At 39.5% G+C, this 72,089-nt stretch overlaps 1 protein-coding gene across 1 annotated transcript; it reads right to left on the minus strand.

Moving 5' to 3' along the window:
* Nucleotides 1-15,337: 15,337 nt before the first annotated feature.
* Nucleotides 15,338-31,558, minus strand: LOC113055109 (inter-alpha-trypsin inhibitor heavy chain H3). Its single transcript, XM_026221098.1, has 22 exons — nucleotides 31,411-31,558; nucleotides 30,331-30,363; nucleotides 30,095-30,118; nucleotides 26,801-26,955; nucleotides 26,553-26,657; nucleotides 26,298-26,460; nucleotides 25,521-25,631; nucleotides 25,242-25,370; nucleotides 24,948-25,064; nucleotides 24,685-24,853; nucleotides 24,292-24,417; nucleotides 23,858-24,039; nucleotides 22,902-23,090; nucleotides 22,400-22,539; nucleotides 21,768-21,925; nucleotides 21,625-21,651; nucleotides 21,450-21,506; nucleotides 21,239-21,352; nucleotides 18,559-18,760; nucleotides 18,260-18,432; nucleotides 15,597-15,708; nucleotides 15,338-15,517 (listed from the first exon to the last, which is right to left on the minus strand). The coding sequence occupies exons 1-22, from the start codon at nucleotides 31,504-31,506 to the stop codon at nucleotides 15,379-15,381; spliced, it is 2,721 nt and encodes a 906-aa protein (XP_026076883.1). The 5' UTR covers nucleotides 31,507-31,558; the 3' UTR covers nucleotides 15,338-15,378.
* Between the last annotated feature and the right edge of the window lie 40,531 nt (nucleotides 31,559-72,089).

Consider the following 72,089-nt stretch of genomic DNA (forward strand, 5'->3'; position numbering starts at 1 on the left):
CTCCGCCTGGGTGCCCACCGAACCGCTTATTTGAGACGGAGGGATTAGGGTCTAACGTTATCCAGTGGAGACATTGCTCTAATGTGGCTTGCCATCCAGGAGTTAACCGTACTAGATTTTTAGTCAAGCAACGATTCTGGTGGCTACTTATGGCTCGCGACATTCACAATTTTGTTTTGGCTTGCTCAGTTTGTGCCACTGGTAAGACTTCCAATTGGCCCCCTGATGGGTTACTCCAAACGCTGCCGGTCCCTTCGAGACCCTGGTCCCACATCGCACTAGATTTTATTACAGCCCTCCCAGGGCAACACGGTTGTTTTAACCGTGGTGGACCGGTTCTCGAAGGCAGCCCACTTTATTCCCTTGCCCAAGTTGCCCTCAGCCAAGGAGACAGTGTTGACCATCGTAGACCACGTCTTTCATTTACATGGCCTCCCGTAAGACGTGGTTTCCGACAGGGATCCCCAATTTGTGTCTAATTTTTGGCGAGAATTCTGTAAATTACTGGGAGCGACTGTAAGTCTGTCCTCAGGGTTTCACCCCCAGAGCAATGGTCAAACCGAGAGAGCCAACCAAGATTTGGAAAGGGTGTTGCGATGTTTGGTCTCAAAGAATCCTTCCTCCTGGAGCCAATAATTGTCTTTGGTGGAGGTTTTTTTTTTGGTGTAGTGTAGGTTACCGGCCACCTATTTTTCCCAGTATGGAATCCGAAGTGGCGGTCCCCTCCATTCATGCCTTCGTCCAGAGGTGTCACCGCACTTGATAAAACATGATAAAAGTGGCTGTTTGTTTGCATGCTTTGTTAAATATTTAAATTCAAAAGCATCAATGTTTTACTACAAAATAAGTGATGCATTGATCATAATTAATTAATTAATTTATCAGAACTCATTTTTAACGCTGAAGCGTTATAAAAATAACCTGCTTATTCAGTTGAGTCTGTTACTGTTTATTTGTAGCCACATTTAGAATGATTGATAATATCTCTATTTTTAATAAGAGCTCCTGAACAAAATCCATTATTAATTTTTTATGACATAGGATACATGGAGCTAAACTCTCGAGATGAGACTTATGACAGATAATATAAGTTACTAAATAAATACTGAAATGATTGTGACAGAGAATAAGAAGCTGATGTCTGATTTCTTCAGGTGGTCATACAATGTTTACTATGGTAATGTTAATGCCAAGCGTGCACAATCTTTTGCATCGTTTATAAATATTTCTGCCTTGTATGGTGATTATAATCAGTGTTGGGGAGTAACTCGTTACATATAACAGCATTATGTAATTTAATTACAAAATAAATGTAACTGTAATCAGTTACAGTTACTAAGAAAAAATGAGTAATTTATAGTTTCTTATGAAAATTAACGATTACAAAGGAGATTACATTTGAATATTTACAAACATCCACATACAGCTTATTTCTTTCCCAAATTGCACTAAGACATATGGCCCGTAATCTCCGTGAACCCGAAAAACACAGTCTTGTTTGTAGAATCCAGTCATAAAAATGGAATTCAACCTTACGCGGACGGAATGTGCCACATTTTGGGCAAATAAATCAAAAGTAGGTCAGTACACTTGAATCAAAACGCGATATGGGTGTGTCTGTGAATATTAAGTTGCAAAATGACAATCTATGATTCCTACACGTTCTGTTTGTCTGTGGAAACCAGGCGCTGACTGGCCATCGGGAGAACCGGGACAATTCCCGGTGGCCTGGCAGACGATTTGGCCCTCTATTTTAATATTGTTATTGTATAATTGCATGCTGAATGTACTTAAGCAATTATTTCCGAATATGCCATGCGATAATTAAATCTCTAATAAATCATGAATCGGTTAGTCGTGACTACAATCCTTTGGCTCACACACCTCCGCCAAACTGCTTGGATCAGACTCTGAGTAATCAATGCGAGAGAGAGAGAATGAGTGAACTGTGGATGAACACAGCTGGTTTCATTTACTACACATACAAGTTTCAATTACTACAGGCTTACTAAAGCTTGCAATGTTTTCAGTCTCTGCCGCCTCAATATATGAGTACATGAACACAAACATAGTCTCTAGAACTGCTGTGAGTCACTTCGTGAGCATTTTACTTATTTTGAGAAACTATCATCATATCATATACAAAAATACAGCAGTGTTTAAAAAGACACCAATGTTTCAGGAGTTTAGTACACAGAATAGGACACATGCTTAGATAACCTTATTTGAGTTGATGTACAGTATATGCTTTTATATTTTTATTAACAATTTTTTCCCCAAACCATTGTTAGATGCAGTGTTTCCTGTAGTTATGCAAAGATTCGGTTTCAAAAACAGTATCTATCAACTATTTCTTTTGATTTTTAATCTCCATTGAACTTCAGATAAATCTCTAAGTAAAAGGCAATACTAAAGTCTAATTGTGTTGGATGTGTTCAAATGTGATCATCTTAATTCAAGTGATGAAGGATGGTGAAAGTCTAACAGTATTGAGCACTACTTTAAGGTTGAACGTGAATGGTGTTAAAGTTTGAAAATGATTAACAGTTGCAAATAAACATTCATTAGAAATTAAGAAAAGTAATCAAAAAGTACTCAAAAGAAATTAGTTACTTTGATAAAGTAAAGTAATTAAAAAAAGTTATACTAATATTACATTTTAAATAGGGAAACTTGTAATCTGTAACCTATTAAATTTCCAAAGTAACCTTCCCAATACTGATTATAATCCACAACGGATCAAGTTATTTCAAACACTTGCTACTGAATGAAAGTGAGTTTTGAGCTCAACTTATTTTAAAAATCTTTAATGCTGGTGTTATAGCTGTTAGCTTTCTGAAATGATCCATGGTGCTGACGCTCTCCAGACATGGAGAAACTCCGCCTTTGTTCATAACCACTCCTCTAGAACCAGTTGGCCCGCTTTGGCCCAAGGTTTTCGTCGGGCCAAAAAACCCTGGCAGTTGGCCCAGAGGAAGCCCCGACGAGGCACGATCAAGCCCCGGAAGTGACAGTGGAAATGCGACTGTCCCTGGCATGCATTAGCACACCCGCTTTTAGCCGACAGTGGAAACGTGGCTAGTCATCGAGCATTTCTCTGCGGCTCAAATGTGTGGCATTTTCTCCAGTTCAGATGCACACCACCCCTTTTCAATGGCATGGTTCCATCACTGACACTTCCTTGAAATGCCCATTTTGAGATAGTAAGTTCACAGCCTGCTCGCAAAAGGAGCCAAAGAGCAAGTCACTCTGAGCAGGTTATACAGCCATAAAAGACGCATACTTTCATAATCAGATTGCACTGCACCACAGATGCTTCCTGAGATTTGCTTTTGAGGACATGGCATACCAGTACTTAGTGCTCCCTTTCAGGATGACTTTAGCCATAAGTGCATAAATGCATAAGTGCGGTGCTTTCCCCTCCCAAAGTGAGTGGTATGCGCACTCTAAACTGGATGATTGGTTGTTTTTAGCAGATTCAAGAGATGATCTTGTCAGTCATATGGATGCGCTGCTTTGCCATCTGGAGTCACTAGAGTTGCGTGTGAATATGCAGAAGACTGTGTTCACCCCCAGTCAGTCTACAACATATCTGGGTGTATCTTTCGACTCAGTGGGGATGCAAGCTCAACTGAATCACCTCTCTCAAGAGTGCATAATGACAATTTCATCAGCTCTGTGCAGCTTCATCACTTCGGGAGGGTTGAGGTGGATCTGTTCATGACAAGCAAGAACACATACTGCCCACTGTTCTTTTTGGTTTCTCACTCCCTGCTGATGGGAAGCGCTATGAAGTTGCGCTGCATTATGCATTACCCCCTGTGAAGAGTTTGCCTCTGGTTTTATGTAAAAGCAGGCAAGAGAGAGCATCACCGATCCTCAAACTGGCCAAATAAAAATTGTACCTCAGGGAGAAATGGGTGGCTCCCCCTTGGCGAATCTTCCTCAAAGGGACCTGCTGTCTCAAGCAAATGGCTCTATATGGCACTCCAGCCTGGAGCTGGCTGTGGAGTGTTCATGTGTGGCTGCTAAAGGGGTTCCTAGAGGAGCTAAGTGCCCTGCCTCCCCGTACCAAACTCAAGATAATATGAACTGCCACTGGAGGAGTTTTTTGTTTTTTTCTTTATAACATAGACTAAAGGCAAGAGCAAGAGTGCTATTTTTTTTGCCAAATATCAGCACAATTACACGTGGGATATTCATTTACACAACAGTTTGAGAGGTTACTAATTCTCAATTCGTTCATAAAGTGTTTGCTTCGTTCATAAAGCAGTTTGAAGGAATCTCTAATTCATTTAGCTATATCTAGCATATTTAGTTCCAAATATAACAATTTTTTTTTTTTTTGTTTTCCTCAAACAGTATTCATATTTCTATGTTCAAAATACCCATTTTAAAACATTAACCTCATAATTATTTTATGAAATTGTAATTGCAGTGGACAAGGATTTTGTTGATACTAGTTTAATCTGATATTTACTTAAAAAGTGAGTGAAGTGAAGTGACATACAGCCAAGTATGGTGACCCATACTCAGAATTTGTGCTCTGCTTTTAACCCATCTAAAGTGCACACACACAGAAGTGAACACACACCTGGAGCAGTGGGCAGACATTTATGCTGCAGTGCCCGGGGGGCAGTTGGGGGTTCAGTGCCTTGATCAAGGGCACCTCAGTCATGGTATAGCCAGCCCAAGACTCGAACCAACAACCCTAGGGTTAGGAGTCAAACTACTTCCCAAACTTCTTAGCTACATGTGTTAAATACTTAATGGTCATTTGGTATTTTAATGAGAATACATGAGCGCTCGCGATCACCACATATACATACATCATTTACTGTGCAAAATACATGCCAACCAGTGTTGGGGGTAACGAATTAGAAGTAACACGAGTTACATAATCAGATTACTTTTTTCAAGTAACTAGTAATGTAATGCATTACTTTTTAAAAGAAAATATCTAAAAAAAAGTAATGAGAGTTACTTTGTTTTCCCATTTATTGACTGACAAGTCTCCTGTCCCCATATTGGGAGAAATCGCAAGTACAGAAGCATTGTGTGCATGTGTTCATTAATTATCCACTCTCAAAAACAGATTTAGTATTCATCAAAATTAATTAAATCATTGAAATGCAAACTCAGAATATGATGCAAACCTGAAATAATTAATTATGTTAAATAACACAAATGTTTCTAATCCCATTTTATTAACCAGTGTCTTTGCTGCTGACCTTTGATGATCCACTTCAACCATACTGTACTAATAAGAAAAAATGACTTTAGATAAACTAACAACTGTGCTTCTTGCTTTTTTGTCATTGCTTAAGAGTGTTCTTTTCACACCTTTTTCTCCTTTTGTCAGGCAAAAGGAAGGAGGACTCATATGCAATTAAAAATAAAGGGAGCGTTAATTCCGAATGAAGCCAGCAGGAAGTGAAACACCAATGTCAGATGAATGAAGTGGTGTAGTGATCCCTGAACACACATCCACCGAGACAGAAGGCTGAGAGGAATAACTGGAAATGTTCAGTCTAGCACCCCAATCCGGCCTCACTGTCTGTCTATGAAATTTGAATTCCTCGCCTGAGGATCCTGGAAACAGTGCAGAAGTATAAAGAGGACAATGAAAAACTCAGAATGCACACAGCACAAAACACATAAGACATTCCCACACTGAACAAAGATAAAGACAGGAAATATATAGGGAGTGGGAATGAGTAACAGGTGCGAACTGATGTAGAGTGCAGTGCGTAATTGCTCCACCCATGAGGATTATAGTGACAGGACCAAAACAATCCCCACATGCAAATGAAAGTGTCAGCACCCAGGTGAACGGCAAAAAGGAGTCGGGGAGGTAACGTTCGTGACAGAACCACCCCCAGGGATGCCTCCTGGCATCTCTGGAAGACTCACCATGACACCAATGGAATTGTTCTATGAGATCACAGTCCAGTATGTCACGAGCCGGATTCCAGCATCACTCCTCCGGACCATTACCCTCCCAGTCTACCAGATACTGGTGACCCCTACCCCTCCATCTCACATCGAGGAGCCGTCATACCGGGTAGAAGGGAGACCCCTCGATGAGTCTTTAGATAGAAAAAATGGCATCAGATTCTCGAAAGGGAAATAATGGGGGCTGGTAGCCTAAACAGCACTGGAAGGGTGATAAACCCATAGACAAGATCGGAAGCGAGTTATGTGCATACTCGACTATGGCTAATTTAGAACTCCAAGTCAATGGTTCTACTGACGCCAAACAGCGCAGGATCCTCCCTAAGTCCCATGTCCCTAAGACCATTAGTCTGTAGATTTACCAAAGGATGTGCTCACTGTCACCCCCAGTTGCCGACCAAACTCTGTCCAAAACCTGGATATAAATTGGGGACCCCTGTCAGAGACTACGTCCACCGGGAGGCCATGAATCTGGAAGACATGTTCTAAGACAATGGCCGCTGTTTCCCTCACTGAAGGTAATTTAGGTAGGGGAATAAAATAAACCACCTTCGAGAACCGGTCTACCACAGTGAGGACCAGGGCTTTACTATCAGAAGGGGGTAGGCCTGTGACAAAGTCCAAAGTAATGTGGGACCAAGGTCTTGAAGGGATAGGCAGCTGTCAGAGAAGCCCTACTGGGGGACGATTGGAGCCTTTACTCATCGGGCAGGCTAACACAAACTCACGAGTGTCCCGCACCACTGACATTCACCAAAACTGTTGCTTAATCAGCTAAATAATATGAGCAGCTCCCAGGTGGCAAGCTAGTCTAGAAGAATGGCCTAACTGAAGAATGCTAGTTCAAACTGACCTAGGTACAAGCAACCGACCCTCTAGGCATCCGGCAGATATGGTGATGCCGTCAAGTGTCTCGCATACTCTGGATTCCACCTCCCAGGTGACTGCCGCAACCATCCGGCTGGGTCTACAACTATATGGTGAGTCCAATCAATATGGATTGTGCTCAGTAAGCCATGTGTGCCCCAGAACTACTGAAGTGGAGAGAGAGTGAATAAGGAGAAATCTCCTCAATGTGATTGCCAGATGTGGTCAAGTAAACGAGTCCAGTGACAGTTGTGATCTTGGTGAGCAGAGTTCTACAAAGTGTACTGGTAGAGATAGCTTCGGCTAGAGGAAAAACTGGAGTGGTGGTTAACCCCCTCTGACTGAAGAATGGCCTGGGAAGTAGTACGACTACCAGAAGGCAGCCGAGCCATGGTCACGCTTACCTTGCGCAACCATCCTCCAGAGGGGGATAGCTGCCTGTGAGGCCAAACTGTGATTACATGCCCTGACCCCCCACAGTAGAGACACAACCCATTGGCGATCCGATGGCGGCGTTCCCGGGCAGTTAGGTGAGCACAGCCGATCTGCAACATTTGCTCCTCAGAGAACACGAGTAGTGATGTTGTGATGCTCCCAGCACAAGGTGAGTGATCAAAGCTCTTGTGCCAGGTGGAAGTCAACCCGAGCCGCGAGTACAACCAGGCCATCAAGTGAAGTGATCAGCTCTAGCGGGTATATCTCATCCTTGATGCGTTCCGCAAGTCCGTGGAGTTAATGACCCCATAACACTTTGCCGATCCAGTCAATACATGAGACGAGTGTGCGGAACTCGATGGCATAATTTGACACTGACTTAGTTCCTTGACGCAGCAGAGAGACTGCTTTTGCCACTTCATTACCCAATGCCAATCGGTCAAAGACCTTCCATAGCTCCTGGGAGAAGTTAGCATAAATGCATCATTGGAATTATCGGTGGGGAAACAGGAAGGCTGCAATTAGAAGGTCAGGGAGCATTGAGATAAGAAAGAATGGCATGAAGTGGGCTCATGTGGGTGCCCCTTCCTTGACCGGTGCTGCAGCTGCGGGACCCTCTGGCAGGATGATCTGATCTGGTCGAGGCACTCGGAGATCGCATCGATCTGTTGGGACATATTAGTCATGGCCTGATGAGATGCAGTATCTCTTCCTGCTGGAGTCCTAGGCGGATGCCTTGCTGAACAATCACTCGGCCGAGTCCATAACTGGTGGGTATGCTCTGTCAGGCAAAAAGACGGAGGACTCAAATGCAGTTCAAACAAATGGGAGTGTTTATGCTGAACTTTAAATAACGAATCCAGCAAAAACTGAAACACAAAAGTGAATGTGTGAATGAAGTGGTGTGGCGCTCCCTGCACACACATCCACCGAGACAGAAGGCTGAGAGGATACTGGAAACGTCCAGTCTAGCACTCCAATCCGTCCTCACTGTCTGCATATGAAATATTAATTCCTCACCTGCTGATCCTGGAAACAGTGCAGAAGTATAAAGAGGAAAATGACAAACTCAGAATGCATCCACACGGCACAAAACACATAAGACATACCCATGCCGAACGAAGATAAAGACAGGAAATATATAGGGCGTGGGAATAAGTGACAGGTGCAGGCTGATGGATTGCACAGCGCCGCGAGTTAGTACTGATTGCTCCACCCTTGAGGATGACAGTGACAGGACCAAAACAACCACCATGTGCAAGTGACAGTGACAACATCCAGGTGAACGACAGAAAGGTACCGGTCATGACACCTGTGTTCTGCTCTACAGACCTGAATTTACTTTTCCTTCACCCTTTATTCATTACACTTTTTTGGTGTGAAAGGGCTTTTACATTTGCCATAAATATAACTTCTTATATTAAAAACAATTAAGCACTGCCTGAAGTTCCATAAAAAGTAACTAATGTAAAAAGTTACTTTTTTAGGGAGTAACGCAATATTGTAATGCATTACCTTTATAAGTAACTTTCCCAACACTGATGCCAACATTAGAACATTCTAACCCTTTTAACAATTTAAATTGGTACTGATTAATAACAAAGCATTGATTAACCAAACAGACAGCAAGCCCACCCATGGCACAAAATGGACCAATCATCAATTGCATTCTGCGAGCAGCTTTGGAATGTAATTTTGTTTGTGGTGTCAAATTCACAGTTGCTTACTTTGAAAATAATAATAAAAAAAAAGTTTGTGGCTACTTGCGTTCTAGTGTTTCTTTGCATTTTGCACTTCTTGCAGACAACACTAATTACTATTTCAAAGTGGTACTTTTTTTTTCTTTATTCTGAATAATTGATTGATTTACTTCCTGGAGAAAGGAAAAAAAGTCAACTCATGTCAAGGTGAAAAGCAGACAACCAGAGTGATGTACCTGCCGTGAGGAGTCATGACGGTAAATGATATGTCCATGTTATGAGAATATAAAACTTCTTTACAGTTACAAATTCAGCGACTTATCCGCATAATCAGAATACAATCAACAAAGTACATAGAAATGAAACAGTTGTCACAAGGTCATGTTTTCATGCATTTACACAAAAACTATTATTTGTTACATCACAAGGTGGATTCACGTGTGAATACTAATTACATTAGCCTATGTGACGATTTTCAATCAGCGTAATGCGGTCTGTGGTCTGGGGTGACGGTATGGGGGACTTCTATGATATTAGACTGCGTAGCCTATAATAAAAGATAATGAATTCAAACCTAAACCAAACATATTTTTATTCAAAGATCAACAGTCTGTTATTAGTCTTTAGTCTGTCACAAAAAAACAACATTAAACTCATGGGGCCCTATCTTGCACCCAGCGCAATTGACTTTGTACACCGACGCATGTGTCATTCCTATTTTGCACCTGCGCAAAGCGCGCTTTTCCCTCCACAGAAGCACGTCGCTAAACTAGTGAATGAACTTGCGCTCCCTGGGCTGTATAGCGCAAAAAAGGAGGCGTGTTCCGGCGCAAACAATCCCTGGTGCTATTTTCCTGTTCCATTAAACAATTGCGCCACTGACCAGAAAAAAACTAGTCTAAAGTCAGTGGCGCGTTGCGCGTTGTTCATTATGCTATTTTAAGGGCGCATGCTTGACCATAATGTATAGCGTGCACAACGCGCATACACTTTGCTCATGTAATCTACACAGATGCAACAGTTATTTTTGCAAATCATAAATTGTTACACTAAAAAAATATTAACACATGAGATGACGGAAATCATTGTGGTGTGCCACGAAGATGTGAAAAAATAGGCATAAATCTAGCTTACAAATTATTCAGGCTACTTGTAGTAATTAAGGATTAGACCTGTTTGCCCAATAGTGGCAAGACATATATGTATATAAGGACATCTGACAAATTGGTTTGTCCGTCAAGAACCAGAAAAAAAAATAGATGAAACAATTGTGGCTATTTCCTCCCACGCCTGTTTAACCGACGCTATTTTGGGTGGGTTTCTCCCATCCCCATACAACACAACTTCTCTGTCTTTCACTGCTCTTACAAGAACATCAGTCTCCTCGGCGGTGAACCGCTCCTGGCGTGCGCCTGGTAAATACGCCATAATAATAGCAATCCATAATGGAACTTGCGCACCTGCTTTTAAAGGGAATGTTGGATGACGCTCTGATTGGTTTATTTCACGTTACGCCCAAACCACACCTATGAATAATGAAGCTGCTTCAGACCAACCCACTTTAGATTTGCGCCGGGCGCAAGAGCCATTTATCCCACCGGGAAAATAGCAACAGCGCCGAGACCCGCCCACAAAGTTACTTGCGCTTCGCGCTTTGACACTTGCGTTTCAGATCGTTAAAATAGGGCCCATGAACTCAAATGTCATTTAGTTTGTGTTCCTTTCATTTAATCAGTGCTTGCTTGCTTGCGGTTGTCCATCAAATCCGATGATGACGTCCACTTCTGTCTTTTAATGCTGAGTTTTCTGATGGCTGAATAATCCGATCCTGGATCCACAGGTTCTATTGCAGGTGGGGCATATATACATGCTATTGGTGTTACTGGTATTTATGGGTGTGTTTCTCCTGAGCCTTCTTTGTTGTCTCCTAACTGTTCTTTCCTCCTCCAGTGCTTGGGTCCCATCTAGACACTGCTGCCGCCAGGTGTTACGGTCAGCAGCCATGTTCTCCAAGTCCCCAGGTTTTATCTTGCACCTCTTAAGCCTGTTTTCATTTGGTCTTTAAAGTATTTCTTCTGGCCTCCAGCAGAGCGCAGGCCTAGATCTAGCTGGCCATATAGTACTCTGCGGGGCAGACGGTTGTAAGGCATTCTTATGACATGCCCCAGCCAGCACAGTTGGTGCTGGGTGATTGTGGCCTCAATACTCTTGCAGCCGGTTCTCCTCAGGATCTTAGTGTGAGGCACTCTGTCACACCAAGTGATTCCCAGGATGCGCTGGAGACAGCAGATGTGGAAGTGTTGACTTGATGTGGCAGCTGTAAGTAACCCATGCTTCACAGCTGTATCAGTCTTTGTAACATCACCTTAGCCAGGACCTTGCCTGCCACAGCAAGAAGTGATATGCCCCTATGGTTGTCACAAATGGCCATATGCCCTTTGCTCTTATATATGGTGACAATACTAGCATCTCTCCATTGCTGTGGGATGCTTTCATCAGCCCAAGCCTTGGTGATGTAATGATGTAGTGTTCTTGTGCAGAGATACCCTCCGTTTTAGCAGTTCTGCAGGAATATTGTCAGAGCCAGGAGACTTGTTGTACTTCAGGGAGCGGACAGCTGACAGAACCCCTAGGAACGTTGGAGGTTGGCTAAGGTTGTCAATAGGGGAAATTCAGGCAATTCTTTCAGGATGGTATAGTCTGCATCAGAGTCCTGATTTAGTAAGGTGTTAAAATGTTCAGCCCACCTCTCCAGGATGCTATTCTGGTCTTTCAGGACTTTGAGCCCATCTGCTGTTTTCAGGGGAGTGATGCGGTGACTTATTGGGCTGTAAATGGATTTGACTGCATTATAAAAGTTGTTCATGTCATTTCTGTCAGCGAATGACTGAATTTTTATGAGCCTTCTCCATCCACCACTTGTTCTGTAACGTCTGCAGAGTTCTCTGGACTTCCCGACAAGCTTTTTGCCAATGCTGTTTGGCGGTTCTGGATAAGGGTTTTCTTAAGGTTTCCTGATGTGCTTTGTGCATATTGCTTAGTAGGTTATGGATGGACTCTGAGTTGTTGTCAAACCAGTCTTGATGGTTTTTGCTCTTATTGCCAATTGTTTGGGCTGCTGCTTCATGAAGGGCTGTAGTAATAGAGGTCTACTGCTGTTCTGTGACATTACCATCCCTCAAGAGGAGTTCTAGCTCCCCTAGTTTCTCAGCCAGGGAGCGATGAAACTCATTCATTGCAGTGGTATCTTCCAGACGGACACAGTCTAGTCACCTCCTTCTAGATCCACGTTTTCACATGGGTGGGCGTGCACTTTCATGAGGACCTTGGTCATGATCATGCGATGATCTGTCCAGAATCAAGTGGCAAAAGAGACGAAGAACCTCTCTGAGGTCACAACGTCTCACGATGACATAATCAATCAGGTGCCAATGTTTGGAACGTGGGTGCATCCATGATGTTTTGTATTTGGTCCTTTGCTGGAAGATGGTGTTGGTTATGGTCAGGTTGTGCTCAGAGCAGAGGGTAAGTAACCTCATGCCATTTTAGTTGGCCTGACCAATCCCATGCCTGCCAAGTACTCATTTCAATATCCCATTGTTCTGCCCAACATGAGCATTGAAGTCTCCAAGCAGGAGGATCTTGTTCTTGGGGATCTGGTGGAGAGCCTCATCCAGTGTTTGGTGAAAAGAGTCTTTAGACGTTTTGCCCACAGGAGTTTCAGTGAGTCATGGCAGTAGTGTGTTCTTAATTGCCAGTCCCACACCATGCAGATGTTGTCTACCTGTGGGATAGCCTTTCTAGAAAAAGGTGTAGCCCATGCCCTCCTCTCTTAGAGACCCCTCATCAAGGAACCTGTTTCCACTCAGGGGAGCAATGTCGATATCATAGCGGTGCAGCTCGGCTGCAAACAGCGCTGTTCTTCCATGGGGCCTTTCAGACCTGCCATAGGAGTCCAGGAGAGTTCTTATGTTCCATGTTGCCAGTTTAAGTTTGTAGGATTTGTTTCTTCTGTTTCGACCACAGAAGTGGAATGACCTGACAGGTGCGGTATCCTGTCCAGGTATGAGTTAAGTGGGCATTTTTTAGGCCACCTTTTCTAGACCCTTCCTCAACTTGAGGTGAGTAGTGCAGTCCCTGAATAGTGCTGCTCAGTCGCACAGGGGTCTGCTGAGAACAGCTGCTACTCAACCCCAGCTGTTAGTGACCAATTCCCTGTGCCACTGACGTGCAGGGCTCTGACTAAGAGCTCCCAGCCTATTCAAACCTGCCCCCGTCCTCAGACACCCCATCGCCGCCAGACTTCAACCAGATGCAGATCCAGGTAATATTCACCATGGTCAGAGGTGGAAACCTGCGCATGTCATTTTTAAAGTGCTCTCTGGGGTGTGCTCTCTCCAGTAGCATCTTCACATTGATGAGGTAAGTCTGGTAGCATGGGTAAACCCAGGATGACCAGCTCCCCATCCTGGCTGCAGGAGGCTGCTGGGATCTAGCTCTGTTTAGGCCCGCCTATTGCGCACCGCCAGCGCATTGCTTTTCTGTTGGGGTGTGCTCCGTTAGCCTTGCCACGAGAGGCTTACCCACAAGTCAGTGGGGCTATTTACCCATAGCTGGGGCAGTGGTTGACGGGCGTCAGGGCATGTCCACCGTGTGGTGGGCCTGCACACCACATCTCTGGGGCCCACTGCTGCTCCGAGATCCCCTGCAGTTCAGCCTGGGACTGTGAGGTACCCAGTTACCATGTGTGGCCACGAGGAGACACTGCAAAAGTCTTGGTGGTGGAGAGGCTGTTTACTGGCAGAGGAGACTTATGCACTCGGCTCCTCTTTTCACCCCTATAAGGGGGCTAGCCAGTGGCGGTAGCTAAAAAGCAGAAAGTTGCAAGCAGCGTGCAGCATACAGCATGCACTAACTACAAACACCTCCAACTCCACACTACTGCACTAGACGCTTCACACACACCCTGTGCCAGGAAAGCACACACACACACACTTTATTCAGTAAGGTGTCAGTGACAGCATCTGCGCTCTGGGCTGCCTGTTCAAAGAATTCAAGAACTCTGTTCTGGATGACCTGCTCAGGAGTCCAGAATCTCATGGAGATCGGAATGTTTTCACATTTCCTTTATTAGAGGCATCTGTTGCAATGGAAAAGAATATGTCTTTTGACTCAAGGCTCTGTGAGAAGTCAGATGCGAGGGGTGCCAGGATGTTTGTGACCAGTGCTTCAGCATTTGTGCGACCGCAGGTGAAGAGTTTAGCTATAGCCGAATCACAGTACCGAGTACAGAGTACTCAGCAGCAGCTATTTTATTATACTGTACATGGAATCATCCTGCTTCTTAAAGAAGAATGCGAGACCAACGTGTTGGTCTGTACTATCGCGGTTTTGGTACAGTGTAATTGGTAAATGTTAATAACACACTGCTGGCAGCTATATTTACTTCCAAAAATTTGCTGTCACACAGAATAATATAAAATTCACTGTACGAACAGGAATCGAGTGACTTGATTCCCTTCATTAACAACACACAGTTCAAGCACTCACTTACATGAATATCTGCTCAATCATTTGGCCAAGAAAATGTTTACTGGATGAGATCTGACATTTGTTAAAGGAGTGTTTCTTATAAATCATTCAGACTTGTTTTATTTTTATTTTATTTTTTTTAAGTTAGTTCTGTGTGTGTGATTGTCAGGCGTCTGTAAGATATCATGTTTATTTGAGGTGGTTTTTATTTTATTTTTATGTTACCATTAAAGGGTTTAGTTAGCTTTAAGTTATAAATGTATATCTGCGATCTCATGTTTTTAAGTTTCAAGCAGTGTTGTCACTGATATTCAATACCATTTAAAAAAAAAATTAAAAATTAACAATATTTCCTCATATATCCTCATGTCTGATAGCTCTGAGGGGGATTATATAATAATAACAATAATTTTTCCGAGACTAAGAAATATATCACTATTGTAATAAAACAAATAGTATTTCAGAATTACTATATTATTTATTTGACAATATTTAGTCAAATTACAATACTTATAATACTTCACTTGCAATACTTTCAAGTTTACAAATGCTTCTCGTTACAAATCTAGTGCAATGCTGTAATCATCTCTCCACAAAATGTTGGAAATTCTGGAAATGTGAAAATAAAGCATAAGTGGCGCACATTGAAAATGCGTTAAACTCAGAACTGTTAACCGAGCAGCTCTGAGACACTACTGATGTATTTCTACTGCACACAATGCGTATAGATAACTTTTTAATATTTCAGTATTGAAAAATCTATTTAGAAAAAGCTATTGGCCTGATCATTTTGATGATGACAATGACATGTTTTCATGTCTTAATCTTTCTCTTATTATCTGTTTGACTAGAGCTGTCGGTCATTGTTTTGTCTGGCTTTGGCTCATAGTTAGATTGTCTTGAAGAGACCAGAGACGATGTAGTCTGTGTGAACTCCATCAAGCAGTCCGGTGCCATTATTATGAATGAACCAACATGGCACTTTTTCTCCGTTCTTTACATCCTGTCTGAAATCTTTCTGCAAACCCCTTTAGACACAGAATAACACAGTATTAAGGTAACATTGACCTTTCATGTACAAACTGGCAAACAGTGTATTTAATTCACCTGGTAACTACAAGCTCTTGTCCCTTCACAAACATAATAGCATCTGGTTTGTTTGGATCCTTTCCTGGAAACGGTTCACTCACTTCAAAGTCCAATCCATGGTAGAACTGACCTAAAGAGACGTGAGCACAGTTCAGAGCACAACCATCACTGACTGTTTCTTGACAATTCTCTCTAAAAGCAATTATGTCTGACTCCTTAAATGCTGACAGCATAACCACAAAAATGTTTCCAATTGTCCATCCTTTGGGTTATAATGAGATGCTTTGACCATGTTTGTCAGTGTTAAAATACTCACTGTTCCAGTTGCCACTTGATGTAAACAAATTTTGAAATGATTTTAATGTGAAAAAAAAAAAGATTTTCTGTTTAGTTACAGTTGTGTTCAAAATTATTCAATGACTTGCAAGACAATTTGCTGTGGAGGATAACATTTTATGAAATCAATTTAACAAAGGCATCAGTAAAGTATTAGAGAAAGTTTGTTAATACACTTTTGAGTGATTCTGAGAATGGAACATTGATGAATCATGATAAAATTTGAATTGGCTCTAAACATTCATGTTCAAAATTATTCAACCCCCTTTGTGCAGAATCTTTTATTCTTTAAAATCATCAATAAACGTTGTCTGTAAATGTTTAGAAGCTTCTGTCACCTCTCTACTACAGTTTTGGCCCATTCCACACCTGAAAAAGCTTTCAGATCACTGATAATCTTTGGTTTTCACATTGCCACTGCTTTCTTCAAATTCATACAGATATTTGAAATGAGAATTAAGCCTGGAGACTGAACAGGTCACTCAAGTACATTCTATGACTGATCCCTGAACCAAGCAGTAGTAGATTTGGATGTGTACTTTGGTATGACTGGCCTGCAGGAAAGTCCATTGATCATCAGCTTCAGTTTTTGCACCAAAGGCATCACAATTCTCATCAAAATGGCCTGACACTTTAAAGAATACATGATGACCTTCATACAGTCATGATTTCCACTTCCTTCTACAGTAAATGGAGATGGTGTTCTTCTGCTTATGAGCTTTGCCTTTTTTGCAGCAGACATACCGCTGATCCATGGGTCCAAAAAGTTCCAGTTTGGTCACATCACTCCATATAACAATCCTCCAGAGCTCCACAAGTCTACACAAATGAATTTGATCAAGTTCAAGTTGGCTTTTTGTTCTTCTTGATCAAGAGTGGTATTCATTGAGATGTCTCAACATGAAGGCCATACTTGTCTATAGTGTTCTTCTTACACACTGCATTGAAAATGTTTTCCTCCTTTCATCGGGTCATCTTGCAAGTCTTTGGCTGTACATTGCAGGTTTTTTCTCAGTTGCTCTGATTAAACATTTTATGATATTGTGCTTTTTCTTCCACACCCTCAAAAGTTTTCTGGTAAAACACACTTAAAGCTAAGAAATAAAGCTGAGCACTGTGTCTCTAGGAACTTTCAATGTCTTGGAAATCATCATATAGCCTTAGCCTTTCTACAGTAATACAATATTTCTTCTCTTTTGCTTTTGTGAGATCTCTGTTGACATTTTTGCTACTCAACTTCAACACATGCATGGGCCAAACTGTATGTGTAACAGCTCAGGCTAATTCTGTTTTTAATAGAGTTTCTAAAGGCTTAATTGTGTTTTGAAACTGTTTTATTCCCCACCATGCAAATAAGTGATTTAAAAACAGCAATGTTGAATAGGGGTTGAATAATTATGACATAGCAGTATTATAAAACAATCTTATAACTCAAATATATTACATTATATATTGACAATATCACTTTTAATATGCCAGTGAACTGTTATAGATGCAATTATTATTATATCCTGGATCTTCAGAAAACCTTGCATTTGTAAAGTACTGCATTCTTTAGGGGGTTGAATAATTCTGAACACAACTGTATATCCAATTTTATAGATTTTTTGCCATGATAACCAAACCCTAGACCACCATCACTCCTAAAACAAACTGTAAAACTTCTGATTAAGAAATATACTCATACAGTATAATAAACATTTTTTAACAGAATAAACAATGAAAGTATTTTTATAAAAGTATAAGCTTCCCATTTTTTTTCAATCCTCCACAAACTGTCCCCATTCAATATCCAATGTTAATACCTCACTGTAAAATTATTTTTTGCTTTTTGTTTTTATAGGAGAGCAGGCACTGGAAGAATTGACATAATTTTTGTGGTTATTAATGTTATACCACAATAGTTAGAGCTTAACTTGAACTGAACATGGAATATTCCTTAAACCCTGGGCCGAAAAATTTAGTTTGAATTTGTTTACTTCAGCAGAATGGGATTATACTTGGTGACTTTTTCTGTATTAGCTATATAAGCACAAACAAATCATGGAAATGATTCGGACATGATTAAGGGTCGAAAAATAAAAAAAGAATCACTTGGTACCTTCGCGGCCAAAAATTACTGTTTACTACAATTTTTATAAATATTGCATAGTATCATTAAATCCTGTCAAAAATTCTAATTAATAATCCAAAATATAATTTAACAAAATCATATAAAAAAAGAAGTTGCATTTCAAGGCTCATGTCATGTTTGACTGCGAAGGTACCAAGTGTGACCGAAAAATGAACAGGCTCAGAGGGGTAACATGTCAAATATACTGTGGGAAGTTCTTTAGATATTTTACCAAGCAGGCCATGGACATTGCTTGAAAAGAGGTGACTGTCCAAGGTGTAGAACCCGAGGTAGTCTTGATGATACGGGTGCTTCTGCCAGACTTTGTGCAGGATAATAAGAAACTTGACTGAGTTCCTAAGGGTCACTGTTAAACTGCGATCTTTGATCACCTGCAGATCCATGCTGGAGAAAGAAGGACAAAATTCTGTCAGGAGTCTTTCCCCTGCTTCCTTATGAAGGGCACACATTTCTGTGAGCTCACAATGACTCAATATGATTGAAATGAGAAGATGATATCCTGCATCTTACTTGGGACCTTTAACTGTGGCAGTATCAGTCCAGAAGAATTTAGCCTGTTTTCCCTTTTCAGACACTGAGATCTCCTTTGTGCTTACCATCAATCTGATACCAAACTTCTCATGAACAATCCCAAAGCGGCCAAAATAAGTTTGCATTTTGGTTCCCGGGATGACTTTCTTATCTCCAATGGTTTGGCCATTGACCACAATTCCTGTGGGGCACCAAGAAACCAAATATAATCCCTAGAACTGTTGACATTGTGGATAAGTGTGATTTAAAATATTATTTTAAGTATTTATAAGCCATTTATAAGCTCAGTTCAGGCCAACATTCCACCATTCATAAGTTCTTGTTTCAGTAGAAATGGGAAAAATATTTTATATCTGATCTACTATTTAAGCTTTTTCTTCTCCTTCTTCACCTTCTAAGACTAAAGAGATCTGCTCCTAGAGTTTTCAAGCTATCAGACCTTATGGTTTACCTGAACAAGATGATCAAAGCTGCAAAAAATCCCACTACTTTTCATACCCACACCCCCGGTTTCACATATTTTTATATATTAACATGTAATATTATAAGTTTATTATAATATTAACATGTTAAATCATGCTAGCAAAATGCTCAATCATGTTAAAACATACAGTATTGTTCAAAATAATAGCAGTACAATGTGACTAACCAGAATAATCAAGGTTTTTAGTATATTTTTTATTGCTACGTGGCAAACAAGTTACCAGTAGGTTCAGTAGATTGTCAGAAAACAAATGAGACCCAGCATTCATGATATGCACGCTCTTAAGGCTGTGCAATTGGGCAATTAGTTGAATTAGTTGAAAGGGGTGTGTTCAAAAAAATAGCAGTGTCTACCTTTGACTGTACAAACTCAAAACTATTTTGTACAAACATTTTTTTTTTCTGGGATTTAGCAATCCTGTGAATCACTAAACTAATATTTAGTTGTATGACCACAGTTTTTTAAAACTGCTTGACATCTGTGTGGCATGGAGTCAACCAACTTGTGGCACCTCTCAGCTGTTATTCCACTCCATGATTCTTTAACAACATTCCACAATTCATTCACATTTCTTGGTTTTGCTTCAGAAACAGCACTTTTGATATCACCGCACAAGTTCTCAATTGGATTAAGGTCTGGAGATTGGGCTGGCCACTCCATAACATTAATTTTGTTGGTTTGGAACCAAGACTTTGCCCGTTTACTAGTGTGTTTTGGGTCATTGTCTTGTTGAAACAACCATTTCAAGGGCATGTCCTCTTCAGCATAGGGCAACATGACCTCTTCAAGTATTTTAACATATGCAAACTGATCCATGATCCCTGGTATGCGATAAATAGGCCCAACACCATAGTAGGAGAAACATGCCCATATCATGATGCTTGCACCTCCATGCTTCACTGTCTTCACTGTGTACTGTGGCTTGAATTCAGAGTTTGGGGGTCGTCTCACAAACTGCCTGTGGCCCTTGGACCCAAAAAGAACAATTTTACTCTCATCAGTCCACAAAATGTTCCTCCATTTCTCTTTAGGCCAGTTGATGTGTTCTTTGGCAAATTGTAACCTCTTCTGCACATGCCTTTTTTTTAACAGAGGGACTTTGCGGGGGATTCTTGAAAATAGATTAGCTTCACACAGATGTCTTCTAACTGTCACCGTACTTACAGGTAACTCCAGACTGTCTTTGATCATCCTGGAGGTGATCATTGGCTGAGCCTTTGCCATTCTGGTTATTCTTCTATCCATTTTGATGGTTGTCTTCCGTTTTCTTCCACGTCTCTCTGGTTTTGCTCTCCATTTTAAGGCATTGGAGATCATTTTAGCTGAACAGCCTATCATTTTTTGCACCTCTTTATAGGTTTTCCCCTCTCTAATCAACTTTTTAATCAAAGTACGCTGTTCTTCTGAACAATGTCTTGAACGACCCATTTTCCTCAGCTTTCAAATGCATGTTCAACAAGTGTTGGCTTCATCCTTAAATAGGGGCCACCTGATTCACACCTGTTTCTTCACAAAATTGATGACCTCAGTGATTGAATGCCACACTGCTATTTTTTTGAACACACCCCTTTCAACTAATTCAACTAATTGCCCAATTGCACAGCCTTAAGAGCGTACATATCATGAATGCTGGGTCTCATTTGTTTTCTGAGAATCTACTGAACCTACTGGTAACTTGTTTGCCACGTAGCAATAAAAAAATATACGAAAAATCTTGATTATTCTGGTTAGTCACATTGTACTGCTATTATTTTGAACAATACTGTATTTGCAATGTGTTAAATCATGGTAGCAGCATACTAAAACATGGTAACAGCGTGGTAAATCATGCTAAAATATTAAAACGTTGGCAATGTGCAAAATCATTCTAGCAACATGCTAAAATATGCATGTAAATCAAGCTAGCAACATGCTAAAATGTGTTAGCAACATCTTAAAACATTTTAGCAATGTGCTAATCTTTGAAGTTGAAGCTTCTCAAAATTATCTCAAACTTTTAAACAAAGTTTGTTTACAAACATTACTCCTCTTGTTAAGTCTATCATCTTGTTTGGTTTAAAGAATCTACAATGTCAGGAGGGGCAACCTTAATTTCATGTCAACCTGTGTTCTTGTGAAGCCATGGCTCGCTGAATGCCTCTGGACTTTTCTGATAAAATAGAAAATTGTTCTCACCTGTAAGTGAGTCTCTAACAAGGTTGAAGATGGTACCAGGTTTGTCATCAATGTTGAAGCACAGAGCATCATTTTTTTCTGGCAGCTCAATGATGAAGTGTGGATCTCCATCAACTGTTACATTAGAAAATTGTAAGAACATCAGTGCTGATGTGACTTATAAAGCATTACCTACATTTCACATTGCCAGTGCATAAATTTTTACATTTACCATAATATGTGGGTACATAGGTCCTGACAGGGTAGCTGGCTGGAACAGCTGTGTAACCTGTAAATAAGACAGAGATTAACTAACATAAATGCTCCAAAAAAGTCAATTTGGTTTGACAATGTCATATGAAATAAAAAGTATATTAAACTCATTATGTTTTTAAGTAGTGACTTACCATATCTTTGAGATTTTCCTCGTTCCTCTGTGTATCAATGTTGAGAAAAGAGTGAGTGTCATATAACCAGTTAAACATATAGTTACAGATTCATGGAGAACACTGTCACAACTTCTGCTTGTTATTTGACAGTTTAGTCATACCTTCAGTCAGTTTGTCAGCAATAAACATGCCTTTTTTGGTCTCATCTTCAGGTTTAGTGACGACCATGGAGGTAAGCGGTGTAACAAAATTGTACTTTAATGAAAGGCTCAGAGCTTCTTCAGTGGCATTTCCTTTCTCCTCTGGTGTACCCTTGTTTCTGTAAGATAATATTTTTGTATTATAATTGGATTTGATTCAAATCTTCAAATCTTCTGCTTAAAAGATTCTGCTTTCCATTGATGTATGGTTTGTTAGGATCAGACAATATTTGGCCGAGATACAACTATTTGAAAATCTGGAATCTGAGGGTGCAACATATCAAAATATTGAGAAAATCCCCTTTAAAACTGTCCAAATGAATTCTTAGCAATACTTATTACTGATCAAAAAATAACTTTTGATATATTTATGGTAGGAAATTTACAAAATATCTTCATGGAACATGATCTTTACTTAATATCCTAATGATTTTTGACATGAAATAAAAATCAATAATGACCCATACAATGTTATTTTGGCTATTGCTAAAACTATACCCCAGCGACTTAAGACTGGTTTTGTGGTCCAGGATCACATTTATCCTTTATAGTTTAAGGTTAATGTGCTAAAGATCACGCTTTTTCAAACAGACTTCTTATCCAAGAGCTCCTGGATGGTCAGATATGCCCAGAGACGCTCAGTAAAGTCCCCAAAGATATACTCTTCATCAGGAAATATGGTTTCCCACTTCTGAGTACTTGCTTGACCTTTCAGCTCAAAGTTATTTTCGAACTGTTGCAAAACAAAAAAGTCAAATTAGTTTTACAAGTCCCCAATAAATAATGACGTAAATTCACTGAGAATATTATCACACAACCCAACGATATTAATGAGGCTACGATCTATGGATTCATTGGTGATTTCATTTTTCTATTATACTATCCATTTTAGGATATAGGAATAGGAATTACACATTCCTTCCAAATTATTTGTAAGCCTAAAAGCATTTTATAAATTTTTTTACTTTTTTCCCTGACAAGGACATGCTTTTATGCTCACATACATTGAATCACCAATGTCCACATTCATAATCGGTTTTAAAAACTGCCACTATGAACTATGCACATGTGTGAAAGGATAGAATATTTACTCACCCCTTGTGCGAACACTTCAATTGCAAAGTTGTCTATTTCATTTAAGTCATTAAGTCGGCCAGCCACCATGATCTCAGAGCCGTTGTATAGCTGTTTAAAATGGCTTCTTGTCAGCGAGTTGACCGTGTTGTCCGGATAGTGAAAATGCACATCTGAGAGTAGAGGACTGGACACTTCTTCATAAAATCCCTTGGTAACAAATTATTAGCAAACCATTAACAGTAGTTTCTTGAAAGTCAGCTTTGCTGATAAGGTCAGCATCTTATCAACATTTAAAGTGTCATCACAATTGCACTAGACTGAAACTAGAGTTGGGTATCGATGCACATTTCTCAATTCCATTCCAATTTTGATTTGATTTGAATCTACCTAGTTTTATTTGGAAGCTTGTTTCTACCATGGGTAAAAAAAAAAAATGTTTAGACTTTTTTTCTCGCAATTGTGAAGAAAAAGTTGTGAGATGTTAACTCGCAATTTGAATTTGAGAACTTTTGTCCTTCGAATTGTGAGAAAAGAGTTATAATTATGTTTGTTAGTTTTTATTTTTATCCCACGGCTGAAACAGGCTTCTACATATTTGTCCATTTTGTAATTCTCTGTCAGCTATTTTATTAATTATTAAGGAACCCTCTTATTTGGTATATTACTAAATAATAAAACATGAATTTGAAAAAAATAAAATAAATAACAACAGGGTCCAAACTGTGCAGTTCAAAGGATATTTATTTAACAGATAAAACATTACCAAAAAATATATATATTTACATTATTAATATATATTTAGTTGTAGTAATAATATAATGGTTGTTATATATTAAAATATTTTGTAACAAAGTATCGATAAAATTAAATATCTTAAAATTCTGAAAAACTGACGTTGAGATTGAATGAAGATGTAGCTATAATTGGGGAAAATTACTTTTTTTTATATTACAAGGAATCAATATTTTGGCTACCTTTAGCTGAAGTGGAGCATCTGAGTCCTCATAAATTCTGCGAACCAGGCCATTGTTCTGCTTGCTCAAAGTATCCAGAAATCCATAGTTTGCATCATTACCGAAGGCCAAACTAAACAGAGTGATATTCCCATCAATGGCGTCACGAATACTCTCTTGGATTTGAGGAAGAGTTCTGGGATCTAAAAATGAATAGGATATATTATTTCACCACAGAAACAATAAAAAGTACTACAGCCATAAATAACTGATTGATTCATCTTGTCTACTCTTGAGGTAAACCTTTCAGGGCTCTCTCTGGTGTTCTTTGATAAGATAATGGAGATGACACTAGGGCTGTTTCCTGTATGTTTCTTTAGGGCTACTCCTAGGCAAAGTTGTTCCTCAAGTAAAATCATGAAGCAGTAAGGTTGTCGGTATGTGCATATACATACAATTATTTGGTTCCCCATCAGTCAGCAAAATGATCATCAGTACCATGTCCTTTGAGGCTGTACTGTTACGCTGCTCTTCATACAACATCTTCACACCATGGATGACAGCATCATGCAATTCAGTACCTGAGGCAAAAACAATTTGTACTTGATTATTGATAAATTATAATTAAAAAAAAGATGAGTCATAACTTTATAGTAAACATGTTTTGTTTGCTTAATGTAAACTACATTGAGTGGATTTAGCAGGGCTTATTGCATGGGCAGCTTTTTTTTAACACTCAGTGTGCCCCTTAGTCCCTCTGCCTCTTTTTAGAATGTTTCCACGTGGACTGCATACAATTATTCATTTAAAATCTGTTCAGTGATAACTTCCTTCATATTCACACTTACTACCAATAACTTCAATTGTTTTGACATATTCCTGGGCTGCTTTGATATTTTCCTTTGTTGCTTTGCTTAAATGTGGCTTCCATACAACAAAGGTGGTTGAAAATACGATGATGGCAAAGTAGTCCTCCTCTGGGAGGTCGCCAAGAATGGTCACCAGAGCCTCCTTAGTCTAATTTAGACAACAAACACAGACAAGTGTCCAAGTGGCTGACAATTTAAAACTGAAAGCAGTCTTTTCTCATTTAACAGACGTCATGACTCACCTGTGACATTTTCTTTCCCACCATAGAGTAGCTGTTGTCTATCACAAAAACAACCATCTTTGGTACTTTTGGAAGATTAGCCGGTGCGAAAAAATGCACAAAGTATCCATTCACAATCTGTAGATGATAAAGATATAAATTATGGCTTCATAGTTTATTTGTATATATTGGAAAATTCAAATGTTAACATATCAGAGCTTATGTGTTAAACAGCAGGCCACAGAACAGGATTCTTTTCATTTGTCCATTTTACGCTATTTCTTGTGTGTCTTTATCATCCAAATGATGTCTGACCTGGATATCACCGATGTCATGAGCACGGTTGACATCATACTTAATGAAGAAATCTCCATCGATGAGTGTCCCATCACACTCGGTGCATTTCCTCTGTTGATCCAGTGTTGGAGAGAAGGACACATGGGCCTGAACAAATGGATCAAATTATTATCATTATCAACATTATTATTGTCTAATGGAGATCCTTCTTTGTTACTAGCTTTATTAAGTATAATGCTAATGATATGTACTGGTATAAATTGGTATCCATCCATGCAAAGGTATTTGAATCGTCACCTTTTTTTCAGTGACCGTTTTCTCCACTAGAGGGAACAGTTCATTGGTGATGAATGTACCGTATGTGTCCAAAAATGCAATTCCCTGAGGCTCATAAATATCTGCTACAATCTGTGGATTGGAGGAATAACGTGTCCATGAACGGTGCACATTTTTACATTTTGAAAGGAATAGTTCATTCAAAAATGAAAATTTGCAGAAACACGCTCATCCTCAGACCAGTATATTTCTTGATCAGAACAGATTTGGAGAAATTCAGCACTACATCACTTGTTCACCAATAGATCCTCTGCAGTGAATGGGTGCCGTTAGAATTAGAGTCAAAATAGGCGAAACATCACAATAATCAACTCGATTCCAGTGAAGCTGCATGTTTCTAATAATAAATCCATCAAGACATTTTTAACTTCAAACCATTGCTTCTGGCTAAAATATGAGTCTTCTATACATAATATTGCTTTCTCAAGTGTTTCAGCTGTTTGAACTATTGTTCTGACGGCACCCATTCACCGCAGACGATCCAATGGTGAACAAATGATGTAATACTGAATTATTCCAAATTTGTTCATTTAAAGAAACAAACTCATCTACATCTTGGGTGACCTGATGGTGAGTAAATTGTTCATTTTTGGGGGATCTATACCACAGTTTAAATTTTTATGTAAAAATGTAAAACACCACCACCCTTAGTCTTTCACCTTTTTGCAGTACACTAAAATTATACCATGTGGATTCTCAATTATGATGTTATAAAATCTGTTGTGCTTTATAATAAACCTCAAAGTGCTGGACCAGCTGTTTGGGTTTGACTCTGATCATGAGCTCATATTTGCCAAAATTTCGTCGAAGAAGTTCTTCATGGGTGAGAATAAAAATCACACTGCTGTCTGCTGCGACATTCACAGAAACAGAAAACGTCTCCATTTTTCGACCTGAAGCCCTGGAAGACCACAACATAAGTTACTTAGTAGTATATTAGGAACAAGCATTTTAAAGTTCAGGATGACTTCCTGTTTGTTTTCCTCTTCTCACTTGACTAAACCAGCAGTCTGGCCAGATGACACAGCCTTCTGATACTGCTCCTTGGCCTTCTCTTTTTCCTTCACCACACCTGTGTATGTCTTGCCATCAATCTCCCTGAAAATCCAAAAACTGTGTCAGCACACATTTCAATAATTTCCCGAACTGCAAACATATATTAAACTGAAAAGCAATGGCTTCTTTTGGCTCATGCTGAGTTCCTCTGATCTGAAACTAAATCAGATGGAAAAAGGACTGACATGCTGAAGTTGGTGATGAAGGAGGTCTTGGGTAACTCCACCTCAAAGGACACTTCCTGTGAGATGTTGGCCTTATTGAGAGCTTTAGTGGTCATGACAGTGTGGGCGAAACGTGATGTCACCTTACAGTCCACCTTTATGCTCTGCACCTCTATCTGAAAGACAGAAGGAAAACACACAGAGGAAAATAAAGAGTGATAGAGTTGTCACTTATCAAGTGCTAACTAACTAATATATTGTAACAAAAGCAATCGCCTAAAAAAAAGTGCCTTAGACTGCAGTAATTTCAGGACAAAGGCTGAGCTTGGGTCATCGGATGCTACATGCATAGTTGTTTGAACTGAAATGTGTGTTGGCGGTGTGTACACACAACCCTATGATGATAAAAATCTTCCCAGTGTTATTAATATTTTTTTTATCTACTAAAATCTTTGCCCCTTTCTCAAATCGAGCCTATCTCAGATGCCGGTCTTTGTGACGTCACACTGTGTGCAAAATCATCCAAAATAAGACCATTTATAGGGGCATTCACTATAAACATAATTTATCAGGTAGGAGATTTATAACGAGTGGTTCACATTATTACAGCAAAGCGCATTATTACAGTACTAAGCCTCTGCAATGAAGCAACTTAATGCTATTAAATTAAAGACGAACAAAGTAAGTAACAAACTTTAATGGGCATAATTAAGCGTTAAAATAACTGAAGGATATACAGTCAAAAATTTCTTCAGAGATCAGATTTTTTTTTTTTTTTTACTAGTGGCTGCAGGACACTATAGTTAATTTATGTAAGTGAGGATAGCAAAAAAAAAAAAGTGAACTGTGACAAATTATATCCAAAAATTCTTCATAGTAGTAAAACTGATACAAATTTGGGACCAAAAATTATTCAGACCCGAGTCTGGGAAACAAATTGATGTTGCAGGTTTGCAAGGATTGAAATCCTTTACATATCCCTCTATCAAAGTTATCTAACATTATCAAGATGATTTTGTTCTGACACAGTTTAACTCATGAGTTCATATTTTATTTACCATATTCTAAAGTATAGAGCAGTGTTTCCCAATCCTGGTCCTGGAGAACCCTTGGAGTCTTCACTAATGAGCTGATGAGCTGATCAGGTGTGTTTGAATAGGGAGACATTAAAAATGTGCAGTGTTCTCCAGGTTCCAGGATTGGGAACCACTGCTATAGAGGATAAACTGTGATAATCTGAGAAAACTGTATCTATTTAAGAAATTAAGTCAACAAACTAATATTACACATACTCTTTTGGTTTCTGTACCCAGTATCTTAACATTTTTTTAAAATGCAATATAAATATCTCTATCGGTACTCGGTAACAAAAGTAACAAAAATAAAAGTATTGGTATCGGGCGAGCACTGGAAAAAGTGGTAGCGGTGCAGGTCCCTATATTAGACCTGCCCTGAGTAAGCTGTCATCAGTCCACCACTGTTTCACCACGGGAGCAAATGTAGACAAGAATGACTCCTAAGCAATTGAGGTGTTCTGTTGTTGCATGAAATAATGAACATAGCAGACGTCCTTAACTCCAGACATCTGAGCTGCTGAAGACACAGTGGATTACATTTGTTTTAGAATCATTCGTGATCCAGCTTCACCTACAGATAAAGTGAGTATAAGGTTTTTTTAATGGATCTTTGCAAATTGCCTTCCCTAATAATGTGCTTATAAGCAAGCTAAGTAAATAGTCTCTCTGAGAGCGGCTCAGGAAGAGAGGGGTGGGGTCAGCAGAGCTCATTAACATTTAAAGGAACATGCAACAAAATGTCTTGCTTTAAACAGAGCTGTTTTTGACATGGTTAAAAGGGTGTTTTTTACACTACCATTGAGAAATTTTAACCAAACTATGTTACAGACTTTTCATTAAGACCCTAAAGAATCATATCAACTTCTGGAAAATGAGCATCCGATGACCCTTTTAAGGTAAGTGTCAGCTACATTACAGAAGATATGTTAAACAACCTATATTACAAATTATATTTTTATTCATGTAGATTGTTATTATTAATTAAACTAAAATCCATTTAAATGAATAATTAATCAATTATACAACAGTCTTTTTTAAAGGGGGGGGGGGTGAAATGCTCGTTTTCACTCAATATCCTGTTAATCTTAAGTACCTATAGAGTAGTACTGCATCCTTTATAACTCCTAAAAGTCCTTATTTTTATTATATTTATAAGAGAAAGATAGTCTGTATCGATTTTTCCCGGAAAAACACGAGCGCCTAGAGGCGTGACGTGTGGGCGGATCTAAAGAATCACGAGCGCCAGTAGGCTTTTGCGTTGAGAGCGTTTGGAAGCGTTTTGAAATTTAACAAGAGCAAGATACAAGAGTATCTATGTGGTATGTACTGAAACTGTATATATTTGCTTAACGGTTTTGGAAAATGACTAAATTCCACTTTATGTCGTCTTTTTTTTTTTTTTTTTTTTTTTTTTAAGCTGTACATGTGGAAAGTGCAGTTTGATGACAACATCGCATGTTGTTTACTTGATGTGCTTACGTGCCGATAGCTAAGTTAACAACACAGAGATATGTGAAGCAGTTTTACTCACCGCATGCGGTTCCAACACACGATCGTGACCCTTTTTCGTTTGGACTGCATTATCCTTAAGAAATAAACGATGTGCAAATTCGCCGTCAAACTGGGTCTTGTTTGTAAAACAAGCATCTTCGAAATGCAGGGAACAAACAAAACCACTTGCACAACTCCGTTGAAAAATAAAAATAAACTCCATCCACTGGTCCCTTATTGCTGTTTTTCTTTTGGTAATCTGTGCAGGGTTGTCTTGCCCTGGCAACCAAAAACACTCTTCTTTTGTGACTTTTCGCGACGCTCTCGCTCTGATCAGTGAAATGTCTGTGCTCAGCCTCTCAGTGCGCTGCTATACGGGAGCGCACGCTCTTCCGGCAGAAGTGCCTTAGGACCCATATAAGGAAATTCCGCTCCATTTAACGTCACACAGACCCATACTCGAAAAAAACTTTCCGAAACTTGTGACAAAGCGGAAGAGTTTTTTTTGGAACAAAAATACTCCTTCAAACGTAGAACTTAATTTTTGAAACTTTGTCCATGTTTAGCATGGGAATCCAACTCTTCAACAGTGTAAAAAACTCCGTATGCATGAAATAGCATTTCACCCCCCCCCCCCCCCCCCCTTTAAGGGTCAGATCAGGTATAAACAGACCAATAAAACTCCCATTCATTTTAAAATGATCACTTGACAGACAAACTTGTGAAAGATGTAAGAAAGAGTTCCCACCTCAGCACTGCTCACACTTCGCTTCTGTGAGGAGACCATTAGAAAATTAAGTTTAGATGGCAACAAAATACAGTGTGTAGATGTAAAAGAGTTTGTATGCTAAAGCTAACACACAAAATAGCCTATAAGTATGTGTTATGTATTATTATATATAACACCTTTCTATTCCTGAATATAATTTCAGTACTGTAATTTCAGTATTGGCATAGCAAACTTTTAACAACTTTGTTGCATACCTTTAAGAGTCTGGTCGTGCTGGGATGGTCGACCTGGAGGGACATTATAAGACTCATTACTGTATGCAGACACATACACAGATACGTACCTAAAGAGGTGCTTTTGGCCTCTGACTGGATAAGTGCCCTTTTTGCAATATATTTTTTAATTTTAATATATTTATTTTTTTATTTCAATTTGGCCTGTGGCATACATTCTTAATTATGGTGTATATGACAACTGCATGCATGTTCTAATTCTGCAAGACTGTACAAGATTAGGTAAAAACCTTCCATTATGCATAACAATAAGTATAAATTTAGTTCTGTTTTGTCCAAACAAAGTAGAAAATTTGTGCTTCCCTGAAACAGTGTTTTTTCGTTCTTCAATAGTGTAGTGTTTTTGAACAAATTAGGTGTTTAATTTATAAAGTCAGTGGTCATTTTCTTTGTTTTTGAATTAATCAGCCTGTTTGGACAGATAGTTTGAATTAATGATTCTGTGATGTTTTCTCAACATTTCATGTCTATATTCAAAATGATATTTAGAACATGAATCTCAACATTATGCAGTTGTAATCGCAATGTAAATAGATTTTCATAAATGTAAGCTACTGATTTCATTTTAATGGTATAACAGCCTCATAGTGTATAGTGTTAATTGGTGTAATTGATTAAAAGTCTAGCAGTAAATAACTTTTAGTTTATAAATAGTGTTCTTGCAGCTCAAGTGGTAGAGCATTTTTTTAGCAGGCAAGCAACCGCAATGTTGGGGGTTCGATTTCCCGGGAACATATAAAAACAGTTAGCCTGAATGCACTGTGAGTCGATTTGGATAAAAGCGTCTGCTAAATGCATACATTTAATTTAATTTTAATTTAAATAATAATGAGAATGGTGCCTTTTTTCACTTGAATACCTGCCTCCAAAATGTATTTGCATGACTCTGACTGTACAGACAAATCTATGATGACTAAACTATGATGGATACTTTCCCATTTTTATCGCTGTATTGACAAATAAGATATGCTTCAGATCATAATGTTAGCCACTTAATTAGTGCAGCAAAACAAAAGTGAACGACATCAAAACTAGACTTACCCATTGCTCATTTCCCTTTGAGATGACCAGGGTCTCAAAAGACCCTGAACAAAAACATACACACCCAAACAAGCAGAATATCCACCCTGTAGACATGGTGCACCATCTGTTCTATCACAGGACACCAGGACTTTTAAACACTCTAAAACCACTGTCTAGACTTTTTTTCCAGGTCAAACAGTTCTTTGAGTGGGAGTAGGGATTTGTGATCTTTGTTCCTAAATCATTGATCGTGTGAGTGATCACTGTGTATGCAGAGCAAATATTTATTTGGGTGGTAATGGGGATTTGTGATCTTTGTTCCTAAATTATTGATTATATGAATGACCACTGTGTATGGGGAGCATATAGTTATTTGAGTGGTAATGGGGATTTGTGATTATTTGGCTAATTTATTGATCGTATGAGTCCAGTGCTGAACATATACACCAGGGTATTTGTGTGTAGATATTGTGCTTGCTCATGCTATTGTTTTTTTTCCCCTGCATGAGTTACCAAGTGTATGTTGGTCTTTGGAAGTAAAGATGGATGACAGAAACAAAACAAAATGCAGTTAGCACAATATGTGACCAGGGTCTCGAAGGAACTGACAATGGTTGAAGGAGCCCAGCAGGAAGGTGAGTGGAAGATTTACAACTGGCACAGACCGAGCAGGCCAATACAAAACGATCAGTGTCACGAGCCATAGTTTGCCACCAGAAACATTGCTTAATGAGAGAAACGGTACGATTGACTCCTGGATGACACGCCACCTTGGAACAATGACCCCATCGAATGATGTTGGACCTCAATTTCTCTGGCACAAATAAACGACACGGTGGTGAATCTGGAGTTGGCCAATTAACCACTGCCCGAATCTTGTCGGGATCCATGCGCACCCCCTCAGACGACACGATATATCCTAAAAAAGGAACAGACTGTTCATGAAAAGCGCATTTCTCCGCTTTGACAAAAAGCCCATTCTCCAACAGCCTCTGAAGCACTCGTCTGACGTTCTGAAAGTGTTCCTGGAGAGACGAAGAAAAAATCTATATGTCATCCAAGTAAACATATATGAATTGATCAACCATGTCTCTCAGCACATCGTTAAAAAGTGCCTGGAAAACCGCGGGGGAGTTGGAAAGACCGAAAGGCATAACCAAGTATTTAAAGTGCCCCCTGGGGGTATTAAATGTGGTTTTCTACTCATCCCCCTTCCTGATACAGACCAAATGATAGGCGTTACGTAGATCTAACTTGGTGAACCAAGAAGCACCCTGCAGCCTGCTCATCCTGCAACACAGAACAAGACACAGAAGAACACGCAGACACCAAACAAGATGCATGACAGTTCTCACTCCAAGACATGACAGAGTTCTGACGCCAGTTTATGTGAGGGTTGTGCAGTGTGAGCCAGGGGTGTCCTGACACCACAGGAGCCAATGTGGAGTCAATGAGGAGAAAGTGGATCTCCTCAACGTGGTTACCCGACGTGATCAAACTCACCGGTCCGGTGGAGTGGGTGACCGACAGAGATGTATAGTAACGAAGTAGAACTACTTCACTACTGTACTTAAGTACTAAAAGGCGGTATCTGTACTTTACTGGAGTATTATTTTTTTCTCCTACTTCCACTTTTACTTCGGTACATATTTTCGCTGAGTTTAATACTTTTACTCCGATATATTTTTTATGTGCTGCATCGTTACTCGTTACAATTATAATAATGTTACGAATCATTCCATAAACCACTGCCAGAACTGTAGATGGCAGGTTTGATGAAGCTGGCACATCAATGAGCGAATCAAGCGATTAAGAAGACTGCGCATGCTGACTGAACTGCTGTGAAGAGAGAAATGAACACCGAGCCGAGCCAGATAATGACTCGTTCACGAGTCAAGAACCGGTTGCATCGGTTCTCGGATGACCAGTAACGTTAGTTCTTTCTGACAGTTCGATTCAATAAACCAGTTGAAGAAAACAGTTCACCGATTCTTTTGCGCTCGATGCAATGGCGTCATTGGCGTTTACTGCACCTGGGCTCATAACATTAACACAGAATCAGTTCAGAATCAATCACCAAAAGAATCAGTTCGTTTCAGACGCTCTGTGTGTCGGTTTGCTTCACGCTAAATCACACATGCGCAGTATCATCAGCTCATCAGTTCACGAATCAGACGCGTCTGACAGAAACGGTTCTTGACTCGTGAACGAGTCATTATCTGGCTCGGCTCGGTGTTCATCTTCAGTTCTCTCTTCACAGCAGTTCAGTCAGTGTACTGTTTGAGTAAATGAATTACTCCGGGATATTGGTTTGTTTTAACTCAGAGGGAGTGTCAGACACATTAAACAAGTTAACAGCTTAATTCATCTGTGGATTAATGCGTATTGGAGACGCGAACTGTTTAAAACGATTAAATTCGATTTGGTGAACTGTTTCAAAAAGATCCGGTTACATCGAATGATTCGTTCGCGAACCAGATATCACAAACTGCTTTGTTTTTAACTGTCTTACAACAGACACTGAAGAGAAGACAACTGAATAAAGTCGTAGTTTTTGCTATTTTTGGACCAAAATGTATTTTCGATGCTTCAAAAAATTCTAAATGACCCTCTGATGTCTTCCGGGTTTGAAACAACATGAGGGTAAGTTATTAATGACATCATTTTGCAAATTGGGCTAACTAACCTTAGTAATCTTTTTTGTTTACAAGAAGTTACAGTCAAAGGAATTGTGATTGTCCTTTAGGTTAATCATTTGCAATAGTAAAAACAATATGTTCAAACTTTTGACTACTTTCTTTAATAGCTACATAACACAATACTTCTACTTTTACTTTCAGTACTTGAGTAGTACATTTTAAAATAGACTACTTGCAATACTTAAGTACAAAAAATGTTGAATACTTTAGTACTTCTACTTAAGTGTGGTGCTTAAAGAGCACTTCAACTTCTACTCAAGTCACTTTTTTGATAGAGCACTTGTACTTTTACTCAAGTATGGGTCTCTAGTACTTTATACATCTCTGGTGACCGATGACAGGACTTGTCCACCTAGTGCGTTAACTGAGATGGGGTGAGTGACGGGAATTATGGGTACTCCCAGACGAAGTGCCAGGTCACGGTCCATAAAACTCCCCTCAGCACCGGAGTCCACCAAGAGCCCCACATTGATGATAAGAGGAGGCCCACTGCAGTCTTAATGGAAGGAGCGTCACTTCACGAGAGGATCCATCCCAGGATATGCCACCCGTCAGTAACCTCCGTTCTACTGACGGGTGTTGGCTTTTACCGGTCACTTAGACGCAAAGTGACCCCCGGCTCCTCAGTATAGGCACAGTCCTTGCACTCTTCTGCGCTCCTTCTCCTCCCGGGAGAGATGAGCTCTGCCCACCTGCATGGGTTCCGGATTGAACGAGTCACTAACCGCATCACCTGAAGGAAAGACCAGATGGAATGTCTGGAACTCGACCTCGCTGCACCAGAAGACTTTGACGTTGTAACCTTGTGTCTATGCTGATAGCTAGATCAATCAACCCATCCAAAGTTGCAGGTAACTCCAGGGTGTATGTGGCAAGTGGGGCAGGGCCGAGTACGTAGGAACAAGGAGAGAGGCCGGCGGAATGATTGGGAAATCAGCGACACCTGCGACCCACCGCCGGTCTCGAGTCCCACGTAGGAGATGGAAGGATATAAAACTGGAGCGACAACAGTGAAGGACAAGAGAGGACCAGGCCTGGGCTTTTAGTTGTGTTTTGGTTTTTATTTGTGCGCATCAGTTGTGCGTGAGGGGCTGATGCGCTGTTTTGTGTTTATTTTGGATTATTAAAGTTTGGTTTTGATTGACCGCCGGTTCCCGCCTCTTCCCGATGATTATGGAGTTTTTATTATTAAAGTGTATCTCATTTTGGATGCGGTCGGCCAACCCATGCAAAAACATGTCCCACTGCGCCTCGCTGTTCCACTTACACTCTGCAGCTAGTGTCCAGAATTCAGTGGAATAGTCAGTAACCGATCTGTGGTCCTGACGTAAATCTTCCAACACTCGGGCTGCTTCCCTGCCTGCAACTGCCCGATCAAAAACTTTCTTGAGCTCGGTGCTGAAAGTCTGGAAAGACTCTAAACAGTCATGCTCCCAAACAGTGGTTCCCCACAGCGCCGCTCTTCCAGATAGTAGGGTAATGACAAAAGCCACTTTAGATTCCTCAGTGGGAAATGATGAGCGCTGTAGAAAAAAAAAACAAAGAGCATTTTGTCAAAAATGATCGACATAGATGTGGCTCACCAGCATAGGCAGCAGGAGAAGGCAGACAGGGCTCCGGACTGTAGGCGGCACGATTCGTGGGGGGAACAGCGGGTGGTGGATTAGGCGCAGTGGGCACATGGGCAGGCTCGACTCTAAGATGTTGCAACTGCTTGGTTAATACAGATACCTCTACCACCAAGGCTGTATTGCTCAACCGGAAGCCATGATCTGTTCGTCTTGTCGATCAAATCGAGCATTATTATTGTGAAGGGCTTCTCTCAGTTCGTTAACACTCGCTGGATCCATAACGTGGTCAGATCGTTATGTCAGGAATCATACGACAGAATCCAGTAGCGAGTAGTAATAAGGTTAAATGAAAACAGTCAGTGGACCAAACAGAATTGCTGGCAGACAACAGGCACCAAGTAGGTCCTAGGAAATACGACAACTGCAGTGTAGACTCCAAGCAGGGGAGACAAGAAATGTGATGTTCTGCGATGATCCTCAAACATAGGCAGACTACAGTTCAAGCAGACATATAAGCTGGAGCTCCATGCAAACCAAGAGTGGGACCAGAACTGCACAGAACAGAGAACACAACAGAGACAGCAAACCAAACGATCTTACACTGAACCTGACTGACACAGCCCTACATATAGGGCTAATAAACGAGACACACCTGCGACTGATCTGATTGGTCGTCAGCGCAGCTGGTGCTGATAGGCAATCAGATCAGTGCAGTACACACAAAATGAGCAAGCAAACCTGCGAACCATGACAATACACCCACAACAATTTCTTAAACCACAGATTATTATTTGTATGGTCACCACAAATGTCTAAACCCTAATAGGCTAGAGCCCTGCAAAATAATTAAGGGTTCTTGAACTGCATCTTCCCTTCCATTTTTCTTTTCTTCATAGTGTAGTTGCAACACGACCAGCTAATTTGCACAGAATGTTGTTGTTTATCTTAAAATTACTTAAATATCCAAAATGAAACAAACCTTTATTTCATACAAATATATTAAAACAAGTTTGTGTTTAAAGTGCATATTTATAAATATTAGTACAGTGTTTTTATTGAAAAGTTCTTATATAGAACACACTACTGCATTGACTGCATTACATATTTTTGTATTGCTGTCTGCTCTCCCTCCCTACGTAATCTGACTTATATTTGGGGATAATTGTTGGACAGTATGTTCTCTCTCTTACACACAAAGACTTTATCAAAAAAATAGTTTTGTGAAAGCCGGATATGAGAGTAATTCACATTCACAAGCTCTCTTCTGCTCTCTCTCTCTCTCTCTCTGAGCGGAATTTGAGTGAGCGAATGCGAGACTGGGAGCGTGGTTTGATGTTAGTGCTCTTTTTGCTTTGTTTTTTTCTATTCTTTGTTTAGTTTTATTTAAGATATTTGGTTATTTCTAGTGGTATATTAAAACACCTATCCAATAGTTTTTTATTGCTTGGTGACCTAAACTGGGATATGCTCAACCCCCCAGTTATTTTACTTTCTAAGCTTGATGCACTTAACCTCACACAGATTATAAACGAACCTACCAGGTTCAATCTCAAATTAGCGACGAAGGGAACGCTCATAGACGTTGCCCTGACTAACTTGCCTTGTAAATATTCCTCTGCTGTTTATAACCAGGATCTTAGGGATCACTGCCTCATTGACTGCGTCCGTAATGGGACCGGGGTCAAACGACCACCCCTCATCTCCGTCAAACGCTGTCTAAAACATTTCAGCGAACAGGCTTTTTTAAATGACCTGAACGCTATTTCCTGGTTAAACATTAATCTTATACCGTCAGTGGAGGACGCTTGGCTGTACTTCAAAAGTGAATTTCTCTTTGTCCTAAATATGCATGCCCCTTTTAAAAAGTTCAGAACGAAAGATAGATATAGTCCGTGGTTCACCACAGAACTGACCTCCCTCAATCAACACAAAAACACTCTGTGGCGTACTGCGCTAGCCTCAAACAAGCCCCGCAACATGCAACTATTAAAAGAAGCCAGAAACCGATATACTCAGGTAGTTAGGGAAACAAAGGCCCACTTCTTTAAAAAGAAGTTTGCTGACTGTCACACCAACTCTAAAAAGTTTTGGGACACTGTTAAAATTCTGGAGAACAAAGTTATCTCCTCCCAACTTCCTACAGCTCTAAAATTTGATAATATTGTTACTATAGATAAGGTTAAGATATAAGAGAATTTTAATGAGCATTTCACTGAAGCCGGCCATGCCTTTCATCTAAATACTCGCCCTCAAGCTAGCTGCCCTACAGTCACTTTTCCACACATTTTTCCTTTACTCCTATCCAGATAGCCGATGTATTGAAAGAACTGCAAATGCTGGACCCTTACAAATCAGCTGGGCTGGATAATCTGGACCCATTTTTTCTAAAATTATCTGCAAACATTATTGCTGCCCCCATCACCAGTCTATTTAACCTCTCTCTCTTATCTTCTGAAATCCCGAGAGATTGGAAATCCGCTGCAGTCATTCCTCTGTTTAAAGGGGGAGACACCCTTGACCCTAACTGCTATAGACCAATATCCATCTTACCCTGTCTTTCCAAAGTTTTTGAGAAACTGGTCAATAAACAAATTGTCAGTCATCTGGAATCCCATCGTACTCTTTCTGCTATGCAGTCTGGTTTCCGTGCTGGTCATGGCTGCACCACGGCTACCCTAAAGGTTCTGAATGACATCATAGCCGCCATTGATAAAAAGCAATACTGCGCAGCCGTTTACATCGACCTGTCCAAGGCTTTTGATTCGGTTAATCACTGTGTTCTCATCAGCCGACTCAATAGCCTGGTCTTCTCCCATTATTGCCTTGCCTGGTTTTCCAACTATCTCTCCGACAGGGTCCAGCGTGTTAAATCGGAGGGCTTGTTGTTGGGACCCATGCCTGTCTCTATGGGGGTACCACAGGGCTCGATTCTCGGGCCGACTCTATTCTCCCTCTACATCAATGATGTGGCTCTTGCTGCTGGTGACTCTCAGATTCATCTTTATGCAGATGATACCATCCTGTACACGTCAGGCCCTTCGTTAGATACTGTGCTTAAAAATCTTCAGGAGAGTTTCAATTCTATTCAATATTCCTTTCAAAATCTTCAGTTATTATTAAATTCTGGTAAAACTAAGTGTATGCTTTTCAATCGTTCGCTGCCAATACCTGCTTGTCTACCTAACATCACCACGCTGGATGGGTCTGAGTTAGAATATGTTGATACATATAAATATCTAGGTGTCTTGTTAGACAGTTCTCTCTCCTTCCAGCCACACATTAACAAACTAAGATCTAAAATTAAATCCAGAATTGGCTTTCTTTTCCGCAACAGGGCCTCTTTTACTTATGCTGCCAAACTGGCTTTGGTGAAAATGACTATCATTCCAATGTTTGACTTTGGTGATGTTATTTATAGAACTGCCCCAAATTTTCTGCTGAAAAAACTGGACGTGACCTATCATAGTGTCATAGGTTTTGTTACAAATGCTTCTTACAACACCCACCACTGCGAGCTCTATGCATTAGTTGGTTGGCCGTCATTAACTATGCGGCGTTTAACTCATTGGTATCAACTTATTTACAAGTCTTTGCTTGTAAATAAGCCCGTTCTGTTACTGAAGAATCCAGGGGGGCAGGGATACATATTTTTTTGAAGCATCCCTGGGCGCCGCCATTGATTAGCAGACCCCCACCTGCTGTTCGCATTCCATTGACTCCCATTCATTTTGGCGTCACTTTGACAGCAATTAACTTTACATCTAAGGCATTTAAAGACTCCACTTGTCCATTCATTATTTCTAAAGAAACAGGAACATGTATAAAAGGCCCCATTACTTGTATCTTATGTAGTGGCCCCGTAGAAGCAGTAAAAAAAAAAAAAAAAAGGCTAACGATTGCGTCATAACCTGCGACTCAGTAGAGAAATTACCGACAGGAGGAGAAGCTCACAGGCAATCTTTTACTGTCTATGACGCTATCGGGGGGACGTGGAGGCATGAAGACAAGGGAGAAGCCCATAGAGAGTCCATAAAAGCAACAGGACAAAATTATTCAACATTGTCTGCAAGATTCGGTGGGTGATTCAGATTTCTCTTGGAACAGCGATTAGAAGACTTACAATTGTCAGACAGGTTGCTCACGAGGCCTTTACGTCATCAAGCCCAGTTTGAGTCTGCGCAGTACGCTCTATCCCCAGGAAATGCGTGCTACTAGTTGACTTCACTTTTCTCTGTTGAATCCAATGGGGTCGCTTTGTCCATTTCTTTTGCTGTCTATGGAAGAATCCAACACCGGACAATGATATGGTGCAACCAAATTGTTACATGATTGGCTGGTAGCATGTCACTCCTTTCGTTGCTAGGTTAACAAACAGTAAGTGCATTTGTACATGCAACCAAACTTGCTTCGCAACCTCTGGTTTCTTCAGACGAAAAAAAAGTATATCGAACGTTTTATCGAACACATTTTTTATTTATAGTGATTACATGTCTATCGCGATACATATTGCTATCGTTTTATCGCCCACAACCCTCTACGGACACCTTGGCAATTGAATCGCCATTGGCTAGTAATATTTTAGTTTACTCGCCAGACTGATATATAATTAGAATGTTCCTGGTTACTTGACTGTAACCTTGTTCCCTGAGAAAGCGGAACGAGATGCTGCGCTGCTCAGCGCATTGGGAAACATCTTAATCGTGACCAGCTGTGAATAATGTGTAACAAGTTGATAGAATTGATCTGGAGGTAATATAGCCTCAGTCGGTTACGTTATTGGCACACACCCGCAACACAGGGCTATAAATAGATAAGCCACAGGTGCATCATCAGGATATTTTGTCTGAAGAGCAGTCCTGGGACATCTTCAGCAAGGCAAAAGACGAGACCCCGACATGAGAGCCCGAAGTAACATGAACATCCAAACTATAAAATCTTATGAATGTGTGCGGAGAGGACCAACCTGCCGCATCACATACCTGTTGCAAGGGGACACCCCTTGCTAAAGCACTAGAGGAGGCGACCCCCCTGGTGTAGTGAGCCATGAGACCTATAGGCAAAGCTTGAAATGTGAACGGTTGAGGCAGAAGGCCTCTAGAATGACCGGATGTACAGCCGAACATGGAACCTTAGGCAGGTAATCAGGATGAGGATGCAAAATCACATTCACCATTCCTGGTGCAAAGTCTAAGCATGATGGAGAGATAGACAGAGCCTGCATATCCCCAATTCTCCTCAAAGAAATTATTGCCATTAGAAAAAACATTTTTAGAGTCAGAAGTTTATCAGATGCTGAGTCTATATGTTCAATAGAGGGTTTCAACAAGACCCTCGAGAACTATAGCTAAGTCCCAAGAAGGCATCTTAATTTTTACTGTAGGCCTCAGTCGCCTTGCCCCACGAAGGAAGCTAGAGAGCAGAGGGTGTCTCCCGATTGGCACCCCGTCAACCAAGGTGTGGCAAGCCGAAAGAGCGGCCACATAAACCTTAAGAGTGGCAGGGCCTGGCCATGTGCCTGTTCTCTTGCATGAAGTCCAGAACTGAAGCAATCTGACAGTTTACTGGATATACATTGTGTACACCACACCACCTTTCAAAAACACCACATTTACTGGCATAACTTTGTCTAGTGGAAGAAGAGCTAGCACTTACAATGCTCAGTGTTTCTCAATTGGTACCCATCAGGGGCCAAGCATGAAGATTCCACAGGTCAGTCCTGGGATGGTATATCGTGCCCTCTGCCTGAGACAGAAGGTCACTCCTCTCTGGAATTGCCAATGGTGATCCGTCGAGGAGAGACATTATCTCTGAGAACCATACTCTGTTCTGCCAATGTTGCGCTATCAGCAAGAGGCAAGACCCTTGTTTGCGAACTCTGGCTAGAACTCCCGGGAGCAGAGAAACTGGAGAAAATGCATACAGGTGCACCATCGCATCCAGACCCAGGGGGGCTGGGTGATCTAGAGAGAAGTAGAGGGGACATTGCGCTGTTTGTTGGGGGGCGAAGAGGTCCACCATGTAAAATGTTTCTTTCCAAATCTGTTTCACTACTTCCGGGTGGAGTTTCCATTCCCCGTCGGTAGTGTCTGTCTGGACAGTAAATCTGCTCCCATATTCAAATGCCCTGGAATGTAAACTGCCCTGAGTGACAGGAACTTGTCCTGGGCCCAAAGAAAAATCAGCCTTGCTATTCTGTTCAGATTGTGTGAGCGCAGACCTGCCTGGTGATTTATATAAGAGACTGTTGCTGTGTTGTCCACCCGCACTAGGACATGACAGCCCCTAAATTGATGAATTGATGATTGAGAAAATATTTCAGAGCCAGAAATACGGCCATCAGTTCGAGGCAATTGATGTGCCAATCGATCTCATGACCCTCCCATTCCCCTTGAGCTGGACGGCCATCCAAGGCCGCACTCCAGCCCATCAGGGAGGCATCCATCTTTAGCAATCTGCGCCAACACGGTCCCTCTAGAGTGGGACCCAAGGCAAGCAATGGGGTCCTAACCCTAACCCTAACGCGCGTCACTTTTATTTGCTTTTGAGGATTGGCTCTCGGATGAAATCCAAGCTCTTGCTGAAGCCATGAAACCTAACATCTTTTGGTACTGACAAACGGTGCGATCTTGGCCTAGCCTGACTTTGCTCATAGTCTGCCGAATGGTCTCGATTTGAGTGGGAGACAGTTGTGCCCCCATCGTGATCGAATCCCAAACGATGGTTATGATCCCGAGGTAAGTCTCTGAGCTGGATAAAGAATACTCTTCTTGGTGTTGAGTCTCAACCCTAGAGAAACTAGATGAGCTAACACGATGTCTCTGTGTTGTAGCGCCATCTCATTCTTCCCAATGTCTGCCAGGTTCATCCAGAGATGTCTCTCCACTCCCACCATGGCCGCCATGGTCCTGCCCATGGTGGAGGTGGCCTGCTTGGTAGCATGGAGAGATATCTGTGGTGTTGCGCAGCTCGGCTACCTGATCAGGAGAAAGGCCCTTGCCTTTATCCAGGTGTAATAATAAAAACTTCATATTCATCCGGAAGAAGGAGGCGGGAACCGGCGCACACTCAAAATGAAACTTTAATGACAAAAATAAACACAAAACAGCGCACCAGCCCCTCACGGACAACTGGTGCGTTCAAATAAAAACCAAAACATGAAATAAGGCCCAGGCCTGGTCCTCTCTCGTCATTCACTATCGTCGCTCCAGTTTTATATCCTTCCATCTCCTACGTGGGACTCGAGACCGGCGGTGGGGCGCAGGCGTAGCTCTTCTCCAATCACTACACCTGGCTTAACTCCAGGTTCCCACGTCCCCGGCCCCGCCCACTTGTCACATACCCCCATTGCCCCTCGCAGGCCGGGGGGGTACCCTCGAGACTAGGCTCTACTCCTCCGCTCCCTCACGGACGGCAGCCCCTCCATATCGTGGGCGGCCGGCAGCTCATCTCCAATCACTACACCTGGCCTCACTCCAGGTTCCCACGTCCCTCGGACCCGCCCCACTCATCACACCAGGTCTCTTAGCAGATCAGTCTGATATGCTTGAAGCACCACCATCATGTGTAATAAAGCCACAGTCTGACCTGCTGCTGCGTATGCTTTGCCATTTAAGCGAGATGTATTTCTTGAAGGGGCTTAGATGGCAAGGAGGGAGATTAAGAGAGGATGTCTTCCCCGCTGAAAGAAAGCTCTTTCTACAGGGGGCATCCTCTCATAGCTGCTTTCGTTCATCGTCTCGATATCGGCACAACTCTAATGCCGAAACTAATGGATGCGAGAAGAAAATGGCCTCTTTCATTTCTTTTCGATCTCTGTGTGGAGATCAGGCAGAAATGGAAGGCTCATCTGAGCTGGAGGGCTATGGTCAGAAAGACCTTCACGGCGTCACCTTGTTAACGCATTTTCATGGCAAGTCCAACTTTGCCGTGGCGCGATCTATAACCTCCAACAGCTCTACATACTCAGGGCAGGAGAATTGAGAAGGCTCAGTCTCAGCTTCTTCACCATCCTCAAATATGTCCTGCTTTTCCTGGGTAAAAACCCAGCAGAACACTAACCTCAGTATCAGAAAGTGTTAAAGATATAACATCATCCTCCCGAGGTTCTCTATCATCTGTCAGCATTACGAGCGTGAAAGGGAAAGTCCCTCTCTAAACCATTCAGACAGATCCACCTGAAATTCTCACAAGCTTATTCTCCTCCGTGCCTCAGCAGCGGAGGGTCCTGAACTACAGGAAGCAGGTGGCTGGCTTTTTTTCTTTTTTCATTGGAAAGAGAGGCGAACGAGAGTGAAGTTTTTTCTTTGAAAAACTCACAATGCACGAAGATTGCCTCCTCAAAGGCCTGATCTGCTGCTGCGTATGCCTTGCCATTTAAGCGAGATGTTTTTCTTGAAGGGGCTTAGATGGCAAGGAGGGAGATTAGAGGATGTCTTCCCCACAGAAAGACATCTCTTTCTACAAGGGGCATGCTCTCAGATCCTTCTTTCGCGTGCTCTTCACCCAAACAAATGACGCATTGATGACATTTATTTGTAGGTTACATTACTGGTGTATTAATTCAGGTTCACTTGTTTCATTATGGCAGATTGTTTCCACCATGGAATGAAAAATAAAGGTAATTTGCAGCTTTTTATCTTACCATTCATTCAGACTTTTTTCTCTTCCAAAAGGCCTCCTTTGGACTTTAAGCGGGATTTAGGGACCTTTAATAATTTTTTCAGTTTTTTTTTTTTATCAATTTAAAGGATCCTTGCTATATTAGTTTTAGTATTAGTTTCTATAATTAGTTTTCCAAAAAAATAACAATTATACTGACTCTAAGATTTTGAATGATATAGTGAATAATGATGCAAAAGCTTTTTATTTCACATAAATGCTGATCTTTGGAGCCTTCTATTCATCAAAGGATACTGAAAAAAAATATTGATAATTTGCGTATTAGAATGATTTCTGAAGGATGTGACACTGAAGACTGGAGGAATGATCACTGGAATAAATTACATTTTAAAATATATTCAAATAGAAAAGTTATTTTAATTAGTAAAAATATTTCACAATATTACTGATTTTGCTGTACTTTGGATCAAATAAATGCATGCTTGGTGAGCAGAAGAGACTTCTTTAAAAACATAAAAAATCTTACTGTATAAAATGGTTGACTGGTAGGCTTATGTTATATTGTAATGTTTTATATATATATATATATATATATATATATATATATATATATATATATATATATATATATATATATATATACATACACACACATATGTGTGTATGTGTGTGATTTCTGTCCCCCTCACTTCTGAAAAGATGGCTACGCCCCTGAAACATACAGACTTCATACAGACTTCAACGGGTGAAAATGTGCAATATGCACATACACATTGTCAGTATACACAGTGTACTATTAGACATACTTAGAGTTAACACTACACATTATACACAATATGTACATACATACAGTTAGCACTCCACATAATACACTATACACTGAATGTACACATTCTACATTATGTAAAAATATATATGAAAAAAAAATATGCTAAGGTGCAACCAGGGGAGTATTTCCGTGATATTAAAAGTGGAGGGGCACGTCCCCCGCTACCCCCGCGTAATCTACGCCCATGGGTGCAACTGAGTGTACGCGGACTGGATACAGAACTGTCATGGTTGTGCATCGGATGGTATACAGTGGTAATGGGTAGGTTATTGTATTAAATGCATTGTGCATGTATAGTCCAGTGTTGAACTGTTGGAGTTAAAGTCCAGAGTGTGGCATACCATATTGTGGGAGTATGCTGTAGGGTGTATTAGTTCTGATTAGTCATTAGTCTGATAGCCTGAGGGGAAAAGCTATCCCTCAGTCTGCTAGTGTGGGATCGGATGCTGTGGAGACGTCTTCCTGAGGGCAGCAGAGAGAACTAGATGAGCTGATGAATAGCCTTCTCTAATACTTTGGATAAAAAGGAAGCTTAGAAATGGGGTGATTAGTTATTTAAATATAAAGGATCCAGTTGCAACAATATAAACTTCATAATCATCGGGAAAAAGGAGGTGGGAACCGGCGGACAATCAAATAAGATTATCGGGGGTTCTAACCACTAGGCTACGACTTATAATAACCTTTTTGTAGTTAGGTGGTCTATAAATAAGTGCACAGAGTACTGGAATTACCAGATAAATCTTAAACACCTGTACTTCAAAACTACTATAACAACCAACTGAACACATTCAATATTTAAAACACTTTTTTAAAAATCGTAGTTCTCTCAAAAAGAGGATTGATTTCATCCATATTTAGCCATGATTTAGTCATGAATAAAAAGTCCAACCCGCGAGATAGAATAATGTCATTAATTAAGAAAGTCTTATTAGCAATAGACCTAGCATTCATTAGTGCCATCGTTAAGATGTTGTCGGAGCACTTTTGTAACGACAAAGACATGTCTGTCTGTAATTTTAAAGATGATAGCATAAGTGAGGGATCAGAGATTCTTTAAGTTTACCCCTCTCCGCCTCGAGCCATGCTTTAAATGCTGATGTGCTGGCTTCAATCTTCGTGAGATAGGAAAGACACAGTCTGAGCAACAGTTGGAAAATTAGGGCCAGTTGATGATAACTGTCTCACGAAGCATCCAGCAAGCGCAGCAATCTCCCTCCAAAGAACCAAAATCCGTGCAAAGCAACCCCAGCTCAGCTACACAAGGTTTTCTGTAATAGCTTTCCAAATTAGAGACCAAAGATGTTATGCATCTATGGGTTCCTTTAGATCTACGTGTAGCCTTTTCAGATGAATTTGATGCCTGCTTCGCTGCCCACGTTTTCTGACTCTCTTTTATGAATATCACAGTCCGGCACACAGCATAGTTTTATGGGTATTCCAAATAAAGTTGACGAATCAGAGGAATGTATGTACCCTTCATCATTCCCGCTGTTTGGACACATAACATATTCTCCGATGGCCAACAGGAAATCATGGTCATAAACAGGTTCGGAGCAGATGTTCTATTTCCACCTATCAGATGCGAGTCCTTTTAGTGACGCGGCTATTGGCTAGAACTGTCTTGCTTATGTGTGGGTGTGATGATTCTGACGCAATTTTCACATCCATGCAATTCATACTGCCCACGGACCTGTCAGTATATGCATGCTTCGCCCATAAGATTTAGGCGAAAGTGGAGAAAGGAGGAGTTCCCATATACGTCAATAGCTGACATAATGTCTCGTTCCTGCCTCTCAGGGAACCGAGGTTACGATAGTAACCAGAGATGATATTGCATTATATCCAAGTAAAATCATCATATCTTATATACCTAAGACTACATGAAAGCTAACATGTACTTTATGTGTAGTGCAAAGCTCTGTTGAGTGACAAATGTTTTTTCTATACTGTTTTGAAGAGACCAGAAATGATGTAATCTGTGTAAACTCCATCAAGGAGCCCAGTGCCGTTATTGTGAATGAACCAGCAAGGCCCGTTTTCTCCATCCTTCATATCTTGTCCGAAATCTCTCAAGTTCCAGCCCCTGAAGTCATGTGGGATTGAATGGAAATCTGAATTAATTTTCTGTTTCTCTTGAGGTGTGAATTCAACAATGCATTTTTTTTCATTCACCTGGTAACCGTGAGATTGTTTCCAGGAAACAAGTCACTGACCTTAAAATTCACACCATGGTAGAACTGACCTGTAGTAAAAAATTGAGTATAAAGAAAGCTTTTGTTAAGAGATAAAAAAAACCCTCAGGCTATCAAAGATTTAGGTAAATTTTTTCGGCACTAAATTTGCTGAGTGTGGAATGTTGGACTCTTAATGCACTGTTTCGGATTTATTTAAAATATTTATGACTCACCTAATTTCAGATACTTATGCTGGATGACAAAATAACCTTATAAAATTTACGCACTAGACCAGGGATCTCCAACCCTGCTCTTGGAGATCAACCGCTCTGCAGACTCCAACTCTAACTCATACACATGAAAATCCCTCACCTTTCGGCGAAATTCGCGGTTTTGAAACCAAAATAGGTGACCTACGTGAATCGTGTAGATTCGATGAGAAAACTTTTTTTGGGGGGGGTATTCATATTCAGTGAACTGTGAACAGGTGCATGTGCCAGAAGGGAGCACAAGATTCAGTGAACTGAGAACTGCGATTTAGTGAACTGTGACAAAGTCCTTTTAGGCAAGTTGTGCCACTTGGCCGCCATCTTGGCAACACCTCTGGGCAGCTATCTCAGACTAACAAGACCAGGCTCCTATCTAAATTAATGGGTATAGAGTCAGAACTGCACTTTCACTGGTCACCGGCACATAAAACTGCATGTATAGAAACAGCAGTAAAATATGATAAAAATAGCTGAATTTTTTTTTAACACGGCGCCACATTTTTATGACTTTGCCCCAAAATAAGGTTTAAAATGCCTTTTCCCCCACAGGTTAAACTTTTACTACACATGTGCAAGGGTTCCTCAATTGTGCACATGCATCAGTGGAACCAGACGATAGGCTTAAATGTTTCCCGGCTTGACAGTTAAAAGCAGATGATTGGCTTTCCAGCGGGACGGGAGGAACATGAGCATACACCTGCAATCTCTGTCGTTACGGGTTTTCCTTATATAGTTGTATTGAGGATTGAGGAAGTGGCAAGCATCCTTATCACAGCCGTCTTCACAGTTGCCTGCATCGAGTTTACAAGCTAAAACTTAAAGGGAAGAAAAAAAAAGAAAAAAAAAAACATTTTCTTTATACAGTGGAATGCTAGAATCTTGGTGGCAAATGGGCAAGAACTCAAGAGGTTTATCTTAGAATTAGAGACTAAACCTGAGATTATTTGCGTTGTTGAGACATGGTTGAAACCTCATTTGAATTTTGTTTTAAATGGGTATGTGTGTGAGCGAAATGATAGGAGTGATAGTAGTGGGGGTGGGTGTGCTACTTTTATTAAGGTGGGGGTTCCCTACAGAGTTTTAGGTAAGGGTGAAGGATTAGAGTATTTAGTTACTGAGGTTTGGTGTGATAATGGTAGTTTAAATGTTGTAAATTTTTATAATCCCTGTAAAAGACTTGTTATTGAAGCACTAGAGTTGGTTGAAGGGCAAGAAGGTGGCAAAATATTAGAGAGAAGAGGCAATTTTTACAAGAATGAGAACAGGACACACTGGACTGAACAAAACACTACAGCTGATAGGAAAGCGTAATTCAGGAAATTGTGGGAGCTGTAATGTGCCAGAAACAGTGGAACATGTCTTTATGATGTGTAGGAAATTTAATAGAGAAGGACTTTAATTAAAAGGAAAATAGAGGACAGTGGGGAAAGTTTTAACTTTAGAAATCGTCTTTGCATTTTCATCTGGACGGCTAATCCGTATATTTTCTGAAACGATGACGTCATCAGCTCACGTCTCCCCCCTAGTCAGACACCTCTACGTCACGTAACAGCAACAAAAACACTGAACGATTGTCTTTTTATTAACTAACATTAACACTGATTAATAAATGTATTGTTCCATGTTCGTTTGTGTACCACGCGCAAGGTTTATGAGCATAGTCCAAGTCTTCTTCTCTGTTTTTAGTGTATCTCTGTGGCAGAATTACAGCGTCACATACTGGTCTGGCATGTATACTACATCATTATGCGGTTTCGTGTGGACGCAGATATTTCTTGAGACGAGGAAAAAAAAGATCGGATTGGGGTGAGCTCCGTCTCCGTGTGGACGGGGCCTCAGTTAAGTTACCCAGGAGCTCTGTTGACATAGACTTAGCGAACGTTAGCTACAGCCTGATGAATTGAGTCATTGAACACAGCAGGAGAGAATGCAACATTAGCCAGCTAGCTAAAGCTCCAGTGGAAAATTAAAAGCTAATGCTACCGTTTTTGAGGAGGTCGATTTTGAGGTGAGGGGACTGACAAGGTAGAAGGTAAAGTGGTCCACCGTTATATCAATAAGCAGACCTGCCAACCTGAACACAATTTGGATAGCGGATACACATTTTGACTTCAGAGTACGCTGGTAAGATTGTCACTCTAAACAAAAAACTGGTGACACCTCAGTGCACGCGCAGTCCTCAAATCAAGCAACGGCAAAAGAAGAAGATTTTGACCAATATTACCAAAATTGCGGTAGGTTCTTCCCCCCCCCCCCCCCACAGGGGTAATATCCTTATCACCTTTTTCACCCCGATCCGTTTTCATGCCTGAACCCTGCTCCAACACACTGCCTGTAATTATCAAGTAACCCTGAATGTTTTGGGGAGCTGGTTTAGGTGTGTTTGAGTGGATTTGGAGCTGAAATCTGCAGGATGGCAGCACTCCAGGAACAGGTTTGTAGACAGTACATAGTGCACAGTGATTTGTGAAAGGTTTAGAAAAATTTGTGAAATGTTTGGAAGGACATTTTGGAAGGACATATGTTTCTATTTATATTTATAATACATTTATTTGATCTGTTTTACCCTGACTGTTGTTTTAATTTATATGAAGCCATAGCACTCCCCTTTACCCAGTCTGAAAGCCCCTGTTCTAAAGTTTTATATGAAGTAACAAAGTCAACATTAATTAATCTGCATGAAAATTGCCAAAGACAAAGTATTTTAAAACAGTTTTGTATTCTGCAAAGTTAATACACACCAGAACTGGGTCGGCCATCAGTTAGTAGAAGGATCATGGACATGTCTGTATTTTCAGAGGTTAAGCATTTCCACTGCATACAAAACGCCCATGTAAGATATAGACTCACACTTTTTAGAAATGTTTGCAATTAAAAGAAATAGTTTGATTGATTGTTTTATTTGGTTTGGTTTGGCTTTTTGTTTAGCTTTTTTGTTTTGTTTTGTTTGACTAAGGCATAAACAGGCTTTCATTTTAATCAAGCAGTGCTAGGGGATTGTTGGAAAGTTTTCATTTGAACCTTTATATCAGTGACAGTTTTCTTCACTAGAGGGAGCAGTTCAATTGTGATGAATGTACCGTTGATGTCCACATGCAATTCCTTCATAGATATCTACCACAATCTGTGAGTGAGAGACATGACTGATATAACATTGCTTACAATATTTCATCATTTCAACTGAATATGTGCAATGAAAGAGTCTGGGAGAGAAGCTAATGATGAAACTTCAAATTCTGATCCAGTTTGTTTGGGTCGGACGCCTAGCATGATCTCATAGCTGCCAAGATGCCGCTGCAGCAGCTCTTCTAAGAAAGAGTGAATGTGATGCTGCTCTGGGGTGCCATATTTACAGACACAGAAAACTTCTCCATGTTCCTTCCCGAAGCCCTGAAAAGCCCTGGCTCTAATCTCTTTTCCATTGCACTGCAATTAAAGCTGGGCATGAAATTCACGCTTATGGTCATATGCCAAGATCTGTGGCTGTTACATAAAGCTAATACTTCGTGACATTCATGAACAGACTTATTATGCTAAGCGACAATAAACAGTATTGGTAGTCCATTACAGTTTCCAAATTACATGAGAATTACATGATCAAATACAAAAATATGAATGGCTGTTTAAAAACATGGACATACTTTTTTTTTTTCTTCTCTGTGAGACATCAGGTGTCAGAAATGAAAACTGTAGCACTTTTCTATCCACCATGTTTAATGTATAAACAGACATGTTCATTTTAAACTTTTAAAGACATCCGGTGTCAGCCACTTTCAGTTATTTTATCTGTACTAAAATAGCCCTTTATGCTGCTTGATGTCACAAACTTGTATTTGTTCTCATATTGATTTTGATTTAGTAGTTCAGTCATAAACACATTTGTTTGCATAGGGTAGATAGTTTTACAGTTTACTGTACTTTTTAAGTGTAATTCTTCTAGATAATTATATGTACTGGCTAATGAATCGGAAATCGTGCTCATTTTCAGGAAATAGCTTACTTTTGCATTGAAAAATAAGGTGGATAAGTGCTACCTGCTGTCAGAGAGTGAATTTTTCATTTTTCGTTCAGCCTGTATGCCATTTCTTTCAGCATGAGTCTGAATGCAAAATCACATGTGGAAATCCCATACATCATCATCGATTATGGACCTTTTTTCTGAAGTATGTAAATCACAGTTTTGATAGCATTGTTGATTAATTGTTTAATTATCTATTCAGATTTTGTTTAACAAACCCTAAATCATACCCTAAATTCTCAACCGGGGACCCACTGCTCCACACATTTTGTACGTATCTCTTATCTGAAACACTCGGATCAAGCCATGGAACCTTCTACTACTGAGCTGATGATTTGAATCAGTTGTGTTAAATAAGGAAGACATACAAAATGTTCAGAGTGGTGGGTCCCCGGGACCCCAGTTGACACTGCTGTGAAAATATATGTTCTATATCAGCAGAGGGTTAGACTTTTCACATGCTAAATCTATAAAAATACATGGAGAAATTTAGCCAAGAAATTTGGTGCCTGAGGCATTGTGTGAAAAAGAGTAGCTTGGACTCCTTTTGTCATTCTCAGAGGAAAGTTTGGAAAGCTTTTAAGGAAACACATTACACTCACCAGCGCTGTGCTCTTAATAGACATGAAAACTGAAGAAACTTATCTTTTTTGCCGAATTATTGATTTGATCTCTGATGGTCATTATGCCTTGTGCTTTGGTTAGAATCACACAAATACACACACACACATCCACAGCATGACTTTCACTGCAGACATGGTGAAGCCCGGTCAACACTGGGTCTTAATGTTCTTAAACGAGAATGAGAAGAAGAGAGAGAGAGAGAGAGATGGATTGATGGATGTGTGTTGTCAAAGGGGTGTGTGAATGTGCCCAATAATCTAGCACATTCTCCACCACCTCCCCACTCCACCCGGAACAGCCATCCATCCGTCTGTCCATCCGTATATGTCATCTGTCTGTCTGTCTGTACCATGTATGTCTGTCTACAGTGGTAAGAAAAGTATGTGAACCCATTAGATTAAGGCAGTTTTCTGTGTTAAAAGTCACACGTATAGACAAACTCAGTACTAACTAAATAGCTGCCCTCTCTTTCCTCTAATATAGCAACCATCATATAGGTTTCATACGCTGCAACCAATGGGTTTGAAGAGTGTGCTCAACATTTCAGATTTAGATTTTACCAACAAACAAACTATTATAATATAATACTATTAATTTATTTCTGAGATTATACAGTTTATTCATATCTGATATAAGAATAGTCAGAAATTGTGAGATTAATTGTACTCAAAGCTGCGGTAGGGAACTTTTGACGCTCTAGCGGTTAATAAACAGAATTGCTTGCGTCTTGCGGAAGAACATCATAGCCGGAACTACTTCTCTCTGTTTATGTCTATGAAGAATCACAAAGGTACTGGGTTACTCCGCCGCGGTACCCCCGAAGCAATCTAAAATAGTCCGAATATAAACACTTATTATAGGTGCACCCTAGTGATTCAGGACAAGCCAAAAACACGGTTTGGAAAATGGATTCATGGTGTAATCGCTTATTATATAAATTTTTCTACATTTTGAACACAAACAAAGTTACGGACCGCAGCTCTGATTGGTTGTTTCTTACCGGGAGCGGTGTTTTTCTTCAAATGGCAATAGGACACTGGGAGGAGCCAGAGGAGCTTGATTTTTTCACAGATTATCTGTCTCATATTCCACTGTCAGGACATAATGACAGGTTTAACAAATATGTAAAAAATATTTTTTTTACAAAAGTTCCCTACAGCACCTTTAATTTATTGACCACGTATTGTAGTTTAACACCTTTTATGCTTTCATTTTACACATTAAGTTATCACACTTAATATTTCCTCAATTGATTCGATTTTTTTCATGTGAAAATAGAGCTATAGGGTTAGAGAAATTTTTTTATTTACATTATATATAATTGTATTTTATTAATAGTTCATATTATTAATTTAATAAACATATATTGTCAACAAATTTATTATATTATCAATATTATTATGCATTAACATTTATTTGATCAATATTTAAAAACTTTTTTTATATTTATATAAAAGAATCAAAAAATGTAACTTTGGATACATTTCTTTTTGATTCAAGACTTTAAAACTACAAATAAATATGACATGTGGGATTGAAAATTATGCTGTAATTTATACCGATAATTATCAGTATTTGGTTTGTATGAAGACCATAAGTCTGCACAAAACCTATGACCTTCATAACTTTATAAAATTTTTATGCTGATAATATTTGTATTTTTTTTTTTTAGTAAAACAGTCTGATTAAAATGAGAAAACTGCAAACTAGTGGGACTGGTGATCATTTGGAGCACACTGTACTTTTTCATCTGTGCTCTACCTTGTCTCTAAACTTTATTTTGAGGCTTCTGCTTGCCGTCATGGCTGTTGGAATTTTAAACCCCAGTAAAGAACATTCTGAATCAGTGTTTAGTCAGTAGTGTATGTGAAATCTCTGGGCTGTAATGAAGCTGTGTGCTTCGGATGTTTAGCTGACTCATACTGTGCAGGGATGAGGATGTGCTGTCAGAATCTCCGTTTAGGAGGTGACAGACAACACCATTGCCATGGAAACAGTGCAGGCAAGACGGAGTATATATTTGTGTCTGCTGAACCCTCTAAAGTGCGTTTTGCCTCTTTAGTTGTGATTAGAAGGCTGAAGTGTATTTCCTTGAGGGCGAGGCCAGAGGAATTGACCCAGATCATGTCGGAAGTTCAGAAGTTGAGCTGTATTTGAAGGAGTCTGAGAAGCCAGAGGGAGAGCGGGGCGGCTGAGACCTGTTAACTCAGAACAGATGTGCTTCTCAAAGCAGTGAAGGAGAGGGATAGATATACAGATAGATAGAGCGTCCACAGAGGTATATGACTCACTTTTTCCTGTTTTACAGTGCTGCTTTGCATTGTGAAGTGCTATGGAACTTGTATTAGATGTATATTTCTAGATCAATCCCACAGTGAAGACTTCCTTCATCTCATGGATGTATCTTGACTGTCCAGTGAAGGTTCCAGCAGAACACTAGAACACTGGAACTCTAAAACAGTAGAACACTGGAACAACAGAATACTAGAACACTGGAACACTAGAACAGTAGAACACTGGAACACTGGAACACTAGAACAATAGAATACTTGAACACTGAAACACTAGAATACTGGAACACTAGAACAGTAGAAAACTAGAACACTGGAACACTAGAATACTAGAACACTGGAACACTAGAATACTAGAATACTGGAACACTGGAACACTAAAATACTAGAACACTAGAATACTAGAATACTGGAACACTAGAATACTAGAATACTGGAATACTAGAATACTGGAACTCTGGAACTCTGGAACACTGGAACACTAGAATACTAGAATACTGGAACACTGGAACACTAGAATACTAGAACACTAGAATACTGGAATACTAGAATACTGGAACTCTGGAACACTGGAACACTAGAATACTAGAATACTAGAATACTGGAACACTGGAACACTAGAATACTAGAACACTAGAATACTGGAATACTAGAATACTGGAACTCTGGAACTCTGGAACTCTGGAACACTGGAACACTAGAATACTGGAACACTAGAATACTAGAATACTGGAACACTGGAACACTAGAATACTAGAACACTAGAATACTGGAATACTAGAATACTGGAACTCTGGAACTCTGGAACACTGGAACACTAGAATACTGGAACACTAGAATACTAGAATACTGGAACACTAGAATACTAGAACACTAGAACACTAGAATACTAGAATACTAGAATACTGGAACACTAAATTACTAGAATACTAGAATGCTGGAACACTGGAACACTAGAATACTATAACACTATAGAATACTGGAACACTGGAACAATAAAATACTAGAACACTAGATGGCAGTGGAGTCACACAGCATAAACTTATGTTAGGCAAGACAGATTTGAATTGAGTTTTAAAATAAATGTTGCTCTCTCCTTTTTTTTTTTTTTTTTTTGACCAAATACTGCTACTTCTGAAACTGCTATGCTTACCAGTTTATTTATCTATTCATTCACTTATATTTATTTTTAATTATTCTTAATCTTTTTTTCATTGTGTAATATAATTAATCTATAAAAAAGTTTTACATAACTGTAAATAAATAAATTTATATTCAGTTTTATTTACTAATAATAATTACAGCCAATTTAAAATCTATTTCAGAAAATAAAAGCATTATTTAGACATTAATAATAGTACAGGTTTGATTTAATAATATTAATAATACATTATATATTTTAGTGAATTAATGATATTTAATTACAAAATATAATTTCATTATATATTACATTTGACTTTTCAATATATATTTTTCTTTACATATTTACTCTTGTTTAACTATCTTGACAGTGTTTAATATTGTTTGAAGGGCAATACTACTTAATTGTATTAGCTTGGAAATATGACGTTCATCCAGCCCAAATGAATATTTAGGCTGCGAATATTATAAAGATTAGGCTTGTTCACACAAAAACATCACAAGCAGTATTCTAATTCTAATTTAGAATACAAATTTAAATTCTCTCAATTCTGTTTTAGTTATAATTGTCTTACATGTAAACATCTTTGGCTCGAGAATGAACCTATCTTCATAGTTGACCCTTTTCTGAATATATGCCAGAACAGTATTATTGTGTTCACCTGCGTATCGAAAAGCTATTACAAAAATATCATATTATAATTTTGAAGAACAGAATGCACAAATTGCTCTAATTTAAATTTTGGACCTTGGTGTTTGAAGCACATATTGCTAGAGAAGAATGACTTGAGTAAAGTGACTTTTAAAACTTGAAATGGATATAGTTTTGTAACAAGTCTACTTTATAAATGTTATTCTAGCCTGCTAGTTTTTTAATGTTGCTCCAGTCTTTTAGTGTTTTAATGCTGTGCTAGCTGGTCAATATTTTAGTGTCGCTCTAGTCTGGTGGAATACTATAAATATTCCCGGAGTCTTGTCTGTTTGTATTTATAGTTGTATTTATTGGCACTCTAGTCTCAGTATTTTAATGTTGCTATAGTCTGACAGTATGCTAATATTGGATTTAAAGCATTTTGTCTTTGCTCTTGTTTGTATTTTATTGTCACTCCAGTCTAAATAGAGTCAGACTGTGGACCCGTATAAATTAAAATTGCTCTCATTACTTGGATGTATATTAATGTCACTATAGTCTGTTGTCAGTATTTTAATGTTGCTTTTGTCTGTTAGTATTTGGTTGTGACTCTAGTTTGTCATTATTTAATGTTGCTGACACTATAATAATATTGCTCTTGTAGCATTTTGTTCTTGTTAGCATTTTAACATTGCTCTAGTCTGTATGTATCTTAATATCGCTCTAGTTTGTAAATATATAAATATTGCTATTGTAGTATTTTCTTCTAGTTATTAATTAAATGCCACTCACAGTCTGTCAAAATCTTAATGATTCTCTAGTCTGACATTTTTTTAATGTTGCTTTCATCTTACTTTATTTTAATGTCACTCTAGTCTGACATTGTTAATATTGCTATTGTAACATTTTGTTCTTGATAGTTTATTAATGTTGCTGTAGTCTACCAGTATTTTAATGTCACTCCAGTCTGACTATATTTTTATGTCATTCTAGTATGTCAGTGTTTTTGTTGCTCTGTAATGTAAATGTTTTGATGCTGCTCTAGTCTCTCAATATCTTAATATCGCTCTAGTTTGTCAGTATCTTAATATTGTTCTAGCCTAACAACTGAACGAGTCAGTCTGTTGTTCGTTATCTGGCTATTGGTTTGTTTGAACTCAGAGGGAGTGTCAGCCACATTAAAAAATTAACAACTTGTCATTTGTGGATTAATGCTTATTTGAGACGCGGACCGTTTAAAACCGTTTGATTTCGTGAACCAGATATCCAGACTGCTTTGATTTGAACTCTCTCTCACAACAGACACGGAAGAGAAGACAATGCTGAATAAAGTCATAGTTTTTGCTACTTTTGGACCAAAATGTATTTTCGATGCTTCAAAAAATTCTAACTGACCCTCTGATGTCACATGGACTACTTTGATGATGTTTTTCTTACCTTTCTGGACATGGACAGTAGACCGTACACACAGCTTCAATGGAGGGACTGAGAGCTCTCAGACTAAATCTAAAATATCTTAAACTGTGTTCAGAAGATGAATGGAGGTCTTATGGGTTCGGAACAACATGAGGGTGAGATATTGATGACAAAATTTTGCTATTTGGGTGAACTAACCCTTTAATGTTGCTCTAGTCTTGAGGGTATTTTAATGTCACTCTATTCTCTCAGTATCTTAATGTCACTCTAATTTGTCACTTTCTTAAAACTGTTCTAGCCAAGGCAGTATTTTAATGTTGCTCTAGTCTCTCAATATCTTAATATTGCTCTAGTTTGTCAGTATTTTAATGTTGCTCTAATCAATATCTTAATGTCATTCTTGTCTGCCAGTGTCACTCTAATCTGTCAATGTTTTGTCTCAATCTAGTCTGAATATATTAATGTTTCTTTAAAGGTCCCGTTTTACAGCTTTTTTTAAGCTTTGATTGTGTTTACAGTGTGCAATATAACGTGTTCATGTTTTGCGTGTAAAAAAACAGTATTTTTTACACAATTCACCTATCTGTATACCGCTGTTTTCACTGTCATAAAAACGAGCTGATGACTTCTTTGTTCTATAAAGTCTCTCCTTCAGAAATACGTAATGAGTTGTGATTAGGCCAGCGGTACCTGTGTTGTGATTCGACAGCAGCTGAGAGCAGGCTGCCCTCCTGGTAACGCAATTGGCTAGTTTTGAGAAACAAGTGGGCAGGAGCATGTGCTGGAGATGTACTTATAATCACAGGAGCGTTTTTATTGATGAGATGCACATGAAAATCGCATTAGTTTTTTTGCACAGCCCTAACATCTAGTTAACAAAGCTAAACAGCATTGCCCTTTGTGTAATAAGTTACAGAAACTGTTAAACGCACCAACTTAAATAATAAAATACACTTACCGGTTGCGGTCCATAAACAACGCCTTCTCCAGACAAAGAGGGAACTGCTCCATCTTTCAAGAATATAATTTTCGGGAACCGAGTTAAACATAAATTGTAACCATTAATCTCCAAGTACATTGTCCCTGGGAAGCCCAAACAAAGGTGATCGGACTCTGAGATGAAAATAACAGCGTTTCGACGACATGGAAAACACAGCTCTTACTTCTTCTCTGTCGGAGCGCAACAAGACCACGCCCCCTTTTTGTGTATTCATGTGGGCAGAGGTTAGTCAAAAAACTGTTTTAGTGACGTCATTACTGCAGGAACTAGAGGGCTGTAGTCCAAACGGGTCGTTTTTTGTAGGCGAATTCTGTTAAATCAAATATCTCGCTTGGCATTGAACTTTTGAGCTTTAGAATTTTACAGATATTATTTATACTCTAACAACAACATTACACACTTAACCTGCTAGTATAAATGTTGCTTTAGTCTTTTAGCACTTTCTATCATGCTTGTCTTGACATGTCATATGTAACAGGATCTGTTTCATTATCATTCAACCGGCTGAAGTACTAAATGTAATGAAAGCTCTAAACACACCGTGTCACTGAACATGACCTATGACCTAATTTCTCTTGAACTGTATCCAATGATCTTGACCCTAACCCTTTATGGTTCCAGCTCCATCAAATCTCTGTAAAGTTGCTCCATTGTGTCATCTCCACTCTGATCTTTGTGTCCAGGTCTCATTCTCCACCCGTCACCCCTTCCTCACCCCTCGGCGGACGGCCACAATCCCCTCACACCCCTCCTGTGCTGTACCTTTGTCCCTGTTTGAATATTTCACATTGCTGTTGCCGCTGGTGCGTGATGCAGGACTGAGCTCTCATTGTGTGCACGCGTGTGGGAGCGCTGGTATGCGGGCCCTTGGCGTGTGGTGCGACAGGGCATGCGTGTGGCCGCTGACGCCAGTCTGCCTGCCTGTCTGTCTCAGCACGCCGCTGTTTGGACACACCTGACCGAGGCTGGAATCACCCACATGGCCGCCCGGGCTTTATCTCTTACCCGTCTCCTTCGTTCTCCGGTCGTACATTGACTCCTTCGATCTCTGTCCTTGTTTCTCCTCCTGCTCCTTAGTGTGCTCTTTGTATTTTACAGTCTCCCTCTTTCACAAATTTTTCTTTCATGTCTGAAGTGAGTTAAAGAAAGAGTTCATTTATTTCTCACATCTCTTTTCTGAGCCTTGTGCATCGTATCATGTGATTTTGGGCTTCATTGAATCAGATTTGCTTGAATTGCTTGTGCTAGTACCTTGATTTAAATTTATTTTCAAATAACTCATAGAAAATCGTAAAACTTGAACATTTTTAGAGCTTTAGGTTTAGATTTTTCCAAGATTTATAATATCTTGATTTAGGTTTGGCACCCTAGAGGAACATTTTCTGAAGATATGAACTTACTTTATCCAATATAATAATTTGTGTTGCTCCATCCTGGTGCTTTATCCATGATTGGTTGCTCATGTGTGGAATGTAGGCATTTCTAACTTGGCGTAGCTTGAAGTATGGTATTTTGATGGTTCTCCAACAGACGTTCTTCTGACTATAAGTAATTTTGCAAGTACATGCCAACTTATTCTATTAATTCTAACCATTGTATTTCTTACTGGACTGCATAACATAAAATAACATCAGCAGTACTTGACATCAACTCACTGATGTCCATGATTGTTGAATGAAACATCTTGCACCTCTCAGATGACCCTGAAAGGTTAGAGTGTAAAGTCCCAATCTGTCTGTTGTCCCTGTCTCTCTCCGCTCACACCTCACTTCACCAGGGCAGCCTTGCCAGTTTTGCACATTATTCAGTTTCATGTGATGAAAAGATTCTGTACATATTTCAGACTTATCTTTTTGATTTGTTTGTTTGTTTTCACATGCTGGGAGTCTTGTCCCCGTACTGTCATGCCTGTTAAATCACAATTCCATCTGAGAAAGTGAGAGAGAAGGAGAGAGAGAAAGAGAGACAAAGTGGTGCCCCATGTTTATCGGAACCATGGAGTTGAATTCCAGATGGCATGATAAGGAGAGAAACAAGCAAACAAAAACTCAAAAATAGAAAGTATGAAAGTAAGAGAGGGCAGACAGGCTGACGACAGGAGCCCTAGTGCACTCTGGGAAAATAGTTTGGGAGTGTGCTCGTTGCCGCTCCTTTGATTTGCTCAGACGGAGCAGATTAAAGTTTGTCATTTCAAATTCATCCTCAAACTGAAACTGAATCAACAAAATGTTTTTAGCAATGTATTTGCATTAAATATGGAGGCATTCTTTAATGCTGCCTCTGTTTTTTATTCTCCGGTCTCCTGGATTTGATACTGTGTTTGTGTAATTGTCAATGACATATTACACATTTTATGTGTCCAATACAGACCTATTCAATTATTAGAAAAATTTTACCTGTTTTATACAGACAGTGACTTGAAGGCATGTATGAATGTATATACAATGGTAAATATTTCCTGAGCAAATCAGCATATTAGAATGATTTCTGAAGGACCATGTGACACTGATGACTGGAGTAATGATGATGATTCAACTTTACAGGATAGATTACATTTTTTAAATATATTAGAAAAAAAAAGTTATTTTAAATTGTAATAACATCTCACAGTATTACACAATATTTACTGTATTCTATCAATCTAATGAAGCCTTGGTGAGCTCGGTGAGACTTTTTTTCAAATTACGCGATCTTACCAACCACAAATGTTCTGAACAGTTCATTATAATAGTGGAGAAGGTACTTAGGTCATTACTCAAAGAAATATGAAATTCACAATTCTTAAATTCCATCAAATGTAATTAAAAGTTTGTGCATTTATAAGATAAAATATTTATAAAATATACATTTTTTATAATAATAATAATAATTTACGTTGTTATTATAATAATTTTTAGAGTTATTAAATTAAAACGTAAGGTGAAAATACTGTCAAAATATTTCAAAAATGTATTAACATGAATACAAAGAGTATTGTCATTGACCCAAGAGTTTTTGATTTTGCAGAGGGCTGAAGTGGGATATGCCGTAGTATTTAAAGGTTAGGCTTTTTACACTGGGGTGCCGTCCACTAAATAGCCCCATCTCATGCTGCTGTAGTATGATGAGCTCGCTTCCACAAAGAAAACAGGACATGCACTCCACTTAAAACCAGCATAATCCCCAGTCTGAAGGAGAGAAAATAAGGCAAAGTTTTTAAACGGTGCTCTACTCTCCCATCTGTTTTACTTTTGATGGTTTATGATGACCCGGCCACAACCTTTCAGTTCACCCTCTATGCCTGTTGCTGGTCACCTGACCACTAGAGTGATTACACGAAACAAACCGAATACATTAACTAATTATTCTTGCTTGATGAATTAGCTGGGCCTTTGGCAAATTTTGATTGTGGAAGATGTTTATGAATGGGGCAAACCCACAAGGATCCAAAATCAACACTGACCCAAAAATGCAACTTGCCCCCAACCTTTTCCTGTCAAGAGATTAGCTGAACGTGTGGGAGCAAGGAAAGCTAAAAAAGTGAGCGTAATCGTTATGCCAAGTGGCCTTGAGAGTCGCTTTCCACTGACCTGTATGTTCCCGGGTCAAATCAATCCTGGGACAGTAGTATAATTTTAAGTATATCACTTCCTGCTTTAGGTGGCGTGTAGGAAGAGAGGTCTTCAGATTTGAAAGCTCATGTTTGGCCAGCAGGATCAGAGGATAAGACTATTTGTTTGCTTTTGCTTGTTAAGAATGGGTAAGGGAGCCCGGCCCTCACTGTTTTAGAAATGCTTCCCTCTGCCACACACACATACAGTCCCCAGTACACACTGACTGGAACCTCTCTGACCCCCATCTCACCCGGGATCCCTGGGAAAGAGCAGACAGCCAGAGTGAATATTCAGACACAAAATCACAACCAGACCAGTCATTGAGCACAAGAGCCTTCATCCAGGCCAAACCACCCAGGGAGTCGGCCCCCTCGTGCCCAGAGAGAGAACCCTGCCCTGGGGCAATACGCTCAGCAGCAGCCCTTGTGTCCACATGGAGGAGGGAGATTATTGCTGGAGACAGCGATGAAAAGTGACACTTACATGATTATGAAAACATTTTGAAGAGAAGCACTGTTAGTCAGTAGCAGTCAATAATAGCATTGTGAGTACAGAGAGGATGACATGAAATCAAAAAGAGGATTCTGGGAACGCTGCTCCATACTCCTTTTTCTCTGTCTGTCTAGTGATTTGCATTGGCCGTGGCTGATTTGCGATCCCATGATCGAGGTTAGGTAAATGGGACAAGAGGAACAGACACGTGCACACACACTCAACACACACCACCCTTTCCCGACCCCTGCCTCATCTCCCACAAGCCCCTGGGTGCAGAAGCCTGGCACCAGACAGTTATTCCAACCCTCGGGCAGCAGAACAACTACAGGTCACACAGTCAGAGAGAAACAGAGATGAAGAGGAAGAAAGAGGTTAAAGTTTGTGTATGTGAAACACTATATTTCATATGAACGTGAAGCATTTTTTCCCCCATGAATCCATGGGAATTGTGGAATTTTGCCCGGATGTCGGCATTGTGGTGATGTGTGCTCAATGCAAACATATGTACTATTCTCGAGGGATGTGTATTTTATAGTTTCAGTGACTTGACACTTGGATTTTATAAGAGTCAACACAGCACAAAACTGTCTTTATTCACTGGCAGGAGATTTTCTGCCCCTTTAAACATTTAACATTTGTTTTGAGTGTAGATTTTTTTCTCTCCTTTAAATATTGCAATTAAACAACATATGCACAGCGAGACAAATTCTCATTGCTTTTCCTGTCTTTTGTTTCTCTTTACATATTTTTGCATGCAGTTCTGTACTTTAAAATACAAAGTACAATTCTTTTTTTTCATGATCAGTAAATTAATTAGTTTTTTAATTTGTGTCCTAAGCTCATGAAAAGAGCATTAGGAAGCGGAGAGAAGACTCTGTGATGATTACATTTTCCTCTCTTTGTAAACATTGTGACCTGTGTTTTTGATGCACAATTTTTGTACTTTAAATGGCTGTTTCTTACCCTTTCAACATGCGCATCTTCATAACAAGGGGAGTGGAGATGAAGGCCTTATTTAAAGTTGCCTTTGAGTCTTTGTGTGCTGCATGGGGTGTGTATTTTCTCTGTTTTGTACTGCTAAATCCACTGTCTGTTTGCTCTAAGAAGAGCCCTGAGTGATTAATAATATTTAGACTGAAGGAACTCCTCCAGGTTGATTGATTCTGTTAATTGAGTGGAAGTGTTTGCTTGTGGGTTTGTTTGTGTTCACAGCCTTTAGTGTGTTTATGAGTTAGACTGATTTACCATAGTACAGTAATTGTACAGGCTCACAACACATCCTGCATGTTCCAGGCTCAGACACACAACTGTTACAACTATCCCAATCCCACCCCAAAATCAAGCACTTACTGTACAAAAGCATTTACCATGATAACCCTAGTTTACAGTAAAAAACAAAACAAAAACAATTGTCATATAGCTGAATGGTTGTAAAATCAGGGTATTTTTAAATTATCATTCCAGTCTTTGTTACTATATTCAAAGAATAACCAAATTTAAAAAAGCATTTTACACTGTTTTAATGAGTATTATTAGGGTTGCACGATGAAGCTGCATAAATTGAGATATTGCTTAGTGTAATTATCAAACTGCACTGGCTGTAATTCAATAAACATGCACTGTGTGTTTCAGAGTGAAGCTGTGTTCATTTATACTGTACATGAGCAGCTAAATGCTATAAATGCTTTATCTATGCATCTTCTGCTTAATTGAGTTTGGTTGCTTTAACATTTGGGAATGCAAAATGCACCAACCATTTTCCCATACTTATGCCATACTTATCAACAAAGGTTACGCTGTAGGATGTGAATGAGCTAAATAAACTTGAACTGTGTTGAACAGTCATACTTTACCAATCATTATTATTACTTACTAATAACAAAAAAAAAAAAAAAAAAAAAAAAAAAAAATGGTAGATGTAAATTGGTATCAGTGATACTGGTCTTTATTTATAATACAGATGTCACTAAACAGATATTTAAAATATCAAAGCAACATTATCTTTGTATCGTTTTCAAATTAATTTGTAGATTTAGTGTGAAAATTATTTATGTTTACAAATTTGAATTTTAGGTGCAATTAATCATGATTGCAGTTTTTTTTACTGATCAGCATTAAATGTATGTATATACACATGCATACAGTACATTTTCATAAAGAGAAGCATGCAAACAGACTACTGTTAGTAAATTACTAGTTCAGGAACTTTGTGTGAGGTAAATGATTTGTGTTCAGAGCATGTTTTAGGGATGTGTGATTCAGGAGTGAAGTAGCGTGGTCTCTGAAGGGAGCGCAGACCTGAGGAGAACAGGGTCTATCAGGAGAAAGGGTCTATCAGCACAGGCATCAATGGAAATCTGAGTGGGGGCCATTAAGTAGAAGGAACAGTAGTGGAGTGGGGGGATGAGACCGGGAAAGAGGGATAGAGAGAAAGAGAGTGAGGGACAGGGAAAGGATTGTTCGGAACAGACTGACTGTCCTTTTAGTCTTATCTCTCACAGCTTCTTTTACAGAAAACCAAGGTGCGAGCGAGAGAGAGGGGAAAAAGAAAGCTGTTTTCCCTTTCTCTGATTTCTCGTCGGTCTCACTTTTCTTTTGTCCATTTCTCAGTCTTTTCCCTTTTGCTTCTCTTAGCCGTGTACTGTATCATCTCAGAGCTGAATCTCGCCTCCGTTAAAGGAACATTCCTGTGGCCTGTGAGTTTACTGCCACCAACTTGTCTTTCAGTTTACAAAAATATGAACAGAAAAGGCACTGACCTTAAGTCTGTAGTTCAAGGCATTCAGGTGTGTTTTAAACAGCAAATGTGAATCTCCGATTTTTGCTATGTTATTTCCTACATAAAAAAGTATGTATTTTGATCAGTTAAGTCTACTAAACTGTAAACAATACTTTTGAAAATATCATGGTAAAATATCAAATCATGGTGATAGAGGTTTACTTTTATCGATGAATGAGGAACATTCCCTTTGTGATAAATGTGCACTTTTAGTGCAAATCAAATCATAAAATTATATATATATTTTGAAGTCTATGCTTGCAGGTAATATAATATTTATTCATTAAATGGCCACAAGTATAAAAGAGTCCACTTTCATATTTAACACCTAAAAAACTGCACTGTTAATAATATAAAAGTTTTACTTTGAGTCCTTTACCATGGTTTAGTGAAGTATACTTATGTTGATGTGCTGACAAACATAAAGCACATGTATAGAATAAAGTACTAGCATTTTTCAGTACTACATTTAGAGTTAATCTTTTTAAATGTATTAACTGGAAACATCAGTACAAATTAGTAATTATAAAAAAAATTTTTTTAACAGTTTTCATTTGAAATTACATTAAAGTATATTTTAGTTTAAAATAATGTTTGCCAGTACATTCAACAGTAAACCATTTTTCAAACACAGTAGTTAATAATTATGTTATCGTAACACAAATGTATGAATTTACATGCGTTTATCAGTACAAATGTTAATCATTTCAGTTGTAAAGAAATATTCAGATATGTCAAAAATGTTGACAAAATGTTGTCACTCAATAACGTGCCTTTTTCTGTCAATTAGTAAATGGGAGATTTGTGGGAACAGTCATTTATTTAGATTTGTAGGGATTTTTAATTGAGCATTTTTTGCTTTTTACCTTTATGTCTTTGCTGATGTTTTTATTATTGCATATAATTTTTTTTATGTTTTATTTTTTATTTGATTTATAATTTATTTGATAATTATTTGTTTAATGTAATTACATTAGGAGTACAATGTGGTTTTTCAAATATCATATTATATTAGTATCACATATTTGCTATACAAACATTAATCATGCCCCAAATCATGCAAATTGTTGGACTATTATTATTATTATTATTATTATTATTAATATACAATTAAATGAAAATGCATATATTTTCAGTTTATTTTAAATGCAATAATTTGAATTTAAGAGTGCATTTTTTTGACTCACTTAAAGGGGGGGTTTAATGCTATTTCATGCATACTGAGTTTTTTACACTGTTAAAGAGTTGGATTCCCATGCTAAACATGGACAAAGTTTCAAAAATTAAGTTGTACGTTTGAAGGAGTATTTTTGTTCCAAAAATACTCCTTCCGGTTTGTCACAAGTTTCGGAAAGTTTTTTTTCGAGTATGGCTCTGTGTGACGTTAGATGGAGCGGAATTTCCTTATATGGGTCCTAAGGGCACGTCTGCCAGAAGAGCGCGCGCTCCGTATAGCAGAGCACTGAGAGCAGAGACATTCACTGATCAAAGCGAGAGCATCGCGAAATGTCACAAAATAAGTGTGTTTTTGGTTGCCAGGGCAAGACAACCCTGCACAGATTACCAAAAAAAAAAAACAGCATTAAGGGACCAGTGGATGGAGTTTATTTTTACAGAGCATCAACGGAGTTGTGCAAGTGTTTGTGTTTGTTCCCTGCATTTCGAAGATGCTTGTTTTACAAACAAGGCCCAGTTTGACACTGGATTTGCACATCGTTTATTTCTTAAGGATAAGGCAGTCCCAACGAAAAGGGTCACGATCGTGTGTTGGAACCGCAGACGGTGAGTAAAACTGCTTCAAATATCTCTGTGTTGTTAACTTAGCTATCGGTGTGTAAGCACATCAAGTAAACAACATGCGATGTTGTCATCAAACTGCACTTTCCACATGTACAGCTTAAAAAAAAAAAAAAAAAAAAAAGATGACATAAAGTGGAACTTAGTCATTTTCCAAAACCGCTAAGCAAATATATATACAGTTTCAGTAAATACCACATAGAGACGTCCTGCTGTAGTCGTTGATGCTGCTGCTCTTGTTAAATTTCAGCCTCTGGATCTGATTCTGGATCTGAAAAATATACTTTTTTTTTTCGATTTTGAAGCGCACTACGAGTCAACTCACCTTTATTTATTTAGAAAAAAAAGTGCTTTATACAGGCTGTTTACAGTGTTAAACAGGAAAATAGTGTGTCCATAATGCAAGAGGACAATAACAAACCATTTTTTTTCTAAAAGTCAGTTAATTGTTAAATCATTGATGTCATCCTCTACAACGAGTTCTGTTCGCTTCAAATAGTGTCTGTGCAATCAAGCCAACAATATTTCCAGAAACTAAGTGTCCCCAATGAAGCAGGCCAAAAGTATCAAATCTCCATCAGAGACAGAAAATGGCGAAAAAAAACCTTAGGTGAAACCATGCTCAGTCAGGGGGCCAGTTCTCCTCTGACCAGACAAGAACAGCATGGTGTGTTTACACAAGTGCACATTCAATACAATTAAGCACACATCTTTTTCAAAATGACCATCTAGAACACTAGCAACAACTGTGGCAGCCACCCACAACACCCTGGCATGGTGCTGGTGAGTTTTGCATGGGATTGCACGCATGTTTTCTTCAGAAATGTAAAAATGCAGATTTTGTTTCACAGTGCCCCTTTAATAAAACAGTGTCATCCTTATGTTCACCCACTGTTCACACACTGTCTGTGTGTGTAATCACAGCAGTGTAGCATGTTCCATGGCTGATAGAGAGGAAATGGGAGGTGTGTGTGTGTGTGTGTGTGTGTGTGTGTGTGTGTGTGTGTGTGTGTGTGTGTGTGTGTGTGTGTGTGTGTGTGTGTGTTTGAGGGTGAGGATAATTAGATATCAAAGGCAGGGGTGGGGAGGGAGGCAGAGGTCTTCTCTGATGCGAAAGCACTTATTAATGAGATAGGCCTTATCTGTCCTCCTCGGAGGAATTCTGCCTTTGATCGGCCCCACTTTGGACTTAATACATTTTTGATTGATAGGCGGAGATGACAGAGGAAAGAGGTGAGGAGAAGAGAGAGAGGGCAGTGCTATAAAGATGGAGATGCAGTTGTTTCAATGCCCTTCATTTGACAGAATAACCAGTGAAACAGGATCATGGGAAGGCATTAATTGTACGTCAAACACACATACCAAAGGGAGAGATATGTTGAGGGAGCCACTGTCGATGACTCATGGGCCACACGAGAGAGGGACACGGTTGATGGCTAGCAGGGGGAATTCTGGGAAGTTATCAAAGGTGGGGATGGGAATAGATAACTTACGGCTCTCAATAACACACAAACACCACGTACAGACACAGAGGTGATGTGTCACTTTCACTTCCTACGACTGAACGTGGCCATTAAAGCCATTCAACTCCATGTCATGTGTCTCTGTCAGAATGAAAGGAAAAAGAAGGTAAGGAGTAAGGAGGAAAGGATAAAATGAGAGAAGCCATAACTGCAACTCTGTCACTGTCCATTGCTTGCATTCATCATAAACACACACACACACACACACACACACACACACACACACACACACACACTTCCATTCAACACATTCTACTCATAGACAGGTTTTAATCAAAGCAGCTGCTACAACACGGACACTTACACACTTATATCCACACACATACACCATTCTTCATATGTTTTTTAAATTAGGGCACAGGACCATCTTGTATCTGTATTGAATTCACAGTATTTTTGACTCTACAAAAAAAATAAAAAAACCTACAGCAAAAGTCTGAGTTGACTATAATGATACATCTTTGATTTCACAACATATTTTGTAAAGATTTTTATTTTTTTTCTAAATAGATTAATACTTTTATTCAGCTAGGATGCATTTGATTGATGAAAAAAAAACATTACAGGAAAAAATATATTTGACATGAACAGTTATTTTAATGTGTAATAAAATTTCACATAATTTCCGTTGTTATGTAATGTAGGTGAGCATAAAAAGACATTTCAAAAACATAAAAAAATTAACATCCCCACATTTTTGGACAGTTAGTGTATGATTAATAGAAATGCATAAAAATACATTATAAGCAATAATTATGAGTGAATAATAATAGTCAATGTAAGCAATTCTTCCACGAACTTACAAGCAGCTAATTAGCTTAACTTGAGACTGATTACAGCTGCCAAACAATGTAACAGTTTAAAATAGTTTGTAGCAACTTGTGGTATTAATATTGATATGTGTGGGAGTGATGTTTCAGACACGGCTTGTGCAAACCAAAATTTACTATTGAATAATAAACCACAAGCTCCACTTGCCTCAACACCATGCGGGCATTTGACATGTAAATCTCCAATGGCACCAATTGTGTTTGTAGATTTTTGTGTTTGTAGAACTTTTACGGTCTAATCTTTGAGTTTGCTCTGAGGTAATCGAACTCTTCTTATGGGATTCTTATGAAAGTCATCTGGAAGTTTTTCTTATGGAGGGTTGTTTGGAGCTACAGTGAAATATACCAACATTTCTACAGATGGCGTTTGTCCCACCATTGATAAACTCCATCTGACTTATGGTGACGCTGCAAAGAGTATGCAATTGGGTGAGAATCAAAAGGAAGATGAAGACAAAAGAAGAGAGGAGGGCAAAAGAGACCAAGAAGGGGGGTCAAAACCCATTTCAGCGACATGAGTGGTACTGCAGAGATGGAGGACATGCAGGAAAAGAGCTATAAGGTATGGAGCGACAGCACACACATCACACAGACAGGCCTGTTGCCTGCTCGGCTGATAACACAGCCCGTCTCACACCTCTCTCGTCCTATCAACATCATCCATCATCCACCCGTAACCCCCCCACCACAAGCCCACCTCCACGCAGCCCTGCCCAGCCACACCTGCTGTACGCTCCCATCTCATCTGATACGACTCTCATCAGCCAGAGAGAAAGATCTTCAGATGCCATGTGTATCATCGATAACATATACCCCCTCAGACGGGACGTCTGTGTTGGCGTGCACTCAGTCTTGTGTGGCTGACAAACTCATCTCTCTCTAAATGTAAAAACGGCTGAGAATATACTTCAGGAAGTGTCTCACCGTGAAGAGAACTTCTGGGAAATCTGCAGATCTTTCTGGAGAATTCTGCAGGTGGGTCATTCTCAAGAAACAAAGACATGTGCTGCAGAAGTATGCCTTGTATCATTCATTTTATTTTTCATAATATAATTTGAAAATTCATATGTTATCACCTTAGGCCCAAACTGTCTGTCTGTTGGTCTATCGCTCAGTTTGTTGGTTATTCTATCTTTTTTCTTTCTGTTTGTATCTCTCTGTCTGTCTATCGCTCTTTCTGTCATTCTACCTGTCTATTTTTTCTGTCTGTCTTTTTATTGTTCTGTCCATCTTTGTCTGTTGTTCTGTCTCTTGTTATTTTGTTCTATATATCTGTCTATCAGCTGTTCTTGTCTGTCAATTCCTTCTTTTTTGTTATTATATCATTCTTTCTGTCTGTTATTCTCTCATGCTTTCTGTCTCTCTGTTGTTCTGGGCCGATTCCCCGATAACGCTCACTCTTAGCGCGCTAAAGAAGACCTCGAAAGATATATCTTACCAAAGTTGTTTATGTTCCTAAATGTGTTCCCCGAAGTGTCCCTTAGGAAGCTTCTTAGCATGCTGCCTCTTACATCCGACGTTACAAGAGCGCTGTCCAAAGTGAGGGTGCTGAATTAGTTGGCATCGATCGCTCAGGAATCGATTTTCCACTTCACGCGAAGGTCCATTACAGCTTTAAGAAAGACAACCCGTTCTATGCAAATGAAACATTCCTCAAATTATTACAGTAACATTTATTTTAACATAGTTTAAGTTATCAGTAAAATATAGACTATAAATTAAATTATCAAATTGTCAGTAATATGTTCACATGATATGTTGTGACGGTTAGACGAACTGGGTATCCCTCGCTAATCATCCACCCTCCTTATCCCGTTGTGCCACTTGTGTCGCTTCTTTGTTATGTTATACACTTTTATATTAATGGTAAGGTACTTTACAATCAGAATTGATTGGCAAGCAGCTAAAGTTACTTCTGTTTAATGCGGTATTGATTGCCATTGGTTAATGTTTTCAATAAAAACCTATCTACAATGAATAGAGGGAGAGAGAGTTAGATACAGAATATGCTGGGGAAGCAACGTAAAAAAAGGGCACCAAGCTTCTCGTCAGAGGAACTTGAAGTTTTGCTGGACCTTGCCACCAGGTCAGAGATCACACGTTTATCACACGTTTATGGCCGCGTATCCCTTTCGCGATATGTACGCCTGATCAATCACTGATGGATTGGCGATAGGGATTAGTGTGCCATCCATAAGGATGTAATCCCCGCCATGGCACAGAAGGGCATTGGTGACAGTGTGGACCCACCTCCACACTGAGGTCTTGATTAGGCTGCAGTCCTCTCCCACGACCTCGATGTAGCTCTCTGTAGCAAAAAATAAATTAAATAAACAAAACGTAGCGCTGCAAGCAGTTGGACTTCAGGGCTTCAAGCAAAATTCAGCCATGTTAGC

The sequence above is a fragment of the Carassius auratus genome, chromosome 36, assembly GCF_003368295.1.
Source record: "Carassius auratus strain Wakin chromosome 36, ASM336829v1, whole genome shotgun sequence".
NCBI lineage: Eukaryota > Metazoa > Chordata > Actinopteri > Cypriniformes > Cyprinidae > Carassius > Carassius auratus.

Bases quoted from the DNA above. Each gene is read 5' to 3' on its own strand.
- LOC113055109 (XM_026221098.1), bottom strand. From the start codon at position 31,506: ATGTCTACAGGGTGGATATTCTGCTTGTTTGGGTGTGTATGTTTTTGT. The intron at 30,119-30,330 runs GTATGCAACAAA...GTCTCCTCACAG, and splicing joins GCACGACCAGACTCTTAAAG to AAGCGAAGTGTGAGCAGTGC. The intron at 25,632-26,297 runs GTTTATTATAAA...TCCAATCCACAG, and splicing joins AGCTGGTCCAGCACTTTGAG to ATTGTAGCAGATATTTATGA.